Raw genomic sequence first — 72,089 nt, forward strand, 5'->3', positions numbered from 1 at the left:
TTAAGTGTAAAAAAGTTTACTACAGGCAGACTGAGCAGTGGGAAGTAGCAGACAGCGCTGATAGTGAAAGGGCATGTTTTGGTGCGCCCCGCAAGACATTACAGTTTTTGCTGACATATGGACATGTTATTGAAAGAAAACTTTCATTAATATTTCCGCATTAAAAGTCATCTCTGGTGATTACGAGACGTTGTTGCTAGACTTACCAAGCTAAGTTATGATTTTGGAAATATTTCTCCAATTAACTGCAGGCATTGGTGATAAGGGCAGCCATTACGACTCCAGTATCATGTAATTTTAACTAGAGATGTGAAAAAATTGCGGAAGTGTTTTTGGTTTAATTAAGTGTTTAATTCGACGCATACTGTGAGCAAGTGTGTTTTTGGTCAATAAAGTGACATTTATATCTAAAGCTTAGACTATTTAATTTTAAGTAGCCACTTCATTTTTGTAAAATTCTATATAAATATTTATCACTGATGGGTGTAACAGTGACCGCAATGTTGCAGTCAGTTTAATGAGACATAAAAATTCCCATTTTTGATGCGTAGCTTTGCTGCATTTCTTGAGTATAGTTTATTTCCAAGAAGTCATTTTTTTAAAGTTTTAAGACCATATTAACTTAATGCAAATGACAAGTATTAAGTGTAAATATTTTTAGAGGACTTCAAGTAACGAGAGGAAATCGTATATATCCTGTCAGTTCCGTTCTGCTTCAAAGAAGCAAGTTTTAATTTTATTAAAATGTAAATAACTGTTCCAATTTGAATGGAAAGATTTCATTTTCAGATTTAGGTCTTTCAGAACGCAGTGACCGTAAATAGCAAATAATAGAGTTGAACTTCAGGAGGGATTATTCAGGATAAGCTTATCTGCGGTTTCTATTCCACTGGTGAATGCACTCACTATGTTTAATGGAAAACATAAATTATCAAAACGGTAATCCAAGGTAAGCAATGAAGTGCAGTGAATACCTTGTTGCTAAATGCAGCGACCCAATAGTACGTCTACAAAAGGCTTCAGAAGAAGCTCGATAGCCAAATTAAGGTTCAGTCAGGTCAATACGCGACTAGATTAGTCAAAGGGTGCATTATAGTTTATCATAGTGTTAAAGATGTTAATATTGTTGCTCGGATTCGCGAGTCAGAGTTTAGACAGACAAAATCGGAGCAAGGTTACACTGCTTCACAGACGAGACCAGGCTCACGTAGAAACAGACGTCAAAAGAACTCTATATTTGGGAATATAAATGCAGGCGAAAGGTCGTCGTAAAGTCTGCGAGTCACATATCTGCAAACCGAATCCGTTACGACCCATACTTGAAAGCTGCTCAGGCGTATGGGATTCATATACGGTCTGACTATTAAAAGTATACAACGTACATGAAGAAGGGTGGGTCAAATGTCACACGCTTGTTTGACTTGCAAGAGAGAAAAACTACGAATATGTTGTGACTTGGCAAGACAGCCAAGTCACTATGAGAGGAAGCCGAAAGGCATGCGTTTAAGCTCACGCAGGCTGGCTAGAGGTCTGGAACAGGTAAAGTAATTGAGACTACCAAATAAAGTACGAAGCTGCTGGAATACTTAACTTTAATCCATAAGTGGTGAACATAGCTCTTGACGGTACATGGATCACAAGATAAATAGCAAATGATAATGGCGCCTTGCTAGGTCGTAGCTAATGACGTAGCTGAAGGCTATGCTAACTATCGTCTCGGCAAATGAGAGCGTAATTTGTCAGTGAACCATCGCTAGCAAAGTCGGCTGTACAACTGGGGCGAGTGTGCTAGGACGTCTCTCTAGACCTGCCGTGTGGCGGCTCTCGGTCTGCAATCACTGATAGTAGCGACACGCGGGTCCGACGTATACTAGCGGACCGCGGCCGATTTAAAGGCTACCACCTAGCAAGTGTGGTGTCTGGCGGCGACACCACAGAATATTCTACAACCCCTTATGTGTCGGTGCCGAAGTAAACGTGCAGTTAGTCAACAGATAGCTGCTCGGTACTCTCTGCCCGTGAGTAGAGCGAAGAAGAATCTCAGTACTTCGTACAATCAGAAGTATCCTCCGCTGCACACTTTACAGTTATTCGCAAAAGTATAGGTGTCAACTATGAAGAAATTTCCAAGATTTCTCATTCCCGTTTTTCAACACTAGTAAGATACCCAGACTCCTAACTGGTTTAGAGTGAGCGAATAGAATTCAGTGGCTACTCTGAAAATAAAAAGTTCAGTCCTATTGCATAGCTTTCTCGGAGACCCTTGAGATGTTGTTCAGCGACCCAACTGGAATGGCGTTTCCTCCTCTCGCAGAAATGGAACCTTTCTTTCAAGTACGGTGGGCATGTTGTCTTAAGCGTATCTTTCTAGTTTAGATGATTACGATGGGGCATGTAGAGTGTAGTTTCATGTTTCCGTTTCTGGTGACGGCGAGAGAGAGAGAGATATGAGTAGTGAAACCCGGCCCTGCCTCATCGCCTGCTCCGCTCGAATAGCAGCAAGGTATCCCCCGAGTGTAAAGTCCCCAGCCAACAAACTTTTCACCTCCAGCTGTGTCAGATGCCTTCAGTCAATGAGACATTGTGATTATGTTTGAAATATTAATGCGGACACTGTCAAAAGATCTGGTGACCGAGAACTGTCCGACACGACCTTGTTTCCCCCTACCTGCTTCACTCTACCAGCGATGAAAATTTCTACCGTCACCGGAATTTGAACGCGTTACATTCGAGTAGAGTGGCACCACACAAGTCAGCGTTAATGAGCTCGATTTCAGAGGATAATTTCTGTGCAGAGCTGGTGGTGCACAGTGCAATGAAAAAATGTTGCGAAATGTCCTAAAACTGAAACAACAAGGAACTGCCAGGCCAAGTGTATCGCTACGGTCTCAGTGAGAAAGTGTTGGAAAAACATACATTTGGAAAACGCTCATGCACGGCCCAATAAATCCATGTGTCAGGCTGCCCACGAAAGTGGACTGGTAAGCCACGCAGTCCATATTGTACTCTGTAATGATATATGTTTCCGTAGATTAAAGACTGGTTACGTAGAGAAAGTCACACCAGTCTATTTCGATTACAAATGAAATTTGGGGAGTTGATGTTGAGTTGACAAGAGCCGTAAGCAAAAGATGCTTGAAAAAAATTTGAAGTCATATGAAGCTGCTTCCCATGTCTGAATTTTCGTACACACAGTTGCTACTACTATTGTGAACCAGGACCTAAAGTGACAGTAGAAGATGTTCATACCACGCAAGTGTTAAAGTGCGGTAGGAAATGACAACCAGTTAGGGCAATCGTCCCGTGTTACATGACACCACAATACCTATGCTTTACTTTTAACCCTCGCATAGTATCAGCTCTTGAAAGATGTATTATATGTCTGGGGCCTTTCCTGAGGTGATAAAATGTAAAATATTTCCAAAAAGCAGTAATGATTTATTGAGGGACCCATGCACAAAGTTGAAACTACAACTCCACAGTTGCTTGCAATAATAAAGTTTTGTGTAAGTTGTAATTATGTGCTAGCTATATTTGAAATATGAAAACATATATAATGTTTAGTTTTTTTTAGATCGAAAAGTTATTTTAACATAAAATATTCCAGTAGTGAATATTCAAAGATAAGAGAAATTAGAGCTAGTACTGAGGCGTTCAGACAGTCGTTTTTCCCTGGCGCGATCCTCGAGTGGAACAGAGGCGGGGGAAATATCACTTTGGCGCGAATTGTGGCCTCCGCCACATACTGCTTGATGGCTAGCGGAGTATGTAAATGTAGATGTAGATGCAGTCATTACTGTTAATAAAAAATTATCAAAACAATAATACAAGGCAAGCAGTGAAATGCAGCGAGCACTTTGTTGCTAAAAGCAACGACCCAATAGTTTGTCTACAAAACCTTCAGAGAAAGCTCACTAGACAAATTAAAGTTCAGTCAGGTAAGTATACGGTCAAGATTAGTCAAAGGGTGCATTATAGATAGATATCGTGCTCAAAGTGTTAATATTGTTGCTCGGATTCGCGAGTCAGAATTTAGACAATATTATAATTAACTAATACGATGTGTGATATCATTTATAAGGAACTGTGTAAGAAATAAACGTATACTCGCTTGTCGCGTCATATGATGAATAATCATCACACAACACTCTTACCCTGGCATGTTTTTTACAGACAAACATTCATCAGATTGTATCCAAGGTTCTCGGGTGTCCCGCCGGATCCGTTCGTCGAAGTTCCACGATATTTCGGCGGATAACCGTTCCGCCATCATCAGGTGGTGCTGATGGAATGATCTGTCTGCGCTGTGTCCATGGTATTTATGTCCGCGGGGTCCCGAGTGTTACCCCGGCGCGGGCGGCCGGTGGGGTGCCGCGTGGTGGGAAGGGTGGGGGAAGCTGCAGCCGCGCCCGCGCCGGGGTGCGACTCGGGACCCCACGGACATAAATACCATGGACACAGCGCAGATAGATCATTCCATCAGCACCACCTGATCATGGCGGAACGGTTATCCGCCGAAATATCGTGGAACTTCGACGAACGGATCCGGCTGGACACCCGAGAATCTTGGATACAGCACATTCGCCGGGAAAGCCTGAGATCTCATTCATCAGATTGTTGGTTAACTTTCCTATTCTTTGACTGTGGGCAGAAATCACACCTTTTTCGTTTCAGATTTGAAATATCCACATTCTGGTTATCACGTTGCGTGTGCTTTAGAAGATCCTTGAAACCTGTAGAAATTATTGTCGAATGAATGCGTTGTATTCTGCCGTGGGTGGACGGAATTCGTCTTTCAATGTGAGGTTTGACTAGTTCTTTTCCCTATTGCGAGAGGAATTCTCTGCTCGCATTTATACACCTCATGTCATGTGAAAATTTACTGTACAGAACGTAAGCATTGAGACATATAAAATCAGGTATATCGAAAAATACGGCAAGTGCACACTTTCTTGTTCCAGGTTTCACTGAATAATGTCTAGCATCGTATTAACTATGTCAACTCCTGACTTTGTTGAGTTTGTAGAACATTATTATTTCAAGTTTTTTGGGCTCATGCTCGCCTATATCAAGCGGTTGGTGTAGAGTAGACAACAAAATAACTGATTTGTTTTGTGTAGAGACATAAGAAGCTATAACAGTATTCTGTGTGTATCCAAAAGTGGTCGATAATGGAGCACTTTGTTTTGATGGCTACATTTCTTTTGGTATCTCTTTTTGTTTGGCCCGAAGAGTTCCCACAAGTGTCAATCTTTTACCAACAAGTACCTGTCCCAAATCAAAACTTGCAAAAAAAGTTATCAGTGGTAATTTTCCTACCACTTACTCTCAGATGATCAGTTAAATCATGTACCACTCGTTTCCCTTGGTTTATTTCCCTTCCTTCGGCAGATTTCCCTGTATATGCTTGTTTATTTATGATATAATTGATCTCACAATGTACAGCAGCACATACTTTCATTCCATATTGTCCAGACTTCGGAGGAGTTTACACCTTGAATGGACAACGTCTCCTGAAAATATACAGGCGCTCATCTGCTGTAATATAAAGCCCAGGGATATAAGACGAAATCCATTCATCAACGAACTTTTCAATTACAGTCCTTATAGGTCAGTTTTTTTTATCCACAAACAGCTATTCTTTCCTGTCTTGTAAGTTTATCTTGAAATCAGAGGCACATCAGAACATCACGAAATCTTGAGCATCTCATTGTGGCTGAAAAATAGGTAAGCCATACTGATCTGACCAAAATTCACTCAACAGTTTCCCACCTGCCTTGCGCAAACCAGCTATTATTAGTACATTAAAGAATGCCTGCAGTTCTATAGCGTCAACTCGGCGTTCAAGATACGGGTGTAGAATTTCACCATCATCTGCAGATTATTGGTATCCATTATAACTATACTCTGCATTTGTTGGTGAGAAAAAGTCTGCTACAGTCGGCCCTTTTCTGTAATTGTGGTGTAAGGTGACGTAGAATATCTGCAGTTTCACCTTTGAAACCTGTGGTGCTATGTCGTATGTTACCTGCCCACTTCCAGATACAAGAGTAGGCGCACTGGTTTCCTGAATACCAGTATTATCCTCTTCACATTTGTTCGCATCCACTTCATGTCTGACCTGTATATTTTCCTCTATCATATCTACATCAGCATCACTCTCATCCTCATTTCCAAAAATTTACTTATTATCTTCTCTAAATCTGCTAAAGCCTGCTCGAGACTATAGCCCCTTTCAAAATGTATATCATTATCCATGGTGAATAAAATATAACACCACCTCTTACTTCAGCAAAACGCAATTCCTAGCTGCGAATTTGTCATAACAGCGCACCTGTATGTTTTTCTACGAATTGCTTACAACAATCGACATATAAATGTCGGTTTAATAGGTGCAGTGTTGCCAAGTTTTTATTTTCTAATTAAGTTGAAATGTAATTTTGAAAAATCACGTATTGTATATCTAGGATATTTCCTGAGCCCACTGCAAAAAAACATTCAGATTATTGTACTACGAACTATGATAGAATCATAAATCTTTTACCCAGTTATAACAAAAAAAATTCGAAGTCTACTTCAACATTAAAACTGTTTCTTTGTAGTTAATCGAGCCTTGGTGTCAAAAAAGACCCCAGACACCGCGCAAAGGTTAAGATGGTAAATATATATGGATCGAAGGTCAAATATCTGGATAAGAGGTCACGTACTTTGTCCAAATATGCTGTTAAGATCGCAGTTACATTGCACACATTTTCCGGGTAGTTTCAGCCATTGTCCGTACTCAGGTAGTGTTAGAAAAACACACGCACAAGATACAGTGACAAACTACTAACCACAATATAAAACATATAGGATGAATAAAACACAGCAAAACATCTCGTTATCTTCAGTACAAAGTATCTCGTCATATCCTTGTTACATCTACAATAGTCGTCGTTAAGCATCTGTCCGAAGACAGATTTGATACAGCTACCCACGCTAGTCTATCTTCTGAAATTTCTTTCTCATTAGCGTAACTACTGCACCTCACATCCATTTGAATCTGTATTCAACCTGTGGTCTTCCTCACTCGCTTCCCTCCGCTGCCAACTTAAATGTTCGTTGGCGCTTCGTGGTATTTGTGGTAAGATATTCCTTTTCGTAGTCAAATAAAGTTCCTTCATCCCTAATTTGAATCATTATTTCTTCATTAATTATTCGATCTTCCTATCTAATGTTCAACCTCCTTCTGTAGTACCAAATTTCAAATTTTTATGTTCTCTGCGTGCCTGTACTGTTCATTTCCACGTTTCAAGAATAGCTCCAAATAAATACTTTAAGAGAAGACTTCCTAACATTTATCTTAGTTATATCAGGGAAGGTTTTCATACTAATGCCAGCCTACATTTTATGTTCTTTTAATGTCTGCCGCCGGCCGTTGTGGCCGAGCGGTTATAGGCGCTTCAGTCTGGAACCGCACTGCTGCTACGGTCGCAGGTTCGAATCCTCCCTCGGGCATGGATGTGTGGGCTGTCCTTAGGTTAGTTAGGTTTAAGTAGTTCCAAGTCTAGGGGACTGATGACCTCAGATGTTAAGTCCCATAGTGCTTAGAGCCATTTGAACATATTTGTGGTAACATATTTCCTTTTATATCGTCCTTTGAACAGCACGATTAATATTGCTTGAAACAATGCTCCAGAATTTAAAGGTTTAAAATAACAAAAATTACTTTTCCGTTAGCATTTATGTCGATAGATCCCTAGAAGACACTACAAAGGCCTTAATGGATAAACTTTTAACGAAACCAGCAGGTGCACCTAACAGAATGGTAACATTTCGGTATATGAACTATAATAAGCACACGAGGACATAGTAAAAACTTAAAATATTAAAACGCTGAATTATAATACGTGCTATTAAATATGCATGGTTCACTGTGTCTAATTGGAAGAGCTCTCGTTATCAAATAACACGGCGAAATGCATAAACTGCTTTCCGTACGTATCTGTGTGAACAAAAGACTACCAGGAAAGTTTTGGGGACGGAAAGAACCACTTGAGCACCCCTGCCAGAAGCCCATAGCTCATGTCCTACGAATTCTTTTCGTGGGGGTTGAGTAAAAGATAAATCAGGGTAGCAGGATGCCTATAACTACGTTGGTACTAATGTGTACGAACCGTGGTTCAACTCCTTCGCTCTCACATTGCATAGGCATCAGGGACAACTCTTTGTGTGTCTTTTAGAAGAAAGAAGGAGATAAAAGTCAGTTGCTGTTTTTCTCGCGTTTCTTCCAAACATGGCAAGACCGTCTCCTAAGAAACTTTCTGAAACTGAAGTGCTTCTTTTTTATTATCTCATGAATATATTCAAATGTACAAAGCCCTTTTTTTTATACGAGTGCGTCTCAAATTTGTTGCTGTCTCCATGGTGGTAAAAATAATTTCCATGTGTATGCTTCCAAATCTCTGTTGAGTTCTTTTATACATCCTACTCTGTTTCTACCCAATATTTCAAGATTCCTTAGCTGTAAGTATTGTAACTACGTGAGCGTTGCAAAATAATCCTAAATCATTATTCAAACAAGTTGTATTACGAGTACTCTGTATATATGAGTCTAAATTTTTTGCCATCTGTTGGCAGTATGGTTCAACAAACCCAAACCATATACAGGGTGTTACAAAAAGGTACGGCCAAACTTTCAGGAAACATTCCTCACACACAAATAAATAAAAGATGTTATGTGGACATGTGTCCGAAAACGCTTAATTTCCATGTTAGAGCTCATTTTAGTTTCGTCAGTATGTACTGTACTTCCTCGATTCACCGCCAGTTGGCCCAATTGAAGGAAGGTAACGTGACTTCGGTGCTTGTGTTGTCATGCGACTCATTGCTCTACAGTACTAGCATCAAGCACATCAGTACGTAGCATCAACAGGTTAGTGTTCATCACGAACGTGGTTTTGCAGTCAGTGCAATGTTTACAAATGCGGAGTTGGCAGATGCCCATTTGATGTATGGATTAGTACGGGGCAATAGCCATTGCGCGGTACGTTTGTATCGAGACAGATTTCCAGAACGAAGGTGTCCCGACAGGAAGACGTTCGAAGCAATTGATCGGCGTCTTAGGGAGCACGGAACATTCCAGCCTATGACTCGCGACTGGGGAAGACCTAGAACGACGAGGACACCTGCAATGGACGAGGCAATTCTTCGTGCAGTTGACGATAACCCTAATGTCAGCGTCAGAGAAGTTGCTGCTGTACAAGGTAACGTTGACCACGTCACTGTATGGAGAGTGCTACGGGAGAACCAGTTGTTTCCGTACCATGTACAGCGTGTGCAGGCACTATCAGCAGCTGATTGGCCTCCACGGGTACACTTCTATGAATGGTTCATCCAACAATGTGTCAATCCTTATTTCAGTGCAAATGTTCTCTTTACGGATGAGGCTTCATTCCAACGTGATCAAATTGTAAATTTTCACAATCAACATGTATGGGCTGACGAGAATCCGCACGCATTTCTGCAATCACGTCATCAACACAGATTTTCTGTGAACGTTTGGGCAGGCATTGTTGGTGATGTCTTGATTGGGCCCCATGTTCTTCCACCTACGCTCAATGGAGCACGTTATCATGATTTCATACGGGATACTCTACCTGTGCTGCTAGAACATGTGCCTTTACAACAACATGTTCTTCATGCACGATGGAGCTCCTGCACATTTCAGTCGAAGTGTTCGTACGCTTCGCAACAACAGATTCGGTGACCGATGGATTGGTAGAGGCGGACCAATTCCATGGCCTCCGCGCTCTCCTGACCTCAACCCTCTTGACTTTCATTTATGGGGGCATTTGAAAGCTCTTGTCTACGCAACCCCGGTACCAAATGTAGAGACTCTTCGTGCTCGCCCGCATCTCGTGGTCGTGCGGTAGCGTTCTCGCTTCCCACGCCCGGGTTCCCGGGTTCGATTCCCGGCGGGGTCAGGGATTTTCTCTGCTTCGTGATGGCTGGGTGTTGTGTGATGTCCTTAGGTTAGTTAGGTTTAAGTAGTTCTAAGTTCTAGGGGACTGATGACCATAGATGTTAAGTCCCATAGTGCTCAGAGCCATTTTTCTTCGTGCTCGTATTGTGGACGGCTGTGATACAATACGCCATTCTCCAGGGCTGCATCAGCGCATCAGGGTTCCATGCGACGGAGGGTGGATGCATGTATCCTCGCTAACGGAGGACATTTTGAACATTTCCTGTAACAAAGTGTTTGAAGTCACGCTGGTACGTTCTGTTGCTGTGTGTTTCCATTCCATGATTAACGTGATTTCAAGAGAAGTGATAAAATGAGCTCTAACATGGAAAGAAAGCGTTTCCGGACACAACATATTTTCTTTCTTTGTGTGTGAGGAATGTTTCCTGAAAGTTTGGCCGTACCTTTTTGTAACACCCTGTATAAATAAAAGATGAAACTGTGCACACCGCCTGAATAGGTTATGGATACGAAAGGTTACACAATGCGTCTCAAATGAATTACTGTGCAAAGCTGAAGGTTCTACTCGCAGTTATCTAAGAAAGATAACGATCGCCGATGGTTCCTACATTGAATTTTAAGTAACATGACACGTTGTCTTCTGTAATGAAACCAATGACACTAATTTTCGTTACAGTAGCTCTGGTAATCAAGTCGTGATGCCAGTGTTTGAGTACCTACTTAATTTGAAGAACCGCCAAAGAATGTACATTATCCCACTCCAGCCATCACTGCACACAAAAACATTTTTCTCTGAAAATAATCACTAAAATGAATATGTTCACGAAATTTCCTTTGAGATTTCCGTTACGTTGGTGTCCAGCATCAGAGCCAAAAGTGACATCTGTGCAATTTGTGAACCATATGTAGTCATAAAATGTAATCGCAACTGAAAATATGGACAACCACTATGTGTAGAACAGAATGATGACACTGAAAATTATACCGGACCGGGACTCGACCAAGGATTTCTTTCTCATCGCGAGCGGTCGCCTTACCACTTGACTGGCCGTGCAAGAGCCATGGACAGACCCAAATTTCGATATGCCATCAATCATGCGTCTACAACCTGTACTCCTACATGTCTTCATCTCCGTCTGGATGCACGATGGACATGAATGGATGCAAGTGATAAGACAGGATGCTTACGTACGTCTCACCTGTCAGGGTCGTATCTAGACGTATCAGGAGTCTCATATCACTCCAACTGCACACGTCCCACATCGTTACAGAGCCTCCACCAGCTTGAGCTGTCCCCTGCTGACATGCAGCGTCCGTGGACTCATGAGGTTCTCTCCATATCCGTACACGTTCGCCCTCTGCATACAACCTGAAACGAGAGGATGCCTGCATGTCCGAAGTACCTTTGCATGTAATTCAGAATAACACAGGCAGTGCAATATGTACACTACTGGCCATTAAAATTGATACACCACGAAGATGACGTGCTACAGACGCGAAATTTAACCGACAGGAAGAAGATGCTATGATATGCAAATGATTAGCTTTTCAGAGTAGTCACACAAGGTTGGCGCCGGTGGCGATACCTACAACGTGCTGACATGAGGAAAGCTTCGAACTGATTTCTCATACACAAACAGCAGTTGACCGGCGTTGCCTGGTGAGACGTTGTTGTGATGCCTCGTGTAAGGAGGAGAAATGCGTACCATCACGTACCCGACTTTGATAAATGTCGGATTGTAGCCTATCGCGATTGCAGTTTGTAGTACCGCGACATTGCTGCTCGCGTTCGTCGAGATCCAATGACTGTTACCAGAATATGGAATCGGTGGGTTCAGGAGGGTAATACGGAACGCCGTGCTGGATCCCAACGGCCTCGCATCACTAGCAGTCGAGATGACAGGCATCTTATCCGCATGGCTGTAACGGATCGTGCAGCCACGTCTCGATCCCTGAGTCAACAGATGCGAACGTTTGCAAGACAACAACCACCTGCACGAACAGTTCGACGACGTTTGAAGCAGCATGGACTATCAGCTCGGAGACAATGGCTGCAGTTACTCTTGACGCTGCATCACAGACAGGAGCGCCTGCGATGGTGTACTCAGCGACGAACCTGGCTGCACGGATGGCAAATTGTCATTTTTTCGGATGAATCCAGGTTCTGTTTACAGCATCATGATTGTCGCATCCTTGTTTGCTGACATCGCGGTGAACGCACATTGGAAGCGTGTATTCGTCATCGCCATACTGGTGTATCACCCGGCGTGATGGTATGGGGTTCCATTGGTTACACGTCTCGGTCACCTCTTGTTCGCATTGACGGCACTTTCAACAGTGGACGTTACATTTCAGATGTATTACGACCCGTGGCTCTACCCTTCACTCGATTCCTGCGAAACCCTAGCAATTTTAATGGCCAGTACTGCAGATGTAAACTCGTTTTTCGTTGCTGGCTCTGACAGGCCGACGGGTAGGTTCAGCTGCCTAGTTCGAAATGCCTGGCATCTTTCCTTAGCGAAATGCGAGTTTTATCTCGTAATTATTGTTTTTGAGAAAAAGAGTCATTTCTGTTGCTTTCAGTTACTTTCTGTACTGTACTGACATACACTTAAGCGTCAAAGAAACTGGTATAGGCATGGGTATTCAAATACAGAAATATGTAAACAGGCACAATACCGTGCTGCGGTCGGCAACGCCTATTTAAGACAAGTTGTAAGTAGGCTGTTTAGGTTTTTATGTTGGTAACGCCACGTAGCGCTCTGTATGAAAATCACTGACTGTGCTGTGTGCAGTCTGTGGCTGATTTGCATTGTTGGAATATTCGCTATTGTAGTGTTGGGCAGCTGGATGTGAACAGCGCGTAGCGTTGCGCAGTTGGAGTTGAGCCGCCAGCAGTGGTGGATGTAGGGTGAGAGATGGCGGAGTTTTGAGAGCGGATGATCTGGACGTGTGTCCGCCAGAGAAAGGAAATTTGTTAGACTATGTGCCATGAACTGATATAAATATTATGACTTTTAAATACTATTAATGTAAATACATTATTTGTTCTCCATCAAAAGCTTTCATTTGCTAACTATGCCCATCAGTAGTTAGTGCCTTCAGTACTTGGAATCTTTTATTTAGCTGGCAGTATTGGTGCTCGCTGTATTGCAGTTGTTTGAGTAACGAAGATTTTTGTGAGGTAAGTGATTCATGAAAGGCATAGGTTATTGTTAGTCAGGGCCATTCTTTGGTAGGGATTATTGAAAGTCAGATTGCGTTGCGCTAAAAAAAAAAAAAAAAAATTGTGTCAGTTTAATGCTGATCAGAATAAGTAAAGAGAGAAATGTCTGAGTACGTTCAGTTTTGCTCAGCTGTTTGAAAATCAAGTAAAATAACTGTCATTTATAAATTTTTCCAAGGGGACGTTTCAATGTGTCTGGCGCAGTTGTTAAGTCGGTTACTGCTATTACAATGACAGGTTGTCAAGAGATAAGTGAGCCTGAACGTGGTATTATAATCGGCGAGCGAGCGGCGAGACCCGACGAAGTGGGGATTTTATCGTAGAACAATTTCACTACTGTACCGTGAATATCAGGAATCTGGCAAAACATCACATGTCCGACATCACTGCGGTCGGGAAAAGATCCTGCAAGAATGGGACGTGACACAAGTGCAGCCCTTCCGCAAATTACTGCAGATTTCAGTGCTGAGCCATCAACATCTGTCAGCGTGCGAACCATTCAACGAAACATCATCGATATGGACTTTAAGAGCCGATGGCCGACTCGTATACCCTTGAGTGCACGACACAAAGCTTTACTCCTCGCCTTGTGCCGTCAACACCGACATTGGACTGTTGATGACTAGAAACATATTGTCTCGTCGGACGAGTCTCGTTTGAAATTCTATGTAGCGGATAGACATGTACGGGTATGAAGACAACCTCTTGAATCCATGTACGCCCAGCAGGGGACTGTTCAAGTTGGTGGAGGCTCTGTAGTGGTGTGGGACGTATGCAGTTGGAGTGATATGGGGCCCCTGATACGTCTAAATACGACTCTGACAGGTGAGACGTTCGTAAGCACCCTGTCTGATCACCTGCATCCATTCATGTCCATTGTGCATTTCGACAGACTTGGATCATTCCAACAGGACAATGCGACTCCCAAACGTCCAGAACTGCAACAGAAAGGCTCGAGGAACTCTTTTCTGAGTTTAAATACTTCTGCTGGCTACCAAACTCCCTAGACATGAACATTATTGAGTATATCTAGGAAGCCTTGCAACGTGCTGCTCAAAAATCTCCACACCCTCGTACTCTAACGGACTTATGGACCCCCTGTAGGATTCATGCTATCAATTTCCCCCAGCACTACTTCAAACATTAGTCGAGTCAACGCCACGTCGTGTTGCGGCACTTTTGCGTGCTCGCGGGGGGCCCTACACAATATTAGGGAGGTGTTCCAGTTCCTTTGGTTCAGCGTTGTTCTTTCTACGTATTGGCCAAATCTCATCGAGTTATGTTACTTGGCTGTGACACGTCACGTGAAAGCTACTTTCGTCGCTAAGTTTGCAGACCAGTGTATACAGGGTGGTCCATTGATAGTGACCGGGCAAATATCTCACGAAATAAGCATCAAAGGAAAAAACTACAAAGAACGAAACTCGTATAGCTTTAAGGGAGAAACCAGATGGCGCTATTGTTGGCCCTCTAGATGGCGCTGCCAAAGGTCAAACGGATATCAACTGCGTTTTTTTGAATAGGAACCCCCATTTTTATTACATATTCGTGTAGTACGTAAAGAAATATGAATGTTTTAGTTGGACCACTTTTTTCGCTTCGTGATGGATGGCGCTGTAGCAGTCACAAACGTATAAGTACGTGGTATCACGTAACATTCCGTCAGTGCGGACGGTATTTGCTTCGTGTTAAAATGGACCGTTTACCAATTGCGGAAAAGGTCGGTATCTTGTTGATGTATGACTATTGTGATCAAAATGCCCAACGGGCGTGTGCTATGTATGGTGCTCGGTATCCCGGACGACATCATCCAAGTGTCCGGACCGTTTGCCGGATAGTTACGTTATTTAAGGAAACAGGAAGTGTTCAAATGTGTGTGAAATCTTATGGGACTTAACTGCTAAGGTCATCAGTCCCTAAGCTTACACACTACTTAACCTAACTTATTCTAAGGACAAACACACACACCCATGCCCGAGGGAGGACTCGAACCTCCGCCGGGACCAGCCGCACAGTCCATAACTGCAGCGCCTTAGACCGCTCGGCAGGAAGTGTTCAGCCATATGTGAAACGTCAACCACGACCTGCAACAAATGATGATGCCCAAATAGGTGTCTTAGCTGCTGTCGCGGTTAATCCGCACGTCAGAAGCAGACAAATTGCGCGAGAATCGTGAATCTCAAAAACGTCGATGTTGAGAATGCTACATCAACATCGATTGCACCCATACCATATTTCTATGCACCAGGAATTGCATGGCTACTACTTTGAACGTCGTGTACAGTTCTGCCACTGGGTACAAGAGAAATTATGCGACGATGACAGATTTTTTGCACGCGTTCTATTTAGCGACGAAGCGTCATTCACCAACAGCGGTATCGTAAACCGGCATAATATGCACTATTGGGAAATGGAAAATCCACGATGGCTGCGATAAGTGGAACATCAGCGACCTTGGCGGGTTGATGTATGGTGCAGCACTATGGGAGGAAGGATAATTGGCCCCCATTTTATCGATGGCAATCTAAATGGTGCAATGTATGCTGATTTCCTACGTAATGTTCTACCGATGTTACTACAAGATGTTTCACTGCATGACAGAATGGCGATGTACCTCCAACATGATGGATGTCCGGCACATAGCTCGCGTGCGGTTGAAGCGGTACAGAATAGCATATTTCATGACAGGTGGATGGGTCGTCGAAGCACCATACCATGACCCGCACGTTCACCGGATGTGACGTCCCCGGATTTCTTACAGTGGGGAAAGTTGAAGGATATTTGCTATGGTGATCCACCGACAACGCCTGACAACATGTTTCAGCGCATTGTCAATGCGTGTGCGAACATTACGGAAGGCGAACTACTCGCTGTTGAGAGGAATGTCGTTACACGTATTGCCAAATGCACTGAGGTTGACGGACATCATTTTGAGCATTTATTGCATTAACGTGGTATTTACAGGTAATCACGCTGTGGCTGGCTCTGAGCACTATGGGACTCAACTGCTGTGGTCATCAGTCCCCTAGAACTTAGAACTACTTAAACCTAACTAACCTAAGGACATCACACACATCCATGCCCGCGGCAGGATTCGAACCTGCGACCGTAGCAGTCGCACGGTTCCGGACTGCGCGCCTAGAACCGCGAGACCACCGCGGCCGGCAATCACGCTGTAACAGCATGCGCTCTCAGAAATGACAAGTTCACAAAGGTACATGTATCACATTGGAACAACCGAAATAAAATGTTTAAACGTACCTACGTTCTGTATTTTAATTTAAATAACCTACCTGTTACCAAATGTTCGTCTAAAATTGTGAGCCATGTGTTTGTGACTCTTACAGCGCCATCTATCACAAAGCGAAAAAAGTGGTCCAACTAAAACACTCATATTTCTTTACGTACTACACGAATATGGCCAACTAGCGGGCGAACCATAGCGCCATCTGGTTTGCCCCTTCAAGCTAGACAAGTTTCGTTCTTTGTAGTTTTTTCCTTTGATGCTTATTTCGTGAGATATTTGGCCCGGTCACGATCAATGGACCACCCCGTATACAACTAAAAACAACTTACGTCAGTCACTTGATCTCCAAGACAGTACGTCGTTTTCCCATGGCAGGCGTTTCAATTACACACCATGTTAAATTCGTTAGATGTAGGCTTGTCTCTGCATATGACAGGCGGGTGTGATAAAGGGCGTGTCGCCGGCATATTGGACACGGTTATTTCCGCGCGTGCCAGGGCTGCCACAACAGCAGCTGCGTGGTGAGTTTGCAGCCAGCCAAGTTGGACAGCTATGTTGACGGGACGTCGGGCGGCGGCGCAGCGGCTGATATGCTGGGCGACTAAGACGAATGGCGACAGGTGGGAGGTAGGTCGGCGGGCCGCGCTCCTCGCTGCCGCCGCCGCCGCCGCCGCTCTGCCAGATATGCGCCTCAGCTTCCACCCCCGCCCCCATCCACCCATCGTCCTCTGCGAGCACACAGGCAGATTGTAGTCCCCCGTCAGCCACCGCTGATGCATAACTCTCCTACTTGCAGCAGCTGAATATTTCTTTCGTCGTTCTGCGTTTTCATACTTCCCCGGTTTCTACATTGTTAACATAGGATGTTTGAAAAAGAGTTACCTCACAGAAAAGATGCAAAAGATAATCGAGGCAGCGTTCTTAGATTGTTTGCAGATAATGCTTTGGTTTACTGTCTACTAAAGTCACCAGGAGATCAGAACGAACTGCAAAATCATTGAGACAGGATATCCGCCTCATTCGAAACGCGTCAATTAACCGTAGACAACAAAAAGTGTGATGTCCACCAACATGAGAACTAAAATATATCCGTCAGTTTTCGATTACACGATAACAACATTAATTTAAAAGTTGTAGAATCAACTAAATACACTACTGGTCATTAAAATTGCCACACCACGAAGATGACGTGCTACAGTCGTGAAATTTAACCGACAGGAAAAAGATGCTGTGATATGCAAATGATTAGCTTTTCACACCATACACACAAGGCTGGCGCCGGTGGCGACACCTGCAACGTTCCGACATGAGGAAAGTATCCAAACGAATTTCTCATACACAAACAGCAGTTCACCGGCGTTGCCTGGTGAAACGTTGTTGTGATGCCTCGTGTAAGCAGGAGAAATGCGTACCTTCACGTTTCCGACTTTGATAAAGTTCGGATTGTAGCCTATTGCGATTGCGGTTTATCGTATCGCGACATTGCTGCTCCCGTTGGTCGAGATCCAATGACTGTTAGCAGAATATGGAATCGGTAGGTTCAGGAGGTTAATACGGAACGCCGTGCTGGATCCCAGCGGCCTCCACTAGCAATCGAGATGACAGGCATCTTATCCACATGGCTGTAACGCATCGTGCAGTCACATCTCGATCCCTGACAGATGGGGACGTCTACAAGGCAACAACCATCTGCACAAACAGTTCGACGACGTTTGCACCAGCATGGACTATCAGCTCGGAGACCATGGCCGCGGTTACCCTTGACGCTGCATCACAGACAGGAGCGCCTGCGATGGTGTACTCAACGATGAACCTGGCTGCACGAATGGCAAAACGTCATTTTTTCGGATGAATCCAGCCAGGTTCTGTTTACAGCATCATGATGGTCACATCCGTGTTTGGCTACATCGCGGTGAACGGACATTGGAAGCGTGTATTCGTCTTCCCCATACTGGCATATCACCCGACGTGATGGTATGAGGTGCCATTGGTTACACGTCTCGGTCACTTCTTGTTCGCATTGATGGCACACACGTCTCGGGCACTTCTTGTTCGCATTGACGGCACTTTGAACAGTGGACGTTACATTTCAGATGTGTTACGACCTCTATCCTTCATTCGATCCCTGCGAAACCCTACATTTCAGCAGAATAATGCACGACCGCATGTTGCAGGTCCTGTACGGGTCTTTCTGGATACAGAAAATGTTCGACTGCTGCCCTGGCCAGCACATTCTCCAGATCTCTCAGCAACTGAAATCGTCTGGTCAATGGTGGCCGAGCAACTGGCTCGTCACAGTACGCCAGTCACTACTCTTGACGAACTGTGGTATCGTGTTGAAGCTGCATGGAAAACTGTGCCTGTACACGTTATCCAAGCTCTGTTTGACTCAATGCCCAGGCGTATCAAGGCCGTTATTACGGCCAGCGGTGGTTGTTATGGGTACTGATTTCTCAGGATCTATGTACCCAAATTGCGTGAAAATGTAACCACATGTCAGTTCTAGTATAATATATTTGTCCAATGAATACCGTTTTATCATCTGCATTTCTTCTTGGTGTAGCAATTTTAATGACCAGTAGTGTACGTAGCGATTAAAATTACAAACAGCTTAAATTGAAATAGTTTATAGAAAATGTCATGGGGAATGAAAACCAAAGACTCCGTTGTATTGGCCACAGACTACTAAGAAAGTGCGAAAAATCTACTAGAGGCTGCATACTTACGACTGTCTGTACTCTCCTGGAATGCTACTGTACACTATGGGATCCTTACCAAATAGGACTGATGTAGGACACCTAAAAAGGTACAAGAAGGACAGATCGTCTTGTACTGGGTGGAGCAGAGGAAACGCATGTTTTTCACTGTTGAATGACTGGGACACGGTTTGGTAAAAATAATAAAAACAAGCCATTAACTGATAGATTTTTTAATGCAGTTTTGAAATATACATACTTTTAGGTTCGAAAAATAATGTCTAGGAGATGACATCCTTCTTGCTGGATACATATTTGGGTCCTCTCGCTAAAGTTATGCATGGCTCTCTCCACCATTTCATTCGGTACGGCTTCAATTTCCTAACGAATGGAATTCTTCAGGTCATCGATTTTCGTGTAGACTTTTCATTTTAAATATCCCCACAAAAAGAAGTCGCATATCGACAAATCGGGTGAGCGAGGGGGCCAGAAAACATCACCATATCTCGAAATAACATGTCCTGGAAACATTTGTCGAGCCATTCCCATGGATGCTCTCGCCATGTGAGCTGTGGCACCATCCTGCTGAAACCATACTTCTCTCGGGTTCACTTGACGCCTTTCAAGTTCTGGACGAAGAAAGTTGTTTAACATTTTAACGTAGCGCACTGGTGTCACAGTAACTGCAGTTCCTTCCTCTTCAAAAAAATAGAGTGGGGAGATCTTTGGTGCAATTCATGTGGGTTCTCCGCCGCCCATTATCGAAATTTTGAACACTGACGTAACTGTCTACATGAAAATGTGCTTCATCACGCATGAAGACTGTAGCATCTGCATGTTCTGTAAAAATTTCGTCCATTACGCGACGAAACTCTCTGCACTGCACAAAATCCCTTTCACTAAGCTGCTGGACGATCATTATCTTGTACAGGTGAAACTAAAGATCATGTAAGATGCGGTGAAGTGAACGAAGTGACATACCCAGCACTACAGCCTGTCGTCTAGCCGACCTTATCGGACTAGCAGGAACTGCCGTTCTCACTCGGTCTACATTTTCCGGAGTACGAACTGAACGGAGAAGACCAGGTGGTTTCTTTTTCATCACAGATCCAGTACTTCTAAACTCTGCAACTCACCGGAGTATAGTATTTCGATCAGGCACTGCAACTCGACGTCCAACTCTAAAATTTTGACGGAAAAGACGTTGCACTGTGACTAAGGAATCATTGTTTCCAAAGTACTGCTCGACAACGAACACACGATGCTCTACGCTCCAACGCTCCATAGCAAATGAAACTGCATTGGCAGTCTGCCAACATCCATTCAAAGTCAATACCCCTCTCGTCACCGGGTAATAGCGGTTCAAAAAACATGCGTTTTCTCTGCTCCACCCTGTATTATTGCGAAATTGAGAAGGGAGTGTGACAGATATGATAAATGGGCTGGGGTGGCAATGATTCAAACAAAGACGTTTTTCCAGAATGAGATTTTCACTCTGCAGCGGAATGTGCGCTGATATGAAACTTCCTGGTAGATTAAAACTGTTTGCCGGACCGAGACTCGAACTCCAGACCTTTGCCTTTCGCGGGAAAGTGCTCTACCAACTGAGCTACCCAAGCACGACTCACGCCCCGTCCTCACAGCTTTGCTTCCGCCAGAACCTCGGCTCCTACCTTCCAAACTTAATGGAAGCTCTCCTGCGAACCTTGCAGAATTAACACTCCTGGAAGAAAGGTTAACAGGAGAGCTTCTGTGAAGCTTGGCTAGCTCAGATGGTAGAGCACTTGCCCCCGAAAGGCAAAGGTCCCGAGTTCGAGTCTCGGTTCGGCACACAGTTTTAATCTGCCAGGAAGTTTCATATCAGCGTACACTCCGCTGCAGAGTGAGAATCTCATTCTGGAAACATCTCCCAGGCTGTGGCTAAGCCATGTCTCCATAATATCCTTTCTTTCAGGAGTGCTAGTACTGCAAGGTTCGCAGGAGAGCTTCTGTTAAGTTTGGAAGGTAGGAGGCGAGGTACTGGCGGAAGTAAAGCTGTGAGGACGGGGCGTGAGTCGTGCTTGGGTGGCTCAGTTGGTAGAGCACTTGCCCCCGAAAGGCAAGGGTCCCGAGTTCGAGTCTCGGTCCGGCACACAGTTTTAATCTGCCAGGAAGTTTCATATCTGCGCACACTCCGCTGCAGAGTGAAAATCTCATTCTGGAAACATCTCCCACGCTGTGGCTAAGCCATGTCTCCACAATATCCTTTCTTTCAGGAGTGCTAGTTCTGCAAGTTTCGCAGGTGAGCTTCTGTTAAGTTTGGAAGGTAGGAGGCGAGGTACTGGCGGAAGACAGTCTGCCTTCGGCGGTGCTACGGCACGGACGTCTGTTTACGTCCCTGCCGGAGAAGTTCGCGCTCGCGCAGTTGTTTACCTCTTCGGCGTACTCGTGCGTTTAGGCGACTCGATATAGAATGGCACATGCATACAGAAAGTCGACTCTCAAGATTAGTTTTTCGAATGAATATGCGCGACCGAAAGCCTACGAAATAGAAAGGTTCCTACGAGATGAAGTTAAACTCGACTACAACGAACTTATCGGAATCCACCTCTCCATAGTGAGCAGTGTCGTTTACGTCAAGCTGATTAACGATGCAGTATGTGACAGAATCATCCGAGATATTAAATATGGACTCAAATTTCGTCACTCTGATGGACATGTTGGAGAAGTAACTATTGATCATGCAGGACTGGGCTTACGAAACATACGTATTTTCGAACTTCCCTTCGAGGTTCCGTCTGACTTGGTCGTTGACGCCTTACGCCCATATGGAAGAGTGCTTAGCCACGTTGAGGAAAAATGGTCCAACTTCACGACTTACCCCGTTCTCAGAATAGAACTGACACAACATGTACCCTCGTACTTGTTCATCGGCGGATGCAGAGCTATAGTCATATACGATGGACAACCCAAAACATGCTCAGGCTGCGGGAAAGAGGGCCACGTCCGTTCCGAATGTATGCAGCGGAGGATAGTGCAAGTTCCAAACGGCGAACCCGTACCTCCGTCCACGTTGACGCCGCTGCCACTAACGTATGCGGACGCGTTTCGAACGGATCCCATCCCGAAGAATGACCAGCTACAGAATCCTGACAGTTTACGGCAACCGACTGCGGCAGAGACCGCCTCCAGTGACGAAACGACGCACACCTCGGCCGCTCCGGCGCCGACGACGCACTTCACCGAGCGGAAAGGATCGGTAGGAGAAATGGAAATTGATCCTGCTGTTGTGCCGACAGCTGCTTTCGTTCCTGAGCACCGGGAGTCACTTCCGCCCTCGGATACGGAGGCGCACACGCGCAAACAACGATCGCCGAAGCGCCACAAGAAACGACGACTAGCGCCGTCGGATACCTGCTTACTGCAGTCCACGGCAGACGAACTTGGGTGTAACGTCGATACAGTGCATCCGGATGCGCAACGGGAGGTTCTCCCTCCCACACAGCAGTACGACGCGAATCACCCCACACAGGGGTTAAATACAGACACACCGGACGGAAAGCCGACGGAAGCAGTCCCTCCACCCACTGCAGCAACGCCACAGCCTTCGGTCAGCCCGGCCGGAGAGACACGACGGGAGCTGGACCTCCAGCACAGGAACTGGGCCGACGAATCCGATACTGACCCCCACACCGACGACGCACCCGCCATGGCGAGTGCTGCGTCCACCGGATGTTAACCGCGCAGAAGATGCAGACTGACGCACGGACAGCATGTCACCGGGCAGCAGCACACAAATTAACATAAGCGTTCATGTGCGCTTTACGCACTGAGGACCAGCGGCAGGCATATCGAACGGCCTCTATTAATATTAATACGATCAGAACGCCTGTCAAATTGCAATTATTACGAGACATGTTGCATGCGTCAGAAGTCGACATCGTTCTGCTGCAGGAAGTATGTGTTGAGAGCTTCCCAGACCTCTATGAGTACGATACGTACATTACACCTACTACCGACGGCGTCAGCGGAACAGCGATACTTCTACGTAGCGGCACAGTAGCGGCACAGTAGCGAGGACGTGGTGTACCTGCCGTCAGCGCGAGGACTGGCGCTCACTGTGCTGGGAGTACGGGTAGTTAACATTTACGCACCGTCGGGGTCAGACAGACGGCGCGACCGATCCCGATTTTACGCAGAGGAGATAGCAACACTATTCTTAGGTCGGTATGAACATGTCTTATTTGGAGGCGACTTCAACTGCGTGCTCGCACCAAAAGATCAACACCCACGTTATACTTCGTGCCCGGAGCTGCGGCAACTCATGCAGGACATGAATCTCATTGATACATGGGAGAAGATACATGGCGACAGACGTGGATACACCTACGTCACGAGTCACTCTGCAAGTCGTCTCGATCGCATTTACGTAACACGTCGTCTCGAACCTGCGATCCTCGATGCGGAATTGTGGCCTGTCGCCTTTTCAGATCACATAGCATATATATGCACGGTCTCCCTGAGTCGTCAACAAGTGTGGAGGAGTCGCAGTGTTTGGAAACTGAATACAGCACACCTTAGGGAACCTGAGTGCAGACACTTAGTCGAAGACACTTGGCACGTGTGTGAACGACGCCTCCCGACATATCCGACGACGTTGCAGTGGTGGCTGGAATGCGTTAAGCCTGCATTGCGCCGAGCGTTAAATGCATACGGAAGAGAGCAGATGATGTGGAGGCGATACACGACGGAATTTTATTTCACGATGCTGCGCGAACTTTCTGTACAAGCACCTTCACAGGAGCGTCGTGCCGGTATAAAACGAGCACAGGCCCAAATAATTTCCATAACCCGCCGCCGACTGGAGGGTGTCGAAATCCGTGCAAGGGCCTTTGAACGAGTCCGTGGAGAATCCCCGTCGATGTATCACGTTATCAGAGAAAAACAACGTAGCCGCAGAACCTTAATACAGACGGTCGTACTGCCAGATGGTCGCCGCATGACAACGCAAAAAGACATTGCCAACGCTTTCGTGGAACACTACGGTCATCTCTATCAAGAAGCGGAACACGATCAGGCAGCCTTTCATGAGGTCCGACGAACGCTCTCCGCGTGTCTCGACGAGACGGCCAACCTGGAGTTAACAGGTGAAATCACAGTTGACGACGTAATGGAAGCGATTGATAAGGGAGCGTCGCACAAATCGCCGGGGCCCGACGGGTTTCCGTTAGAGTTCTATCGTACATTTAAAGATCTCATGATTCCACGATGGACTGCCATGTACTTCGAATTGATGTCTCCCGACGTGACTCTTCCACCCTCCTTCGTGGAAGGAATGATCATCCCCATCCACAAGCCATCTGGCGGCACAGGGATACAGGCCTACCGGCCACTGACCCTTCTTAATTGCGACTACAAGATCTACGCCAGGATACTTGCAGCACGCTTTAAACGCGTGATACGCCAAGTGATTTCACTCGACCAAACACAGCTAGGAGGAGCTAGCAATATACAAACGGCACTCAGCGACTACCGCGATGTTATCGCACTGGCTTCAACATGTCGTCTCCGGGGTGTATTGGTATCGATAGACTTCGATCGCGCATTTGACAGGCTGAGTCATGCTTATCTCACGGACGTGATGACGAAAATGAAGTTTCCGGAAAGTTTTGTCACCGTCGTCATGAGACTACTCGACGGAGCCGCATCCAAAGTGCTCATCAATGGACGCTTGGTGGGGCCCATCACCATCTCACGATCGGTCAGACAAGGGTGCCCGCTGTCAACGATATTGTATGCCATCGCTGTCGAGCCGCTGCTTTGCGGGCTCCGGCATCGACTCCAAGGAATGACGATAAGGCACAACACGTTTATATGCCGAACATACGCAGATGACCTAGTGTTTTTAGCAAGGTCAGGCGACGAGGCAAGAGTGGCCTTGCATTGGATTAATTTGTACTGTATGGCTACGGGAAGTCGCCTGAACATGGCAAAGTCAGGAGCAATGAACATCGGGAGAGGACTCCCGACAGGAAGTGTAGCACCATTACAGCCGATCAACAAGATGAAATGCCTAGGAATTATCTTCACTACAGACGTTCGACGCACGGCGGCACTGAGTTACAGACATCTTCTGCAAACAATTCGTGCGAGTGTCCGAAGTCACAGGTTAAGGGCACTGGATATGATACAACGGGTCACCTTTGCCAACACTTATCTAGCCTCTCGCATCCCCCACCTGGCACAAGTTCTTCCTATGCCGGTGGTGTTGGCCCGCCGAATCCTGGCGGCACTAGGATATTTTGTGAGCACAGGTCTGCTTTTTAAGGTAGGATACGAAACCCTCACCCTTCCTCGTAGTCGTGGAGGTCTTGGACTCGTCCACGTACGCGACCGAGCAGTGGCTATTTATGTAACCACAATGATAAAGATGTGGACACGACACCAGACAAGTCTGACGGGCAGCCTGATAGACGAACTCGCTCCAACTTCTCTTTCGGCTCCGGTAGCGGTGGCTCACATCTCACCATCGCTTGCCCATATGCGAACCTTCTTTGTGGAACACAGTTATGTACATATGGAACTACCGACTACCAGGACGGCGACGGCACGTGATATATATCACATCTTGACTCGACGACGGCCGAATAACGCCGTAGAGCGCCGCCAACCAACAGTTACGTGGTCAGTGGTATGGCGTACAGTGCACCACCCACACCTTGATACGGGAACGCGCGCACTGTGGTATCAGGTGGTAAATGGGAAATACGTGACTCGTTCCAGGTTGCATAAAATTCATATGGCGGACGAGCCACTGTGTCCGCAGTGCAATGTTATAGACACTGAGGAGCATCGCCTGATATGCGGTCCTTCGGCGGACGTATGGTGATTGGTCAAAAAAATGATCGCCTTCCTCCTTCGGGTGGGGCCGCAAACAATAGAACCACGCACACTACTTCTCCCAGATAGGACATATTATCCCCGAACGAAGACAAACGCAGTGACTTGGATTCGAGGTTTGACTGTGCGTTATCTTTTCCGAGACGGCAGTAAGAATGTGCTTGACTTTTGGGCCTTACTACAGGAACATCACTCACAGCTTATGAGACATCCGAGATATCGAACATATTACGCAAATTTTTTAGGGAGTGCCTTGCTTGATCCGCCACCCAGTTGGGGTGTCCCGGGTAGGAGAATGTAATTATTGTCTATAAGTATCAGAACACGAAAGGGCCAGGACAGTGGAGAGGATCCACAAACACACGTGAAGACGTACCCGACACCAACGCGAGGTATGACGGGATTAGTGAGGTACGCGCCTAAAAGAGGAACGTAGAACGTTATTGTTTTGTACTGACAGAAGAAGGATATTTTATTTTATTTTTTTCACTATTATGTAAAAAAAAAGAAGTCCACTTATTTACGTTTCCCAGAAAATTTTATTTTATTAAGTTATCGTCTTATATATTTAAAAAAAAATGCTAGAAGCAGTTTATGTTTGTTACTGTTACACCGAAAAAAAAAGTGGTTAGGAATAAAATTAAAAAAAAAAAAAGGAAAGGCAAAGGTCCCGAGTTCGAGTCTCGGTCCGGCACACAGTTTTAATCTGCCAGGAAGTTTCATATCTGCGCACACTCCGCTGCAGAGTGAAAATCTCATTCTGGAAACATCTCCCACGCTGTGGCTAAGCCATGTCTCCACAATATCCTTTCTTTCAGGAGTGCTAGTTCTGCAAGTTTCGCAGGTGAGCTTCTGTTAAGTTTGGAAGGTAGGAGGCGAGGTACTGGCGGAAGTAAAGCTGTGAGGACGGGGCGTGAGTCGTGCTTGGGTAGCTCAGTTGGTAGAGCACTTGCCCGCGAAAGGCAAAGGTCCCGAGTTCGAGCCTCGGTCCGGCACACAGTTTTAATCTGCCAGGAATTTTCAAAGACGTTTTTCGTTGCGACGAGGCCGTTTCACGATATTTAAATCACCAGCGTACTCATCACAATGCCAATATACTTTGTTGACTCCCACGTACATAGGGAGAAATGACCCTCCCCGCGCGGCAGTCTGGTACTGTGAACCTTCTGCCAAATTGTTAAGTATGAAGACACAACGGAATTAAAGACATTAGCTGGCAATGTTCACTAGTTATGGGATAAGCTGAAAATTTATGCCAGGCAGGGATTCGAACGCAGATCTCCTGCTTACTAGGCAGATGCGCAGGCCACTACACTATCTGGACAAAGTGCTCAGCTTACCTGCAGAGAATACCCTAGGACGCCTGCTGTCAGACCAAATCCTGCAGGAAGCGCTAAATCAGTGGTATAAGCTGACGATTATTCCATCCGGACACAGTGGATACCACAACTGCATGAACTAGACTAGGATGCCTCCCGTCAGACCCAAATTCTGCAGGGGCACTACAAAAGTAATGTGTGATACAAGGTGAAAATTTGTGCCTGGTGGCAGGCATGCTAGAGTAATCTCTGCAGCTTTTGACACTCCACTCTTTTTCACATTCGTCAGACAACAGCAAGAACACCCTGTGAGTGCGTTAGCGTCACTAGAATAAATTCCTGGGGTTAGGAGTGGACCCTTATTCTAACTCAGAGCACGTCGATGTTCAGCTGCACAAAATTTGATTAATTTCTGTGTTGTTGTCAATGAAGCACACTGGTTTACATGCATAGTGACATGATAATTCAGGAAAATTGTCAAGATAACGTATTACGCCCTGATTAGCAGAAATAACACCGAACACAACAATATCAAATTTAAATAGAAGGTACTCTACAAGATTTTTCTTACATCTAGACAGTGAAGCACTGTCTGAGTTGGCCAATATTACGTCAAATCATCCAATTCTGGTTCCAATTTCGGTACTATTTAGTATGACAATCAAGCCTACGGAGGACGATTAGTTTTTATGACAAGACATGCAAAAGATTACTCAAAGTTGCTCATGTTCACAGTGGACACAATCTGGTGATCCAATAATGTTAGACTTCTACTAGCGGCATTTACCTTTAGCTCCGATGTGTTGTCGGCAGCATATCTGCTCTTGACTTCTGAAAATCCCATACAAAGTTAATCAAAATCTTTACTGATGTTATCAGCTGAAACTGCCATATGTTTTTCGTTAGGCAAGAAAACATGCACTCATGCCTAGTCTGGAAAATATGGCGATATACACGTGAATAGATGGAGCAGCATGTATACTCCAACGCCGTCCCAGTTCTCGCAAGAACAATTAACTTGGCCGGCCGAAGTGGCCGTGCGGTTAAAGGCGCTGCAGTCTGGAACCGCAAGACCGCTACGGTCGCAGGTTCGAATCCTGCCTCGGGCATGGATGTTTGTGATGTCCTTAGGTTAGTTAGGTTTAACTAGTTCTAAGTTCTAGGGGACTAATGACCTCAGCAGTTGAGTTCCATAGTGCTCAGAGCCATTTGAACAATTTGAACAATTAATTACGTGGCTGTATCGTTTCTCTGCTGTCGGAGCTCAACGACTCTTCAGCTAATTTCTACCAGAATATCAGCCAAAGTGAATGCAGTGTTCACACAAAATCCCTCTTTTGGCGTCATACAGAGCGCGATGCGCGCTGTTCTACACTTGACACTGGTTCAGAGGAGAGTCCTCAAAGTTTTCGGTATTCTATCTTTCATAACAAAAACAGACAGTCCCCTCCACCTGTATCCTTTTGTGCTTCGCATCACGGTCTTTCTGGACCAGTAGGAGCACTCCTTTCATCTCGCGGAAACTACCCCCGCCAATCGCAAAGGGCGTATCTTTATAGTGCTCCGTACTCTCGCCACTTCTACTCCTTCTGAGTTTATTTCAGCTAGTCGGACATTTTGTGCCCACTCCCGATGCCTACAAGTTACACGCGTACATCACAAGAGCATCACAGGCCTTTCATGTGATCAGTAAATGCGATATTCTTGTAACTGTGTCTCCGGCCTGTTTGTATCCATCTGGAAATTCCCTAACGCATTTTTCTAAAGAATTTCTCTGTCGCAGGCAGCGCTGGGCTGTTACCTGCTCCCTTTGATGTATCGCCTGGTGCGTTTGTTGTCTCCATCACCGTGGGTTACCAGCCCCTGTTAGAAGCCTTTCGTTGTATTCGGGCCGTGGCTGCACAACTAGAGTCTGTCGTTTCTTCTAGCAGATTTTTTCACATTTTGCTCACTGACATGCAGGATTTGGGTTCAGTGTGTTAACATCAACAAATCGAGTGTCATACCTTTTTGTATTACTTACCATACATTTTGATAGGCAAATCTACTCACTATCACCGAAATATGTCAGGTGACATATCCATCTCCTTGTTATGACATATAAAATCTCATTTAAGGTGCGAAATTAACATTCATTCAAGCTCCCACTTTATTTAGGTATAACTGAAAGGCCGCTGGCGGTTAATGTCTTTAATTCCTTTGTGTTCGTAGTGGCTGCAGTACCAAAATGATGTCTTTTTTTGTGACATACCTGAAAGAAGAGACACCACATATGTAAGTGTGGATTGCGGAGTAATCACGTAGATCTGTAAGGGGCAGTCAAATGAAAACCAGAGATATGGAAGATAGGTAAGTACACCGTTTATTATTTCAAAACTGATCATCATACCTGTTTCATTTATTTGTCCCACTCAGTGCCTTCATGGGAAAATGCCTGCGGCTGTCTATAAAACCGTAATAGTACCCAGGAGTGCACCTCTACATCGGAAGCAAATCGATAGCCATGAATGCCTTTCTTCAGGGCTCCAAAAACATGGTGGGAAATGTTGCCAAGGTTGTCTCAGGTGCTCTGTAGAGGTTTCGCTGGAAGGACATAACACATCCTCCATAAGTCCCAATCTCTCGCCATATTGCTGGAGCCCTGAAGGAAGACATTTGTGGCCACTGGTTTGCTTCAGAGGATGAGGGGGACGCCTGGGTATAACCATGGTCCTGTTGGCTACCGCACACATTTTTCCTGGAAGGAGTACATTTGTTAACATTATAGCTATTTCTTTTAAAGTAACAAGAAGTTTCCTTATTTTTTCCATCCATATCGTTTACATTTAATAGATTTCACAAGACTATGTCTTCTAAATGAATCAAGATGGAAACTAAAGGTGACTTAACTTATGCATCGGAATCATAAGGTCGTGTTCACACTGGAGCTGAAAGGTAAGCAGAGCAGGTTGGCCGGTGACGTGAAGCCATCCACATCAACACACTTGGCAGTTAGATGCAGGCACTTCCCTGGGACGTTTGGGAGTGAAAGATAGGAGCCAGCAAGGAGTGTATTTACTATAAAGTGCCATAGATAAAATTTACGACCCTGGTATATTGCCTCCCAGGTGGACATGATGTTTTGTTTGCGGGGTACTCAACTTCGCAGTCATCAGCGCCCGTACACATTCCCAATCTCTACGCAGTCCCTTGTAGCCACTTTTATGAATGATGATGGAATAATGAGAACAACACAGACACCCAGTGCCCGGGCGGAGAAAATCCCCAAACCGGCCGGGAATCGAACCCGGGACCCCGTGATCCAGAGGTAGCAACGCTAGCCACAAGACCATGAGCTGCGGACACACGTGGATATGAATTCAATGTGTCTATAAATATTAGTTTTTAACGTATCTGTCCCCCGTGATGCTTGAAAGTACACTGATATATTTTCAACAACCTACGAATGTCTATAGAGATGTTTCATTCAATACTGGAAAAGCTGGAGAGACGTCTCCACAGAGAAGAAACTAATGTTTTAGATCATCCATTATTGAAGTCGACGCTGGACTGCGGCTGGTAATAAACTTATACACTACTGGCCATTAAAATTGCTACACCAAGAAGAAATGCAGATAATAAACGGGTATTCATTGGACAAATATATTATACTAGAACTGACATGTGATTACATTTTCACGCTATTTGGGTGCATAGATCCAGAGAAATCAGTACCCAGAACAACCACCTCTGGCCGTAACAACGGCCTTGATATGCCTGGGCATTGAGTCAAACAGAGCTTGGATGGCGTGTACAGGTACAGCTGCCCATGCAGCTTCAACACGATACCACGATACCACAGTTCATCAACAGTAGTGACTGGCGTATTGTGACGAGTCAGCTGCTCGGCCACCATTGACCAGACGTTTTCAATTGGTGAGAGATCTGGAGAACGTGCTGGCCAGGGCAGCAGTCGAACATTTTCTGTACCCAGAAGGCCCGTACAGAACCTCCAACATGCGGTCGCGCATTATCCTGCTGAAATGTAGGGTTTCGCAGGGATCGAATGAAGGGTAGCGCCACGGGTCGTAACACATCTGAAATATAGCGTCCACTGTTCAAAGTGCCGTCAATGCGAACAAGAGGCGACCGAGACATGTAACCAGTGGCACCCCATACCATCACGCCCGGTGATACGCCAGTATGGCGATGACGAATACACGCTTTCAATGTGCGTTCACCACGATGTCGGCAAACACGGATGTGACCATCATGATGCTGTAAACAGAACCTGGATTCATCCGAAAAAATGATGTTTTGCCATTCGTACACTCAGGTTCGTCGTTGAGTACACCAACGCAGGCGCTCCTGTCTGTGATGCAGCGTCAACGGTAACCGCGGCCATGGTCTCCGAGCTGATAGTCCATGCTGCTGCAAATGTCGTCGAATTGTTCGTGCAGTGGTTGTTGTTTTGCAAACGTCCCCATCTGTTGACTCAGGGATCGAGACGTGGCTGCACGATCCGTTACAGCCATGCGGATAAGATGCCTGTCATCTCGACTGCTAATGATACGAGTCCGTTGGGATCCAGCACGTCGTTCCGTATTATCCTGCTGAACCCACCGATTCCATATTCTGCTAACAGTCATTGGATTTCGACCAACGCGAGCAGCAATGTCGCGATACGATTAACTGCAATCGCAATAGGCTACAATCCGACCTTTATCAAAGTCGGAAACGTGATGGTACGCATTTCTCCTCCTTAGACGAGGCATCACAGCAACGTTTCACCAGGCAACGCCGGTCAACTGCTGTTTGTGTATGAGAAATCGGTTGGAAACTTTCCTCGTCAGCACGTTGTAGGTGTCGCCACCGGCGCCAACCTTGTGTGAATGCTCTGAAAAGCTAATCATTTGTATGTCACAGCATGTTCTTCCTGTCGGTTAAATTTCGCGTCTGTAGCACATCATCTTCGTGGTGTAGCAGTTTTAATGGCCAGTAGTGTAGAAATAACGAATACCAGCAGCCGTCCTTTTTATAAAATATATTAATAAGCTGTGCGATCAATGTCGACACAAGCTACTACACTCCTGGAAATGGAAAAAAGAACACATTGACACCGGTGTGTCAGACCCACCATACTTGCTCCGGACACTGCGAGAGGGCTGTACAAGCAATGATCACACGCACGGCACAGCGGACACACCAGGAACCGCGGTGTTGGCCGTCGAATGGCGCTAGCTGCGCAGCATTTGTGCACCGCCGCCGTCAGTGTCAGCCAGTTTGCCGTGGCATACGGAGCTCCATCGCAGTCTTTAACACTGGTAGCATGCCGCGACAGCGTGGACGTGAACCGTATGTGCAGTTGACGGACTTTGAGCGAGGGCGTATAGTGGGCATGCGGGAGGCCGGGTGGACGTACCGCCGAATTGCTCAACACGTGGGGCCTGAGGTCTCCACAGTACATCGATGTTGTCGCCAGTGGTCGGCGGAAGGTGCACGTGCCCGTCGACCTGGGACCGGACCGCAGCGGCGCACGGATGCACGCCAAGACCGTAGGATCCTACGCAGTGCCGTAGGGGACCGCACCGCCACTTCCCACAAATTAGGGACACTGTTGCTCCTGGGGTATCGGCGAGGACCATTCGCAACCGTCTCCATGAAGTTGGGCTACGGTCCCGCACACCGTTAGGCCGTCTTCCGCTCACGCCCCAACATCGTGCAGCCCGCCTCCAGTGGTGTCGCGACAGGCGTGAATGGAGGGACGAATGGAGACGTGTCGTCTTCAGCGATGAGAGTCGCTTCTGCCTTGGTGCCAATGATGGTCGTATGCGTGTTTGGCGCCGTGCAGGTGAGCGCCACAATCAGGACTGCATACGACCGAGGCACACAGGGCCAACACCCGGCATCATGGTGTGGGGAGCGATCTCCTACACTGGCCGTACACCACTGGTGATCGTCGAGGGGACACTGAATAGTGCACGGTACATCCAAACCGTCATCGAACCCATCGTTCTACCATTCCTAGACCGGCAAGGGAACTTGCTGTTCCAACAGGACAATGCACGTCCGCATGTATCCCGTGCCACCCAACGTGCTCTAGAAGGTGTAAGTCAACTACCCTGGCCAGCAAGATCTCCGGATCTGTCCCCCATTGAGCATGTTTGGGACTGGATGAAGCGTCGTCTCACGCGGTCTGCACGTCCAGCACGAACGCTGGTCCAACTGAGGCGCCAGGTGGAAATGGCATGGCAAGCCGTTCCACAGGACTACATCCAGCATCTCTAAGATCGTCTCCATGGGAGAATAGCAGCCTGCATTGCTGCGAAAGGTGGATATACACTGTACTAGTGCCGACATTGTGCATGCTCTGTTGCCTGTGTCTATGTGCCTGTGGTTCTGTCAGTGTGATCATGTGATGTATCTGACCCCAGGAATGTGTCAATAAAGTTTCCCCTTCCTGGGACAATGAATTCACGGTGTTCTTATTTCAATTTCCAGGAGTGTATTTTAATGCTTATACTGTTAAAACAAAATAGAATGAAATAACAAGAGAGACACCCATTGTGGCAAAATATTGGTAATTTTCAGTCTGACGGCTTTATGATAGTATCCAATGTGTTAATATCCTTTACAGTATGGGTACATAACACAGTATATACCGTTTATTTCGTTTTATACATTCTGTAATAAACCACGCCACAGTTTACAGTCATGGTAACAATGTTGTTCCCCTTGTGTCTCCAGCTTTGAACCACAGAGGACATCACTCATTTTTGTCCTCTATGGTTCTATAGTTCACATTTCTCTTTGTCAGACACTGTCTCTCCATTCAATAACTAGACTCCAAACATTTTCTTTTTCCATATAACTCACATTAAAAATAATAAATAATACTCCTATGGCTAACGTTTTGCTTCGATATCGTAGTTGCGGTATTCCATTATCAGCCCCTAAAATTAAAAAAAACGTTTTGTGGACTTTTTCTTTATACTTTGTAACAGAAATTATTACCTATCTTACATTTGTTCATGAGTCTGATATGATATTTCACCTCTCTCATTTTGTTGTATCTATTTTGTATTGACAATACCTATCAGCATCGAAACAACAGCTTTTATTCGAATATGTAGTGTGTACATATCTATAGGCATGCAGCTTTACTGTATGGTTAAATGATGATGGCGTCCTCTTGGGTAAAATATTCCGGAGGTATATCAAGAGCTCAGATGGAAACCCAGTTCTAAGCAAAGAGGGGAAAGCAGAAAGGTGGAAGGAGTATATAGAGGGTCTACACAAGGGCGATGTACTTGAGGACAATATTATGGAAATGGAAGAGGATGTAGATAAAGATGAAATGGGAGATACGATACCGCGTGAAGAATTTGACAGAGCGCTGAAAGACCTGAAACGAAACAAGGCCACTGGAGTAGACAACATTCCATTAGAACTACTGACGGCCTTGGGAGAGCCAGTCCTGACAAAACTCTACCATCTGGTGAGCAAGATGTACGAGACAGGCGAAATACCCTCAGACTTCAAAAAGAATATAATAATTCCAATCCCAAAGATAGCAGGTGTTGACAGATGTGAAAATTACCGAACTATCAGTTTAATAAGTCACAGCTGAAAAATACTAACGCGAATTCTATACAGCCGAATGGAAAAACTGGTAGAAGCCGACCTCGGGGAAGATCAGTTTGAATTCCGTAGAAATGTTGGAACACGTGAGGCAATACTGACCCTACGAGTTATCTTAGAAGATAGATTAAGGAAAGGCAAACCTACGTTTCTAGCATTTCTAGACTTAAAGAAAGCTTTTGACAATGTTGACTGGAACACTCCCTTTCAAATTCTAAAGGTGGCAGGGGTAAAATACAGGGAGCGAAAGGCTATTTACAATTTGTACAGAAACCAGATGGCAGTTATAAGAATCGAGGGACATGGAAGGGAAGCAGTGGTTGGGAAGGGAGTGAGACAGGGTTGTAACCTCTCCCCGATAGTATTCAATCTGTATATTGGGCAAGCCGTAAAGGAAACAAAAGAAAAATTTGGAGTAGGTATTCAAATCCAGGGAGAAGAAATAAAAACTTTGAGGTTCGCCGATGACATTGTAATTCTGTCAGAGACAGCAAAGGACTTGGAAGAGCAGTTGAAAGGAATGGGCAGTGTCTTGAAAGGAGGATATAAGATGAACATCAACAAAAGCAAAACGAGGATAATGGAATGTAGTCGAATTAAGTCGGGTGATGCTGAGGGAATTAGATTAGGAAATGAGACACTTAAAGTAGTAAATGAGTTTTGCTATTTGGGGAGCAAAATAACTGATGATGGTCGAAGTAGAGAGGATATAAAATGTAGACTGGCAATGGCAAGGAAGAAGAGAAATTTGTTAACATCGAGTATAGATTTAAGCGTCAGGAAGATATTTCTGAAAGTATTTGTATGGAGTGTAGCGATGTATGGAAGTGAAACATGGACAATAAATAGTTTGGACAAGAAGAGAATAGAAGCTTTCGAAATGTGGTGCTACACAAGAATGTTGAAGATTAGGTAGGTAGATCACGTAACTAATGAGGAGGTATTGAATAGAATTGGGGAGAAGAGAAGTCTGTGGCACAACTTGACTAGAAGAAGGGATCGGTTGGTAGGACATGTCCTGAGGCATCAAGGGATCACAAATTTAGCATTGGAGGGCAGCGTGGAGGGTAAAAATCGTAGAGGGAGACCAAGAGATGAATACACTAAGCAGATTCAGAAGGATGTAGGCTGCAGTAGGTACTGGGAGATGTAGGTGCTTGCACAGGATAGATTAGCATGGAGAGCTGCATCAAACCAGACTCAGGACTGAAGACCACAACAGCAACATGGCTATAGATATCAGTTCATACACTAGCTTTTTTATGGTATCTTTTTTTACAGTCTCAACATCATTTGTGCGTTACTTGTAATATGTTCTATGTCTTGGGTTTTTGGTGTAAAGGGGTCTGAAAATGACACTAATGTAGTGTCGAAATTGGTCGCTTAATTAGTATATTATATAAAAAAATACGGCTGCTGGTCTTCCTTATTTCTACAAGCTAACTACAGAAGGCTCTCAACACAAGAACGACCTGTTACTTCCCTGAAGTAACACGATAAGTTTCTACTAGCTTATAACTTGCACATAAATGTTGTTGGAAATGTTTTAGTAATATCCATTTTTTAATCTTTTTTCAGTGAACGTAAACGTTAATAAATGAACGCTGACTTAAAGGTTGAATGAAAACAGCTTCTAATCCGTGTACTGTGATTAGAAGTGGTAGGTATGGTTTCCAGTGCATCCGATCATTGTTTAGAATTCCCTGAAATTTTAGTCGCACTGCACGATTTCTTACACGTGGAAGCCACCGGAGACCAGCTAGCAGACTCCTGTGTCCTTCGCACATACTTTTCTGCAGAATTCCTAGAGTTCGTTGTTCACTTGTTGTCAACGCTACGTTCTTCCTCATGAGTGCTTCTATTTCTGAGTGAGTCGTTTTCCTCTTTTCTCAGCGAATTCTGCCGAAGTTTCCTGACATCTTGTCACGAACCTCTTACTGAAGTGGTCGCGATTTGGTGGTCTCTTCATTTACAGTCGCTTCCAGCAGTTCTTTCGACAGAGATAAGGAGTGAATGCCCAGACTGCAGCTTCGGCCTTTAGTTACCATGACGTCACGCAGAAAGCCCACAGCTATAAATATCGCCAGGAACTCATAACGTCTCCATCGCCACCAGATTTTGGCTTTTCAGTTTTACTCCCCTCTTGACGAAAATAGTCTGGAAGTGTTTTTCACTGAGGTCTTGCGCGTTTGACCGAAAATACGCTAAGGAAACGGGATGGTAATAATACTTTAATGATTAGTGCCAATCGAAGTACTGAAATAAACTGAAGAGCCTAATATCGTGTAGGACCCACGCGAGCACGCGAAGTGTCGCAACACGTCGTGGCATGCTCTCGACTAATGTCTTAAGTAGTTCTGGAAGGAATCCTGCAGGGCTTGAAAGGGTACAGTACCGCCTGACATTGAAAATAGGTACAACATACTTCATTATTTTTGTCAGAACAACACATTTTTTTTGTAAAATAACTCAATTTCAATTAATACAGCGAAGCCGGATACCAGTGTGGGAAAGAATGACAATTTATTTATTTAATTGATCACATGTGCACTCCCACAAAATAAATCCCTGCATCCAGTTTGGTGAGATCTGTGAAATGAATGAATATATGGTCGTCTGCTAACCGCAGATAATGAATGTGAATATATGAACATCTTTGAGACGATCCTTTGGCCACCTTTGGTGGCACCAAAGAGATGAAACTTACCGGAGCTTTGAGCGCCTGAAATGTGGCTGACCAATACGGTAGCATGGTCTTCCCCCACCTCGACACAGGAGCGAGATGACCTGAAGAACGGCCATTTTTCGGCACTCTGCCGCTGGACCTTGTGCTGTTAAGACCTGTTGTAGTTGTGCTCCGTAATGACGAAAGAGTGGAGACATGGTATGCATGCGGAATATTTAAGAGTAGTTTGAAATAATAATTTCTCTATTTCAGGAACTTTTGTGGGGAGAATTAAGTGCCAGGCAGGTAATATTAATGGGATTGTAGTAATCTTCGGAAGTGACCAACGGTCACAATGAAACCACGTGTAGCAATAAGTTGAAATACTTCCGTGTGCTTAAGTTAAGCTGAATTACTAGCGTGTGTACAATAAGTTGAAATATTTAAGAAATAGCGTGTGTACCATAAGTTGAAATATTTAAGGAATGGCGTGTGCAGGACTTGAAATTAGAGACGAGTACTTCCACGTGGTGAGTACTGTGTGAGTCTCAATCTGTGTATGAGACAAAGGATAAAAAGAAGTACTCGTCCATGGTATCAGTTGAGGACTCGCGTGTGTGATGAATACGTTCTTAATATTACTTTGCGTGATATGATTCCGTGTGACGCTAGATTCAAACTCTGAGAGAGAAGCAAGGTGAGTCGGCCGTCTATCCAGCAACGCCACTTGGCTTGCATTGCACAGGAAGACGTGCATATATCTCCAGAGTTCATAGTAGGAAAGTAGAATTACGAAGTGGGGCAGTGTCGTGTGAAACTGGGATAAATATTAATTGAAGTGGGAAAGCTGAATGTGATAGTGTTGTGACTATTTAGTGTTTTGTATTTCATATTGTAGTGTGATGTATGTCATGTAATTTTGGGTATGTATGGTTTGCATGGGAGAGTAGCAAGGTAGTTTCAAAAGATTAGTGGGTTATGTTTGTTCCTGCGGTACCGCTCGGTTTGGAGGATAGTTTCGTGATGATGATTGTGAGAGTCGAAGTGTGAGAAATAATAAAAGATCCACCATCCTATCCAGAAAGTGCACTGTAGCGTTAAATAATTACGAGATCATAATATAGAGATTCACCAATGTAAAGCCATGCCCATTGGGCAGAATTTCTCATGTGTTATTGTTGTAGGTTATAGAATTTGTGTGTTCAGGTTAGAGAATATATCGGAACAAATAAGATAGTGAAAAGAAAAAGATTGGTGGACTTTTCCTTCGAATTGTATGTTGTCATAATGTCCCGAATTTATAATGTGTGCGCCATTCATATTCAGTGCGGTGGCCACGTGTTGGTAAAAGCCGTTAAATAAAAGACAAAAAGAAAATGTGGTATTGCCAGTGCGTAGTGAACAGTCAGAGTTCTGTAAATCACTGATAGTCAGATATGCGTTTCCGTTGCGTATTATTCATACAGGAGGATAATTTGTAACTTAATTGTGAGTACGAGAGTTCATGTTACTCAATAAATAAGAATGAATCCACTCGCTTGGCAGACCACTCATCTTGCAGGCCTGACTGCTTGACGCCACAGTATGAGCAAGGCATGTGGGTGCCTCTCAGGCTGTCCATAAATTCGAAAGAGTGCGATGGGGTGTAGCTCTCTTCTGAACAGCGCGTAGCAAGGCATCCCAGATACGATCAATAATGCTCAAGTCTGAGGGATTTGGTGGCCAACGGAAGTGTTTAAACTCAGAACAATGTTTCTGGAGACACTCTGTAACAATTCTGGACGTGTGGGGTGTCGCACTGTCCTGCTGGATTGTCCATTACAGAGCCTCCAACAACTTGAACGGTCCCGTTCTGATTTCAGAGTCCATGGATTCATGAGGCTGTCTCCGTCCCCGTACCCTTAAGTCAGCGTTCATTTATTAACGCTTATGTTCACTGAAAAAATATTAAAAAATGAATATTACTAAAACATTTCCAACAACATTTATGAGCAAGTTATAAGCTAGTAGAAACTTATCCGCTCAATACAATTTGAAAGGAGTCTCGTCTGATGAGGCAACATGTTTCCAGCCAACAACAGTTCAATGTCGATGTTGACGGACCCAGGCGAGGCGTAAAGCTTGAAACACGTATGTACTCAGTGTATTCATTAACAGCGATGGCGAGGCATGACAGAATCTCTGACCAGAGAGTTATTTATCGTTGCTAGTCTGCGCTTGACCGCGCGAGTGTTCAGTTGCGTGTAGGGAGTCGCGAGTTGCAGTTGTGAGTTGGACTCAGTGGGAAGTTGTGTGTGAGGAGTCGGCAGTACGAGTAGCGAGTGGACGGTTGTACTGAGCGGGCGTCGACATGGGTCGGCGGCGTGCTCTCCTTACATCTCTGGTCACAGGTATATTGTTATCGAAGGTAATGAAGCAGCATTGCGCTCAGCTAATAACATACGTTAATTGTAATTAATTTGTTCAAGAATTGCCCCAATAATAATTTTTCTACAAAGTAACCTTTTTAAAGAAAAAGATTCATTTCAAGTTAAATAATATTTCCTATGCATTCCCTCCAAGAATCAAAATTAAACATGGGCCAGCAGTGCACGGAGCTGTGCCGAAAAATAAGAGCAGATATAGATGCAGTTTACTGAGGTAAGAATTTTGGTTTTTGTGTTCAGGTTTAATTATTGCACAGGGCCGAAGATCAGCGCAGCTGCCCTTATAAAATTTATCAGGTTCTTCTTAATGTTAATTTTGTGGGGACTTAACATTTTTGCACATTTTTATTATCATTGAGTTTTATTACTGTGGGAAGCTAACAATTGGCACTATTTGCATTTATATTCAATAATTGTCATTTAAAAGTATTTTCACGGGGAGGTTACAAGCTTCATGTCGTGCGGTCATAAAGGTTTCACGAGTGGGCTTTCGGCTCCGGAAACCCATATCGATGATGTTTCGTTGAATAGTTCGCACGCTGACACTTGTTGATGGCCCAGCATTGAAATCTGCAGCACTTTGCGGAAGAGTTGCTCTTCTGTCACGTTGAATGATTCTCTTCAGTCGTCGCTGGCACCGTTCTTGCAGGACCTTTTTCCGGCTGCGTCAGAGATTTGATGTTTCACCGGATTCCTGATATTCACGGTACATTAGTGATGCGGTCGTACGGGGAAATCCCCACTTCGTCGCTACCTCGGAGATGTACCCTATCGCTCGTGCGCCGACTATAACACCACAGTCAAACTCACATAAATCTTGATAACCTGCCATTTTAGCAATAGTAACCGATTTAACAACTGCACCAGACACTTGTCTTATCTAGGCGTTGCCAACCGCACCGCCGTCTTCTGCCTATTTACATATCTCTGTATTTGAATATGCATGTCCATACTAGTTTCTTTGACGCTTCAGTATATATATTACTTATGCAAACATCCCTATTTTGTTTCGTAAGAGAATGTTATTTCAGTTTCCGTCTTGAGTCTTTTCATATTTCGTGCAGTTGGCGACTCATTTGCATCACTATCACTTCACTTCAGAGTGAAAAAAAATCACCATAGCAACTGTCAAAGATGCCCGCACGAAAATATGGGAGGTTCTTCGTGAAGACTCCATACCACAACCAACGACACAAATGTGGCACGATATAGCAAAGAAATGTTCTGTGAAATGGAACTTCCGAAACTGTAAGTGGAGTATACATGGAAACACATTGCAGTGAAAGGTCCAGCTAACAGTGGCTCACTACACATATTCACGCAGTGTTTTCCAATAGTGCCTCAGGCAGTAGCTGACGCAGCTGCAAATTAATTGCTGTTGCGGTGAGTGGTGCAGGCCGGCAAAGCAATGGGGGAACATTTTGGACAACTTCACTATTTCAGAAACTAGAAGTAGGAATGATGAATGTGCCAGAAGATATGGAAATACTACGAGACATGCTGTGCAAAACTAAAAAGCCAATTATCATCTTCGTTAGTTGAACAAGTCAGTAAAAACTGGAACTATTTGCAAATTGGAAGCCTAAAAGCAGGCCGTCATTGTTCTAATGCGGAAACGGAGCGATTGATCTAAAGTCCAAAAGGGTGTAACGCCCCAACAGTTTATTTCCGTAACCTCCCAATAAAAATGTGACTGATACATAATCTTTCAATAATTAACTGACTGTGAATCTGAACTGGTAAATCTGGGCGTCAGCAGTGCTGCGTCATGGCCCTGAGAAGTCATTCTGAATAAACTGAAAATTCTTACCTCAGTGAAGTCGCCGGATAACGCGTATATATCTGCTACCATAAGAAATTTTTACTGGCACAGCCCAGTGCAATGCTGGCCACTAGATTTTGTTATGTATGAAAAACAACTGATTTTATTTACGATAATTGGCATGTCTATGGATAAGAGAAATTAGTAAAAACTTTAAATTCAGATGAATGACTGTCAAATTTTATCTGTATAAGAAAGATTATTATTGAAAAATTATTGAAAAATATTTACATGTGACTTTGATATAACAATAGTACAAAATGAGTTGTTGCAGATCACATATGCGCGCGGCAATAAATAATAATAATTTTTGCTTTTACCTTGTACTACATCGCTCAGGCACCGACATCTTTCTCCACGTCCGGCCTTGGTAATTCCATATAGGACATAAGTGCTCTCTGTGAGCTATACAACTAGACAACTGCTCTTTAAGAGCGACCTGACCCAACCGCCAGACTGTGAGCTACTACTACTACTGCTGCTGCCGACGCTGCTCTCTGGTCTGAGATTCTATTGTAGCTTGCATATCGCAGGCAGCGCGTGAGCAGTCCATCGAAGTTACATCTGCTCGAGTGCGCTACCAATAAATTCCTTAGTCATGGACCTCTTACAAGGGCATGGTCATTGGCTTTCGGGATAAGAGTGGAAGCATTTCCGAAACGGCTAAGTTTCTAAACTGTTCGCACTGGCACATGCATGTAGGAGCATATTTTAACAATAAAAGATTTCAACGATGGACTGGCCGTGACGGACTGCAATCTACCGGGGGAGTAGTGTGCTCTAATAAACACCTGTCGTGCCTACCTAACTGCAATAAGAGGAACCAACGCTACTTTCTCACCGAAGAGGCGAGTGAACAACCTAAAATTACCAGATGTCTCGTCTACTAAGGGGAGCGGTTATCCGCCGTTGCATTTGCGTCCTCCTGTGCTCGTCTGTTTTATCAAGCGGCCAGAGAATCTCAGTCAGTGAATAATGAAAATGCAGTACATTAACGCTTTTGAAACGCCTGATTTATTGACAATAAATCACATTAGAGAGCTGGCTCAAAGGAAGATTCGTCAATACGAAATACAGAATGAACTATGACATCTGACATCAAGTAGTACGAACCTGTTCGATATTATTACAAGAACAAATTGAATTGGTCACGTGTCTACCAGTGTACGCAGAGCAGTTGGCAGGGAAATATTGTTCGTCGAAAAAGCTTTATGTTGTGCACAAAAGACATCTCATAAACACTCAAATACAGATGTATCTCTGTCCGAATGTTGAAACAGACTCACAATATGCCTTACTCGGCTCGTATACACGAGCGGCACTTTGCAGCCTAAACGACCTTACCACATCGGCGTCCAACGGAGAAAGACCACGAAAACACCTCTATATGATCTCGATCAGCGAGCGTGACTACTATCCTAGTCAAAAGTTCATCTAGAGCCAACCACATTTGGTCGCAAACAGTCATTTATGTTTAAAATTTACGCTATATTCGTTGAAAATTATTTATCACAAACATTAAAATATTCTTTCATTCATAATTGTTACAAAATTCACCATTTCTGTTTTTTTAGATCATTACATTGTCGGAATCCAAGTCAATAGTCAAGAGTCTTACTATATTTACACCATCCGTTTGCACACTACATTATTCAGATGTTATTCTTGTTTTCAGTACCAGTTTCCATCTTTTCATTCAAAACATACTTCAAATCCTATATGAATTAATGTAGAACTTTAACTGTTTCATTGTTGATGACTTATCTTGGCGCTTATTTTTTCAAGTAACTCTTCTCCCTTGTCGGAAAATTGTTGGTAAAATCCTCCACATGTTCAGCAGACGACATGGCCACAGTTGTGATATGTGTTGTGACGCGACTCTGTCGCCCGTTACCTTACAGGACATAAGGATCATTTCACATAATCTGTCTTTGAACAATAATAGAATAGAATATTAGAATATTGTTAGCAGACCTCACTTTTTGCACAGTGAACCGGTTTCTGCAATTGCTTTTCGATTCGATAGTTTAAGAAAGTATCTGAGCATAATAGCAATATCGTCAGACATTCACAGTGTATAGGACTTTCTCACGAAGACTGCAAATCCGGCAGCGACGCCTAACACCACTCAGCCTTCTACACATTCAAAACACTACAAACAGAGTGTCAATTTCAAAGCTATTGGCCAGCGTGCTACCTCACTGCCTCAGAAATGAGCGGCCAATGCACCTGGAAGTTCGTGATCAAAAGCTTTCGCCAAGCATCACAGAGATACACTGAAAATATCGTGACAGTCTCTGTAGGCGATAATGGATACAGAAACATCTTTGCCTATTGTAGGGGATCATTGGATGTGACCCTCTACGATGGTTCAGGACGGTCGAGCGGAGACGCCGTGGTGAGGACCTGTGTCACGCCCAAGGTATCAATGAGACAGCATTAAATTAACATAAGTTTATTGCTGAGGGTTTTACAGTGTACAGGATGGGCGTATGGGAAGGCGGTGGGCGTTGTCGAATGAATAGGATAATATTTAAACAAAGGCCATTTATTGGCGAAAGCATCTCAAAAAGGGGTCACATAGCCAGGCCTAGGGAGGCTAGGGTGAGGCAGAGGGTGGAGTTTGGTGAAACATAGTTCGTGAAGCTACCGAAAGTTGGCGCCTGCCAATCGGGCCAGTCCGAGCAGCATGCCCGCTGCACCGGGAGAAGCGGGAGTTGTTCACTGCTGCAGGGCGCGCGTCCAAGAGAGTGGGAAGACACGAGAACGAGAGAGCTGGCCCGGTGACGGGCGGCCGGGTATATTCGACGCACCATGAGGCTTCCTCCACCCCGATTGGTCGGGGCTGCGCAACCCGCGGGGGTGGTAATGGAACATTCCAGACCGTTGCCTGCTAAGCGACGTCTGGGGTGGTGTTACCTCGTAAGCACATGAGGGAGGCGCATGATCAAGGTGCCCTTCCTCGGTGCTGACTTCCTGTTACTAGACAGTGGAACAAAAGAATTTACAGGCAGCTAACTCTGCCAGCTGTGGCTTGACTGTAATGGAAAAATGAACTTACCATTTGAAAGCTCATATAATAAAGTAAAATCTCCTACTGTCTGGCTCACCCTTTACAACAGTGATTCAGTCTCCTCCTCAGTGCAGCCAGGTAGCAGCCGTGCTGCGTCCACATCGTAGGAACACGATGAGTGGCGCGTAGGTGCCTCTCGTGGAATCTGCAGTCTTAGTCCCTGGTGTTGCCAATGGACAGTTCCTCAGCCTCGTGCAGGGCAGAGTCACGGCCAGTGTGTCCCAGAGCCTAATGTGACTGTGGACGTCTGCCCAAGGTTCAGCGTTATCTTTGTGTCGTTGTGCGTAATTGCACTTACTTACCCCACGAAATCCGCATACCCCTAATGACGGTTGTTGTGATGGAGAGGTGCTAGTCCTGACAGCGACACAGAGGACACCTCGAGAGGCAGTCCCAGCCTACCCAGCTGGTAAGGTGTTACAAACTCTGACAGGGAGGAGGGATACCAGCCGCACTGCTCCCAAGTCAAACAGCTTGCAGCTGGACGGATCAGTTCTTCGTCGATGAAAGATCTAACCAACCCCCATCTTCAGTCAGTCACCATCTTGGCTGGCAGGAATGGCATCTTGCAGAGCTGAAGATCTCGACCACAGCTGGATGGGTGTGGACTCACAGACTCCAAACTTGCAGTGGCTGCCAACACTTTGTCATGTGTCAACAGACCATCCTACATCTAATGGAGCTCGGCTTCCGCCGGTATCAGTGATGCAGATGGAATAGATAGACTCTGACCCCTAGTGGAAGGAAGGGGAGTATTGTACAGTGGTCGATGGCTTGAGTCCCTTGAACAGATGACACAATGTGCTCCAGTTTATCGAGCCTGTCAGCTTCCTGATGGACTAATGTTTAGTTTAAGAACTTCAGAGCGTTCTTTTATGCAAGGTTTGCAGCTTGAAAGGTGTTCTTGCGTAGTCTTTAGGTTTAGTTTCTTCAAGCTGCCCTGTTCACAGAGTATCATTACGACAGTTTTGGAGTGATGCCATGGTGCTGAATGAGGTGTTCCTGACGTTCTCTTTCGCACAGTTTGTGGCAACATGATCCTTGCTTGCTTCTGTTTCAGCGCCCCGAGTGTTTATACTCGTTACGCAACTGTTGCGTACTGGGCAAATGCGCTACGACTGGACGTCGTTTTATTCTTGGTTCTAATACTGATTTGATGTGGCAACAAAAGTATCCGTGAAGACTAGTTCGCGAGATAACGCATGTATGGCTGGAAAATTGACAGTGGCCGTTTAAAACGCGACTTTTGAACGGAGAACTACTTAAACCTAACTAACCTAAGGACATCACACACATCCATGCCCGAGGCAGGATTCGAACCTGCGACCGTAGCAGCAGCGCGGTTCCAGACTGAAGCGCTTAGAACCGCCAGGCCACTCCGGCCGGCTGGGCCAAACATATGGAAATCACTGGTATGGTGGATGAGGAAGAGACTCGAAATGCAGGTCTGTGATTGTTGCAACTGTTGGACGTGCAGAGTGGGGCCTTGCATTGTCATGTTGCAGAAGGATACCTGCTGACAGCAATCCACGTCGCTTTGATTTGATTGCAGGCCGCAGATGATTTTTAGGAGATCTGTGTATGATGCATTGGTGACAGTGGTCGCTCTGGGCATGCTCCAAAATGACGCCTTTTTCTTCCCAAAAGAGTGTCAGCGTAACCTTCCCTGCTGATGGTTCTGTTCGAAACTTTTTTGGTATTGGTGATGAGGAGTGGCACCATTCCTTGCTCGCTCTCTCTGTTTCCGGTTGGTGGAAGTGGACCCAGGTTTCGTCCCCAGTAACGATTCTTGCAAGGCAGCCATCACCTTCTCGTTAAACGTGCCGAAGAAGTTCTTCACAAGCATCAACACGTCGTTCTCTCATTTCAGGAGTCAGCTGCCATGGCACCCATCTTGCAGGTACTTTGTGAAACTGGAGCACATCATGCACAATGTGGTGTGCTGACCCATGACTAATCTGTAAATATGCAGAAATGTCATTCAGTGTCATTCGGCGGTTTTCCTTCACTATGGCTTCAACTGCTGCAATGTCCTGCGGCGTCACAACTCGTTGTGCCTGACCTGAAGTCACACCATTTGCGAACTTCCTACACTATTCGTAGACTTGCTGCTGTGACAAACATGCATCATCGTACTGAACCTTCATTCTTCGATGAATTTCAATATGTTTCACACCTTCACTACGCAAAAACCGAATAACAGAACGCTGTTCTTCCCTGGCGCAAGTCGCAAATGAGGCGGCCATCTTTATACTGATACTGCGACGGTATGTGTGCATCTGCAGTATGCTGCTACCTACAGGCCATTCTACACGCTGTTTGTAGCACGCTTACCAACTTGCGGGATAACGGCGCGAAGTTTCGATTTGTTATTACAAATCCAAAGTTTTCATTTGACTCACCCTTTTTGATAGTTTGAAAGCGAATGAGGTAAGCCTTTATCAATTCACTTTCGTAAAAGGTATTCATGTACGTTTTCTTATTTTAGGCGTGGGAAGGACTTACTCGATTAAGAGCAACACTTACTTTTTAACACGTTTATATAAATTCCTCATTACATTCAGAAACCCCATTTTAATGGAAAGAACACTAAAATATCTTTTACTCATATTTTAAATCGGTGTTAAATTACTGAATAAAGACGCTTAGAAAGGCCGAAAGCTGATTTTAGATACCGGAAAGTTTTTGGATAAGTCTTGTTCCTCCTTAAAAGTATCGAGATCACTGCGACCAGAAATGACGCAGTAGTTCGCTGCCCCTGCCTTCTTCGCGTGTTGTTACACCAGTTCCGTCGGAGTCGGACTCCGTTAGCAGCAGAGCCGTTCAATGCTCCAGCAGCCGTGTTCTCACGGAAGTCGGTGTAGATCTCCCAGCGGCACTCCTCTTAGTAATTTCTTCACAGCAAGCTACGCTAACAGCGGTGCCGTGGGAAATAAAGTTGTTTGCCGCTGATTGGTATCTCCTACACCGCAATCAGCGGCTTGTAATAGAGTAGGTTTTAGTTTTTCTTTTCCTTGTAATACATGACGTTGAATTGCTAATGTGCCAAGTCTTATCTTAGACTTTCTTCAACTTAAGATTTTATGTTGCGTAACGACGTACCTTTTTTAAAAAATATGAGCTACTTTGGACTACGCTTATGATAACCGTATTCGACTTGTTTTCCTATTAATTTCATTCCACAATATTTGTTTTTACGCAGTCTCCATCACAGGTAATTACTTTTTGTTTCGTTATTTTTGGTTCAGGATAACCAGTTTCAACTTATTATAGATATCAAAAGATCCCAAGAGCCCACAGAATAAATGAGGTAAGTCACATTTTGTACATTTCTCAAGAGAGGAAAACTAAGCTTTGAAGGTTACAAAAAATATACGTAAGGCATGCCAGTCGAGTGTAACTAATAGAATTACGGTGCCAAATTTTCGTAATTGTTGAGGTTGCACATTAGAAAAAAATAACAACTAAAACGGTATGCTAAAAAAGATAATGAATGCAAAGAAAGTAAGTCGTCAGTTTCGGTTGGCTTTGGTCCCTTCTAGTGTTGTTTAGCATTGCACTGGATGTTTCTGTTTATTGGTCTTGGGTTTTGGTTAGTTACGTGGTAGACTGGGGTAGAAATTTGTTGCTTCTTGAACACAAAACTGTTTAAATTTCTGAATGTCTTCTATTTTTCATTAGCTATTGGCAGGTACTCTGAAAATATCCCTGGAATTGGTTATTTGCAAAACAGTCGTGATTTACCTTACAAAAGGTTTCATAATACGAAACATGTACCATTACGTGCTCGATGAAGCCGTAAGAATACGTCAGGTCACTGCGGTTGATACTCGGTATCGACGTCTACTCATAGATCACCGGAACATACCGAGTATACTGGAGTTCAGTCTCTATTGCAAGTAATGCCTTATTTGAATAGCTTATCTTCCTTCACAACCAGAGCTTCTCTGAACAGCCGTGTGTTGAGAGAGCAAATCGGTTTGTAACATGCTTTTAAAAAAGTTGTCCAATCTCGTATAAATTCTTCTTAAACAGGAACGACTTCGTAAGATGTTGGATTCACTCTAGCGGTTACAAAAGCATTAACGCAGTCTTTTGGTAGCTCTGCAATAATTTTTTTATCAAACCAAAGCTTTTATCACATTCTATATAAGACTGCGCTTTTATTGGAAATACTGTTTTGAGACTATATAATCGCTTAGTTGTATGAACGAGGTAGTGAAGCTTTAAGAACACTGCGTAGTTCTTATTCTGTCCTGGGCACGAATAAGAGAATATTACAAGAATCATTACTTTCTGATCAAGGGTTTTACTCCCATAACGGTGCATAAAGACAAATTGTTGTCATGCTCTGCCAAGCACCGAGGGAAAATTCAGTCAATGTTATTTGATGAACGTTGAAACTGTAAAACGATAATTCCATCTTAAGCAACGGAGACATCTGGCAAACAGAAATTTCACTCATGGTATTATTTCACTTTATACTTACAATTTATGAGAAAAAGCTGTCTCTGGCGTTAAAATCGTCATACCTCGGACTTCTACGAGCAATTAAATGTCAGAGAAATTAAGGTGGTTAAATAGGAAGAGTGATCATTCCAGTTACCTAACAAATTAAAATTCTTCATAAGCTGTTCTCTTTTGTGTTGTCTGATTTGTTTGAAACACTCATACAATGAGCATTAGCAGCTCATTTGCAGCTCATGAGACTTTGCTCTAAGATCTATACAAAAAAAAATTGTTCAAATGGCTCTGAGCACTATGGGACTCAACGTCTCAGGTCATTAGTCCCATAGAACTAGTTAAACCTAACTAACCTAAGGACATCACACACATCCATGCTCGAGGCAGGATTCGAACCTGCGACCGTAGCGGTCTCGCGGTTCCAGACTGAAGCGCCTAGAACCGCACGGCCACTTCGGCCGGTAAGATCTGTACAAACATTGCTCATCCTACCGTAACTTTTTCTCTTTTTAGCTGATTGATTAACAGATAGCTGCTCACCTTCGTCCTTTGATGATCTCCACATTTTAAAGAGTTTGTAAGAGGACCACACTACCATCATACTTCGAACTAAACAATATTACCATAAGGAAACAACACAGAGTAAGAAACTCATTCGCTCAAGTTCATAGCCGCACCCTACTGACAACAGGTGTATTGCAAACAGTTGAATCAAGCCTTGGACTTGCCCCATTCTTTTCATGAAAAGACCGAAAAAAATGGTTCAAATGGCTCTGAGCACTATGGGACTTAACTGCTGAGGTCATCAGTCCCCTAGAACTTAGAACTACTTAAACCTAACTAACCTAAGGACAGCACACACATCCATGCCCGAGGCAGAATTCGAACCTGCGACTGTAGCGGTCGCGCGGTTCCAGACTGAAGCGCCTAGAACCGCTCGGCCACTCCGGCCGGCTGAAAAGACCGACTTAGAGCATTCTTTCTCTTACCATTAAAATCAAAACCCTTTGTATCTCGGTGATTTGCCACGTCATTCAACAGCCGTTTTAACTGCCTTCTAATACCGATGACTGGCATTAGGTTGGCGCATAAGGTCTCAGCGTTTTTGTTTTGCATGTTCTCCAGTTGCCATGGGTTTATTTCTCGACTGTCCTTTTTATTTGTAGTTCACTTTTGCTATTTGAGTTTACATATTGTTATTTTTTATTTTGATATAATGAGTGGAGCTGAAACACTAGAAAACTGAGTCCCGAGTGGAAAAATCTGAACATTTCCGACATAATTTTCTGTTTGAGTTCAGCAGAGGGGTGACAGCAGCGGAGGCAGAAACATTTGCGCCGTATATGGGGATAATACCATTGGACAGTGTAGTATCCTGCCCACTCATCCAATATAGGATGCCTAGGAAGCTGTTTTCTCGGATCGCTATACAACAATTCAAGCAAATCATATTAATGGAGTTTATTACAGTAAGTCAAACTGACAATAATTAACTTTACATATTCACAAAGGTGAGTGTCAAGCAAATGGGGACATGTAAATAACCATTATGCTTCCGTATACACAATTTCAATGCAAGCAAAACAATACAGTTCACAAGTCACTGCTGTAGCGTTTGTATGACGGCTCGTCTTCCACCCCGTTCGCAGCTAGGCGGCACGGCGTTTATATTCTCTCTTCGTATAGAGGCCGCTCCCATCTTGATGTGGTCCTAGCCAGCGCACTGTTGGCTGGCGTCGTCTCACAGCCCTCTCTGCTGTAACGTTCCAGGCCGGCGTGCCGGCTCTTGATGTTACACCGGAACAGACAGAGTGCGACAAGAAAATGGTTTCCTCTTTTTAAGAAAGATCGTTTTGACTTTAGAGACTCTCAACGTTCAGGAAGACCTCCGGGGCTTGAAGAAGATTGTTTAAACGCATGAATCCACAATGGTCCACGCCAGTGTACTCGAAAACTGGCAAATGTGATGAACTGTGATCATACTACCATCGTACGACATTTGCTTGCAACAGAGAAGGTTCAAAAATCTTGTGCATGGATACTACATGCTCTAAATCAGGGGCGGGCAGGAATTCTGCTCGTGTGCGGTGCACATGCACGTGTGCAGTTAACAGGTGTTCTGCGTGCACACAGGGCAAGCTGGCCACCCGCTTCTCTCCCCTCCCCACCATACCGTCTCTCCGCTTCTTCCTCTGTAATGCGTTTTGTTTCCTGGCCTGCTTTATTGAATGAAGGAATAAGGGTAGTAGGAGTGCTTGAAAGTAATCATCGTTTGAAAGAGTACCTATTGCCTACGATACGTTTCATTTAATTATTACAGGTGGAGTTTACAATACGTTTAATGTCTGGAACAAAATTTCTACATACAAACAAACGCAAACAGTTACGCAAATTTTCATTACTGATGTTTGCTCTTAACCGAGACTTTTTAATTTTCATAACAGAAAAAAATCTCTCACAAACGTATGTCGAGCCAAACATTGACATTATCTTCGCGGCTTCACGATGGAGGCGAGGAAACTTTCTGTGGAAAGTCGTGATAAAAATCTACCACACGTCTTGCCAAAAGGAACCTGTCTCTCAGACGAGAATTACGCTGTAGACCTATTATTTCCATTTGCAAACTGGGATGAATATCATCTACAGAAACAGCAGATTGTCTCGAGAATTATTCAAAACCTTGGGATAAGTAAGATATATCCCCAAATCGCTTGAGAAACTCCTCTTTTATTGCACTAAGAACGGCAACATACTGAAATTTATTATAATGGCGTTCAATATTAAACTTCCGCTGACCAGCGAGAATACTGTCACATATTATACATTTCCTATTTTCACGTTTTTGCACAGAGAAAAAATGATTCCCCCATTCCTTTTTAAAAGATAGCAAATCTCCAATTCTCCGTTTCCTTGATTCACTCTGCATTTTCCGGTTACTGAAATTCACTACGTAGTGGTCGCTTCGCTTCAACGTCCGCAGCTTAGCCTGGAACTACACTGCGGCAACCTGCCGGCTCTCGCCACTGCTCCGTTCGACGATTGCACGCGAGCAGCACACGTGCAGCGCTGTGTGCTCATGAGCAGCGTGCAACGTTTGCCCGCCCCTGCTCTAAATCATAAAAATCTGCAAGTGGCCATAAGTGCATCTCTGCTTACTCGTTTAAATTGGCTCGTCAGCAACACCGACCATTCCTATCCTATATCGTTACTGGTGGTGAAAAATGGTGTCTTTCTGCTAACATAAGGAAAAGAAAGGAATGGTTGAGCCCAAACAGAGCAGTGACCCTCCGTACAAAGACCTACGCCCCTTCACAAAATATAATGTTACGAATCTGGTGGAATAGCGACGATGTGGTGAGCTTCAAATTGTTCCACAAGGTGTAATCATCACTGCTGACGTTTATTGTCAACAGCTGAGACATCTTTGATGTGCAGTCCGAGAGAAACGACAAGGCAGATTGCGTGAAGTGATGCTTCTACACGATAACACCCGCCCGCATTCTGATAGACTGACAAACGCATCACCTGACGTCCCCTCATATTTTCACCTTTTCGCTCTCTGTCGTACAAACTTCAAGGAACTTTTTTTCCGGATGAAAACGCGCTCCGAACGCGGTTCGATGGGTTCTTCGCCTCAAAACCGCGTCATTTCTACAGTAGCTGAATTTAAAAGTTATTCCAGCGTTGGCAGACAGTTATAAATAATGAAGTAGAATATACACTCCTGGAAATTGAAATAAGAACACCGTGAATTCATTGTCCCAGGAAGGGGAAACTTTATTGACACATTCCTGGGGTCAGATACATCACAAGATCACGCTTACAGAACCACAGGCACATAGACACAGGCAACAGAGCATGCACAATGTCGGCACTAGTACAGTGTATATCCACCTTTCGCAGCAATGCAGGCTGCTATTCTCCCATGGAGACGATCGTAGAGATGCTGGATGTAGTCCTGTGGAACGGCTTGCCATGCCATTTCCACCTGGCGCCTCAGTTGGACCAGCGTTCGTGCTGGACGCGCAGACCGCGTGAGACGACGCTTCATCCAGTCCCAAACATGCTCAATGGGGGACAGATCCGGAGATCTTGCTGGCCAGGGTAGTTGACTTACACCTTCTAGAGCACGTTGGGTGGCACGGGATACATGCGGACGTGCATTGTCCTGTTGGAACAACAAGTTCCCTTGCCGGTCTAGGAATGGTAGAACGATGGGTTCGATGACGGTTTGGATGTACCGTGCACTATTCAGTGTCCCCTCGACGATCACCAGTGGTGTACGGCCAGTGTAGGAGATCGCTCCCGACACCATGATGCCGGGTGTTGGCCCTGTGTGCCTCGGTCGTATGCAGTCCTGATTGTGGCGCTCACCTGCACGGCGCCAAACACGCATACGACCATCATTGGCACCAAGGGAGAAGCGACTCTCATCGCTGAAGACGACACGTCTCCATTCGTCCCTCCATTCACGCCTGTCGCGACACCACTGGAGGCGGGCTGCACGATGTTGGGTCGTGAGCAGAAGACGGCCTAACGGCGTGCGGGACCGTAGCCCAGCTTCATGGAGACGGTTGCGAATGGTCCTCGCCGATACCCCAGGAGCAACAGTGTCCCTAATTTGCTGGGAAGTGGCGGTGCGGTCCCCTACGGCACTGCGTAGGATCCTACGGTCTTGGCGTGCATCCGTGCGTCGCTGCGGTCCGGTCCCAGGTCGACGGGCACGTGCACCTTCCGCCGACCACTGGCGACAACATCGATGTACTGTGGAGACCTCACGCCCCACGTGTTGAGCAATTCGGCGGTACGTCCACCCGGCCTCCCGCATGCCCACTATACGCCCTCGCTCAAAGTCCGTCAACTGCACATACGGTTCACGTCCACGCTGTCGCGGCATGCTACCAGTGTTAAAGACTGCGATGGAGCTCCGTATGCCACGGCAAACTGGCTGACACTGACGGCGGCGGTGCACAAATGCTGCGCAGCTAGCGCCATTCGACGGCCAACACCGCGGTTACTGGTGTGTCCGCTGTGCCGTGCGTGTGATCATTGCTTGTACAGCCCTCTCGCAGTGTCCGGAGCAAGTATGGTGGGTCTGACACACCGGTGTCAATGTGTTCCTTTTTCCATTTCCAGGAGTGTATTTTCACCTTTCCGCTCTCTGTCGTACAAACTTCAAGGAACTTTTTTTCCGGATGAAAACGCGCTCCGAACGCTGTTCGATGGGTTCTTCGCCTCAAAACCGCGTCATTTCTACAGTAGCTGAATTTAAAAGTTATTCCAGCGTTGGCAGACAGTTATAAATAATGAAGTAGAATATATTATTGATGACTAAAGCCGGCCGGAGTGGCCGTGCGGTTCTAGGCGCTACAGTTTGGAACCACGAGACCGCTACGGTCGCAGGTTCGAATCCTGCCTCGGGCATGGATGTGTGTGATGTCCTTAGGTTAGTTAGGTTTAAGTAGTTCTAAGTTCTAGGGGACTGATGACCTCAGCAGTTGAGTCCCATAGTGCTCAGAGCCATTTGATGACTAAATTCCCTGTTATATGTATCAGTTGTGTTAATTAAACCTAAGGATAAACGCTACGAACTTATGCATCACCGTAATATATGAACATCTACAATAAGAAGAATATTTCGATCAGTACAAAATTGAGACGCTGCCAATGATCCTCCCTGAAGCCTAATACGCAGCTTAAACTGTTAACCTTATAAGAACAGGAGTACTTAAGATACTGCAACTGGTGAAACGAAAGATTCTCAGGAGGATATTAGGGTTTCGAAGAACACAGAGGACGAGCGGACCAAGAACTGTATACCGTGATAGAGAGAATCTCGAACAGTATCAGGAAAAGAAGGAGAGTGTTCTTCGGGCCCATCATTAGAATGGACCAGCAAATAATACCGTTTTTCGTGAACAAGAAAATCAAAGTACGTTGGATCCAACAGGTACAAAGGGATCTGGAAGAAAAAGGAATACAGGAACTGCAGTCGTCGTACCGGTGTTTTTCTTTGTTATACGCTTTAGTGTTTCGAGACTATGAATGGAAAATATTTGGCATATCTTCTATAATAATCTGATATTTAAATAAAAAATTCAGGCTTTCACAGGTTTCGAGAACTAGATCCAGAAGAAAATCAGCATGGACACAATAGCAAAGAATGTTGAATGCATGAGATTGAAGGAATACCGAACAAGAAGAAAGACCAGCAGAAACGAAGGTGACCTAATTAATGTGGTCCTCTGATGGCAATAATGCAAAGAAGAAGAAGAATCCATCCCATTAGTACGAAGATAATGTTGCCGTGTGGTATAGTATCAGCATAATTTAATACCTTTTGTTACGGCATAAAACAATTTGTACACAAATTTAAAATGACTGCACACTTATTTAGTTTCGCACATCAGTGCCCCCTCAATATACTCAGGCGCTTAGTACACATTCGTCATTTTCAGTACCTACGTTAAATAGCACTTGATCATATATAATGTATACTTACTGAATTTTTCGTAGCTAAATTCGGGTTTTTCCCCTCAACAGTCAGAGGTGCGAAGTTTTGTGTATATTCGTCGTCTATCAATGAAGAAAGGTGTTGTTTTGTTGATGCTGCGTTAGATAGTACGCTTCAAATAATGTGCAGTTCTGTATTTTTGCAAACGATACTATATGTTAAAATACTTGTCTGTGTAGTAATCTTATTTGTGTAAGCTTTTCTTTTCCCAGGGTACGGCAGTTGGATTTCACCAGCAGATGCCTTTACGTCAGAACAAGTACCGGATGTTTCAAAAAGAAAGAATAGATTTCAAAAAGATAGATACACATTGTGCATGTCACTGGATAAAGTTCAAAGTTTTGACACAGTTGAACTGTTGTTTGTTAGTAGCAAAAATGATTCAAATGGCTCTGAGCACTATGGGACTTAACTTCTGAGGTCATCAGTCCCCTAGAACTTAAAACTACTTACACCTAATTAACCTTAGGACATCACAGACTGCCAAGACAGCATGCCTTGCTAAGAGAACACACATTGCCAAGACAGCACACCCTGCCAACGTAGCACACCTTGCCAAGACAGCACGCCTTGCCAAGACAGCGTGCCTTGCCAAGACACCACTCCTCGCCAAGACACCACTCCTTGCCAAGACACCACTCCTTGCCAAGACAGCGCACCTTGCCAAGACAGCACTCCATGGAAAGACAGTGCACCTTGCGAAGACAGCACATCTTGCCAAGGTAGCACGTCTTGCCAAGGCTGCATGCCTTACCAAGGCAGCACGCCTTGCCAAGGCAGCACACCTTGCCAAGGCAGCATGCCTTGCAAAGATAGCACGCCTTGCAAAGACAGCATGCCTTGCAAAGACAGCATGCCTTACCATGACAAAATGCCTTGCCAATGCAGCACATGTTGCCAAGACAGCACGCCTTCCCTAGGCAGCACGCATTGCCAAAGAAGCAAGCCTTGCAAAGACAGCACGGAGTGCCAAGACAGCACACCTTGCCAAGACAGCTCGCCTTGTCAAGACAGCACTCCTTGCCAATACAACGCGCCTTGCCAAGGCAGCATGCCTTGCATAGGCAGCATGCCTTGCGATGGCAGCACACCTTGTAAAGGCAGCTGACCTTGTGAAGGCAGAATGCCTTGCGACGACAGCACTCCTTGTGAAGACAAAACGCCTTGCGAGGGCAGCACACTTTGCGTAGGCAGCACGAGGCAGGATTCGAACCTGCGACCATAGCGATCGCGCAGTTCCAGACTGAAGTGCCTAGAACCGCTCGGTCACACTGGCCGGCTGTTAGTAGCAACATGGCAACAACACCACAAGAGAAATCATTTTGTGTGTTAGAAATTGTGCGAAAACAATCCCTTCTTCAACTGTAACTTCCACTCCGCTGTCTATTCAACAAGAAACCGTCTCTGCACAAGCATATTCATGACTGGCATACAAAATTCTTGGAAGTTGGCTGCATATGCACAGGGAAGAACACTGGGCGACCATGCAGGTCTGATGAAGCTGTCGAGCGCATCCGACATGCGTTCACTCGGTGCCCTCTGAAGTCTACAAAACGCGCAGGCGAGGAACTCCAACTTCCTCAAAAAACGGTGCGGCGTGTTCTGAAACGACACCTGCGTATGAACCCTTACAAGTTGCAGTCAGAGCAGCGGTTGCATCCCGGCGACCATAACATAAAGTATGAATTTTGCATTTCAGGATAAGCAAGAGGACACATTTTTCCGAACGAGTCATCTTTTCGTTCGTGTTGAGAGGCACCCACATGCCTTGCTCATACTGTGGCATCAAGCAGTCAGGCCTGCAAGATAAGTGGTCTGCCAAGCGAGTGGATTCATTCTTATTTATCAAGTAACATGAACTCTAGTACTCACAATTAAGTTACAAATTATTCTCCTGTTTGAATATTACGCAACGGAAACGGAAACGCCCATCTGACTATTAGTAATTTGTACAACTCTGACTGTTCACTACGCACTAGCAATCCCACATCTTCTTTCTTATTTAACGGCTTTGATCAACACGTGGCCATCGCACTGAATATGAATGGCGCACACATTATAAATTCTGGATATCTTGACAACATACTATTCGAAGGAAAAGGCCACCAATCTTTTTCTTTTCACTATCTTTTTTATTCCGATAAATTCTATAACCTAAAAACACCAGTACATTTTCTACAACAATTGCACATGAGAAACTCCGCCCAGTGGGCGTGGCTTTACATTGGTGATTCTCTATCTTATGGTCTCGTAATTATCTAACACTAAAGTGCACTTTCTGTATAGGATGCTATATCTCACACTTCGACTCTCACACCCAACATCACGAAAATTTCCTCCAGACCGAGCGGTACAAAAGGAACATGCATAACCCACTACCTCTGAACCTATCTTGCTACTCTCCCATGCAAACCACACATACTTAAATCACATGAAATACACCACACTGGCAACATGGAATACAACACAAGGAATAGTCACAACGTTATAATCACATCACTTTCAGCTTTCCCACTTCAATTAGAATTCATCCCAGTTTCACACGACACTGCCCCACTTCGTAGCTTTTCTTTCCTACTATGAACTCTGGAGGATATAGGCACGTCTTCCTGTGCAATGCAAGCCAAGTGGCGTTGCTGGATAGATGGCTGACTCACCTTGCTTCACTCTCAGAGTATTATAGTTTGAATCAAGCGTCACACGGAAACATAACACGCAAAGTAATATTAAGAACATATTCGTCACACACGCGAGTCCTCAACTGATACCATGGACGAGTACTTCTCTTTATCCTTCGTCTCACACTCAGATTGAGACTCACACAGTACACACCACGTGGAAGTACTCGTCTCTAATTTCAAGTCCTGCACACGCTATTTCTTAAATATTTCCAACTTATAGTACACACGCCAGTAATTCAGCTTAACTTTAGCACTCGGAAGTATTTCAACTTATTGCTACACGTGGTTTCATTGTGACCGTTGGTCACTTTCGAAGATTACTACGATCCTCTTAATATTACCTGCCTGATATTTAATTCTCCTCACAAAAGTTCCTGAAATAGAGAAATTATTATTCCAGACTACTCTTAAGTATTCCAAAAGCATACCATTCTGTCCACTCTTTTGTCTTTACGGAGCACACCTAAGACAGGTCTTACCAACACATGATCCAGCGCCAGAATGCCGAAAACATGGCCGTTCTTCAGGTCATCTCGCACCTCCATCGAGGTGGGGGCGCACCATGTTACCGTATTGGTCAGCCACATTTCAGGCGCTCAAAGCTCAGGTAAATTTCATCTCTTTGGTTCCACCAAAGGTGACCAAAGGACCGTCTCAAAGATGATCATATATTGCACAATCACTATCTGTGGTTAGTTGACGACCATACATTCATTCATTTCGCAGATCTCACCAAATTGGATGTAAGGATTTATTTTGTGGGAGTGCACATGTGATCAATTAAATAAATAAATTGTCATTCTTTCCTACACTGGTATCCAGCTTCGGTGTATTAAGTGAAATGGAGTTATTATTACAAAAAATATGTTGCTCTGACAAGAATAACGAAGAATGTTGTACCTATTTTCATTGTCGGGCAGTACTGTACCCTTTCAGTGTATAGAATGAAATGGACTATCGTTTCAATGTTTCTCGAGCAATGCAAGATGCTCATGTTGAGTGTACGATATAGTGCCTTGTGCGAACATAAAACTTGAACCTTCCTCTGTCCAGTATAAGCGCAATGTGTTTCTATCTTTCATAGTTTTTCTGTAAAAAAACAACTGAAATCAATTCTTTCTTTATGAGTCGCCCTGTACAACACGGAGCTACTAGCAGCGCGCGTACCGCAGAGGGCGAGTCTCAGAGTAGGCAAGGTTAAACTTCGCCATTGACGATATTATAAACAATACTGTTTCGAAGATTTAAGAAAAATACTTGCAGATCATTTAGTGTGACTCTGATATCCACATTGTATAATATGTAATAAATGTTCATGATTATGTAATCCACTGGAAAATATTTCCAGTTTAAGGAAGAGTACAATAATAAGGAATATACTGAAATTAAATATACGTAAGGACTATTTTACGATACTGGCAAAACAGAACTCTCTCAATAGATGGTGTACATGTGCTGCCGTACACGCACATGCGTACATTAGTGATTTGATATATAAACCAACTCCATTCGATATTTTTCTAGTGTCGCTCTCAAACACGTATAAAACAGTATCACAGTCCTTAGTGCTTGTTTACAATATTGCAAAGTTTTAAAACGCTACAGAGTACACTAAAAATTAGAAAACTTGTAAACTGCTACAACGTACGTCACTGAGGCAACTTATAAAGGCTGTCGACATGAAAAGACTGGTTTCAATATTTCTTTCTTTCCTCCCCTTAGTTTTACTTTTCACTAACTGCAGTCGTCGTACCAGTATTTTTCTTTGTTATACTCTTTAGTGTTTCGAGACTATAAATGGAAAATATTTGGGCTATCTTCCATAATAATCTATAGTTCCTCTGAGTCCCTTTCCTTTTCTTGTTTAGACGTCTTTCTCTTTTCCAATTCTCCCAGAGCCAAAAACAAAATTTGTACTCAGCTACTGGTAATTATTTCTTTTGTCTGCCCATAAAATTGAATTTCTTTGTGTTACAATTTTTTTAAATATGGACATACATGGTGAGGTACCGAAGACAGGCCACCCCAAAAGCACCCCTAACGAGAAAATAAATCGAGTGGGTGTTTTCGGTACCTCATAGCGCACAATGCGCCGAGTTTCCTGATATACCCGTGTAATTTTTAACGTTTGTAGCTGCTGGGTTATGACACCAACCTTTAAAAAAAATGATTCTATATGCTTTATCCACCGGACTACAGTGATAGCATGGGTGGAATGTGATCAAATAGTAATAAAGCACTGAACCACTGTCAGAAGACGAGAACCTACAATGTAAGTTAAACAGAAGATTCACACAACTGTTTGGAGTTCTGTTCTTGATAATGAAACAGCTGAGGGCAGTAAAAGTGGTATTGAAGGCACCGACGTAATTGCAGCGTGGCATTTCTAGGTTATAATTACGCATGGCACGTGACGTTTCAGTATTAAAGACTCTCCTTAGGTACACGTGACCCGGGGATGTGTGGTGCGAGGCTTTCGGAGTTTGAACCGGATTTTGTAGAATGGATACTGTTTTGGGAAGAATTGGGCCACAGAGTGTGATTACGAGAAATTTGGGCGTTGTATTGAAGGAAAGGAGCTAGAGGAGGACAGGACGTGGACAAAATATATGGGAACACCTAAAACACGACACATTAACATTCCAATACGGTGTAGGAAAACTGTTGTCATTCGACAGAGCGTCCAGTCGTCTCGGAATGGATCCTGTATGATGCTTACACCATTCTTGATGCAAAATAGTGGCAAGCTCGCGTTCCATTCTCTCGAAGTAGGTCACAAAGGCTCAATAGTTCTGAAGTCTGGTGACTGTGGCTGCCATGGGAGTTGCGAAAAATGATCCTAGTGCTCACAGAATCAGTCCTGGATGATGTCTTGGAGGTCATGTCTTGGAGCACATCACTACTGGAGAGCAAATATTGTAACACGGAATGGACCTGATCAGCCAAATCGGCCACATAATCCTTGATAGTAATTCTACCTTGCAGTGTAACCATGAAACCCATGGAATATTACGATGTGGCTGCCCAAATCACCATCGCAGCCCCACTATGTTTCACTCTTGCGACGTTAAATTCAGCCAAAAGTTGGGAACTTGTGAGGCAAAACTCATCCGACCAAAATTACTTTCTTCCATTTCTCCAGAGTGCTGGTTTTCCTGATACAGCCATTTGCATCACTCGTGAACGTTTTTGGAATTTCAGCTCGCCCTGTAGTTCCCATATTTTCGACCTCTATTCGTGGTGCTTTGCTGCTTTCAGGGTTCGCAAGTGCAACATTCAGTTCTGAAGCGACTTTTGCAGCTATCGGCCTCGTACTTTTCGTCACAATCCTCTCGAATGACTGTCCGTCATGATCACTCGGCGTTGTGGTATAGCGGGATGGCATTTTCCCGTATTCCCTGTATGCAGTATGAATCTTCGATACGGTGCCCCTTGAAACACCAAACACCTCGTCTACGTTAGTTCCGGAATCACACATCATACGAGCAACAGTAACTTGCCGACGATCGAATACACTCAGCTGCGGCATAACGGACTCACAACTACACGGAATATTGTTCTGACCACGCCTGACTCATTATTCTGGCCACTCCTGACTCTTGCAACGTATTGAGGAAATTGCACAGGTGCCGTCTATACTAAAGTACAACAGCGCAACCTGCTCAATGTCTGTCATCTGCATAATGTTGAAGATTGCGTTTCTCGCGGCATTCCCATATACTTGTCCAACCCTAATATCTCTATGAGACAGGTTTAAACAAGTAGTTTATGAAAACCTGGGTTCCAATGGTTCAAATAGCTGTAAGCACTATGGGACTTAACACCTGAGGTCATCAGTCCCCTAGACTAAGAACTACTTAAACCTAACTAACCTAAGGACATCACACACATCCATACCCGAGACAGGATTCGAAACCTGCGACCGTAGCAGCAGCGCGGTTCCAGACTGAAGAGCCTAGAACCGCTCGGCCACAGCGGCCGGCGAGAAACTGAGGCTGGGATTTATCGAGAATCTGTTGGGCAGCGAATATTCCCACGTGACTGGGAAATGGGTAATTGATTAGATGCATAGAATTGTGGACCAACATGACTGACGTCCGCCTGATGGTAGATCCTAGAACGTATTCTAACCTCAAACACTATGATGTTTCTAACGGAAAACAACTGCTCTCAAAGAATCAGCGTGGATTCAGAAGAAAACCACTAGTGCGAAACACAGCTTGCTCTATTCGTAGCCGCGTCGAATGGCCGCGCGCTGTGCCATGTCACGGATTGCGCAGCCCTCCCGCCGGAAGTTCGAGTCCTCCCTCGGGCATGGGTGTGTGTTTGTTGTTCTTACCATAGGTTAGTTTAAGTTAGTTTAAGTAGTGTATAAGTCTAGGGACCGATGACCTCAGCAGTTTGGTCCCTCAGTAATTCAAATAATTTGAACAAGATATATATGGCATGTGGGCGAAATGATAGATTCCACCGCATCATTGATTATAACCAAGATACCAACATATGGAGTATATTCGCAAATATGTGAATGGCTGGAGGAATGTTAGACTAATAGAACCCAGTACGCTCTACGAGTCGGCAAATGTTCCACAAAAACGAAAGCAACATTAGGTGTGTTGTAACGATGGGTAATAGTTCCTCTAGTGCTGTCAGTGAGATAAACACTATAAGATTATTCACTGACGATGTTGTGTACAGCAAAGTACTGTAGTTGGACCGTCGTAAAGACCTGCAAAATCAATCGAACAAAAGTTTCCACTTGTTATACAGAATGCCAACCTCCTTCAAATGTCGACAAATGTAATATAAAGCAGCGAACGAATTAGAAATAACTGTATGGTATCCGATTACAATTTTAGCGGTGAACATCTTGAGCACGTCAAATCGTATAAGTATCAGGGGTAAAAGTAAGAAGCGATATGTAATAAGACCGTCACGTAAAATCAGAGTTAGGGATGGCGAATGGAAGACGATCCACTGTAATGTTTCTGGGAATGTTCAATGCGTGTGTAAAGAAAATCGCATACATTAAGATAGTGACACAAATTCTACGGTATTGTTAGAGTGTTTGGAGTCCTTATCAAGTCTGCATGACAACTGACAGGTCGGTATAAACAATAGGGAAATGTTGCAGAACTCGGATGGGGGTCCTTGGAAGAAAGACTACATAATGAAACTTTCACTCTGCAGAGGAGTGTGTGCTTATATGAAACTTCGTGGAAGAATATAACTGTGAGATGGACCGGGACTCGAACTCGGAACCTTTGCCTGTCGCGGCCGACCTAGACGACTCGCCCGCGGAAGGCAAAGGTTACGAATTTTAATCTGCCAGGAAATTTCAAGATGACATGGGTCTCGCGAAATACTGTTGGGTGGATCGAGAGAGATCTGTATTCGAAGAAGACTGTACGGCCATTCTGCAGCTACTATCGTGTATCTCACACGAGGATTATGGGAATAAGGTAACAGAGATTAAGGCATGTACAGAGTAGTTTTTCCTTTTTTACAAATTACCCTCCATGCACTGCGCTGTCGCTTACGACAGAGCTTAATTTCGGACGGAACGTACTGGGACGGCATTTCGGCACCCTCCAAGAAATTTTTTTAAACTCGTTTTAGCACAGTGTCTTAAATCGCAGCATAACAATAATTTGCCGCTGCGCCGGTACCGGTCAACGTCACAATGGGTGACCAACGAGATGCAACGGACAGGGGCGTAGGGCGAAGTGTGTGTGTGTGTGTATGTGTGTGTGTGTGTGTGTGTGTGTGTGTGTGTGTGTGTGTGTGGAGTGTATATGTATATGCATGTGTGTACAGTATTCACAAGATAAGTTAAGCTTCGTTCCGAATTTGTGGTCGGTACGTATCGCCTTTTGTTTACGACTAGCAGCAACCTCGACGATGTCTCCTGTTATGTGTATCAGTGAGAAATAAATGAAGTTAGAAGTGTTTGAACATGAGCGTCTGTACAGTGTACTTTCACGAAATATTGCTTCTTCCGTGTCGTACTTTATGGCACAGATGCTGATCAAATGTGCGCAAGGCAAACGCATGGGTAAAAGTTGGCAACGTTCCGAACCGACACGTAAACATCCCTCCCCTCACGTCGCTTTGCCCATGACATTCAAGACATTTTCCTTCTTCCCTGCCCCGCACCACTGTTAGAACATAGGTCGACTATCAGCTTATCTTGGATTACCTATACAGTAGAGGGGAGCTCCCAGTGGGGGCTTTTTTTAACTCCCGATGCAAAACGTGGGTATTACATATTTGATGTCTGAGTCAGTCTGCATGTGCGTGTGCGCCAAACGAAAGGTCAGATTTTAAAGTTTTTTTTATTTGAAAGTTGGTTTAATTGGGTTGGTTCTTAGCTATGTTCGATGGAAGTTTGTTCAGCCGTTTAAATTTCATCAGCTATGCGAAGTAAAAACTCTTTCCACCAGGGCGCCCTCTTGATATAAGCTACGTTATCCGTAAGAGATACATCAAGCTACGTAGGACCAGAATGTAGAGCTCAAAAATACGTAAATAAAATTCCGCGAGAACGTACGGTTATCCTTTACAGTTGGCCAGCAGTGATACTTTTTGGTCATTTGAGGTGGCCTGTTTCAGCAGTGTACCGAAAAGGATTAGGGAGCAAGTGCCACTGAGATGGGGGACAGACGGTAACATCGGTTGTTTGCATTAAATTTTCTGGTTTTACTGTTTTGATTATAACAAGCTATGTTCTGAAAACCAAAATTTCAGAACAGTATTTCGTAAAAATGGTTTCTCATTCTAAGTTACCACAAGTTTTGAAAAATCGAAATCAAAACTTGTGACTTTTATGACTGGGGTGGGGTAGGTGGGAGTTGTATGGTTGAAGAGGCGCGTTCCGCCACCTAAAGTTTTAGAAATTAAGCACCCCTTGCCGAGTATACTCAGTAGTAGCTACAGACGGAGGGAAGTACGCTATCGTTTTGAGTTTGTTTTAAACTACTATTGAGGAGGCTTAAGTTGAAGTTAACTTGATTTAGAAAAGGATTACTTTGGACAGTCAGGCTGAAGACTAGTCTAACTGTTAGTATGAGCTGATACAGGATACGTACATAATTCACAATTGTTCTTGTTGTTATGTTCTCACAATCTTGAAGATAGCAAATGTAGGTAGGTGCAAAAGCTATCAGACAATCGGGTTAACATTTCACGCACCCAAGCTACACACAAGGATAATATGCAGTACGAAGGAATGGAAAAGAAAACTCTGTTAGATGACAATCAGTTTGCCTTTAGGAAAGGTAAAGACACCAAAGCGAGACTGAAGACAAACCAAGATTCGCTCTTAGGAATCTATAAAAACAGTTCGACAATGTGAAATGGTACAAGATTTTCGAAATTTTGACAAAAATACAGATAAGCTACAGGGGAAAGCGAGTGATATATAACATGTAGAGGGTACGATAAGATTGGAAGACGAAAAAGGAAGTGATTGGATTGAAAAGGGTGTAAGACAGGGATGTAGTCTTTCGCCCCTGCTGTTCAGTGGTTCACTGAACACGTCGAAGAAGTAATGAGGGAAATAACAGAAAGATGGAGAGAGTGGGTTTAAAATTCAGGATGAAAAGGTATCAACGATAATATTCGCTGATGAGATTGCTACCCTTAGCGAAAGTGAAGAAGAATTATAAGATATGCTCAATGGAAAGAATAGCCTAAGGACACAGAATATAAATTGAGAGGAAGCCACGGAAAGGAAAAGCAAAGGCGAGATATCACAAAAGAGAATAGTTGGTCACGGAGTCGATGAAATTAAGAAAATATGCTACCTCGGAAGCAAAATAATCCATGTGAACAAAACAAGAAGGACGCACGAAGCAGACTAGCACAGCCAGACCAGCACAGGACATTCCTGTCTAAGAGGGGTCTACTGTTACAAACACAGGCCTTAATTTTAGGAAGAAAATTCTGAGAATGTAAGTTCGGAGCGCAGCATTGTATGGTAGTGAAACACGGACAGTGGGAAAACCGGTACAGAATAAAATCGAAGCTTCTGAGATGCAGTCTATAGAACAACGTCGAAAATCAGGTGAAGTTGTCATCAGAAGAAAGGAACATATGGAAAACACTGACAAGAAGAAGGGACAGGATAGGAAGACATGTGCTAAAGGATCAGGGAATAACATCCATAGTATTAGAGGGAACTGTAGAGGGTAAAAACGGTAATTGTGGACAGAGGTTAGAATACATCCACCAAATTATGCTTATCCATTACGGATATTTTAGGACCGTGACTGTATAGTGAATGCAAATAACTTATACAAAACTGCAACCAGTCACTTTTTTGAATAATTATGTTTTATTTCATGAACCCGTTTTTGAACCTTTTCAGGTTCATCTTCAGATGGTTTCAGGAAGTTACATCATATTGCTAGCATAATGCTGGGTGCTGGCTCTATGACGAAAAGATGGAACATACTGTAATGTAGACTGTAATGACTATAGCTTATCTGTCGATATGGACGTAAATTTAGTTTTTTACTTACTGCGACAGTATAGGAGGCTTTTTTTCAGTTAGTGTACATCTGTCTGCCTCCATTTTGATGTCCAGTTGTTATATCACTACACACACTTCCACACAAACTATGTTAATTTACACTCTGACAGCGAGACTTTTCCAGCATTCAGCATGCGCTTTACAACTGTTGCTTGTAACAAAGAGCTTGACAGACAGATATGGCATAGGCCTACTTTGCTCAGAGACGTAATTTATTCTTCTTTACATGTATTAAAGTCGATATAAGGCAAATATTTTAATCAGACTGGCGATAACATGAGAGCACAAAATAAAATAAATAAATAAATTACTACAAGAAAAAACTTCCGGTGATCTGATATCTTATTTCTATTTATATTTTACGTATAATACAGGCAGTTTATGGCAATTTTTTTTAATCATGATTGGCATTAACATGAATACTCAGGAATCAATGATACAGAGTTATTGTATCTGCAGTGAGATGCAGCTGTCTGTATGACTAGGACCTTTATATTTAAATTTAAATTAATAACAAACCTTCAGATGAACTGTTGACTTATTTCTGTAGTTATGTTAACATGATCTGGGGTATTATCAAGAGTAGATTCTGTTTATTTTAGCTAAAGGTATACGTTTAAAAGTTATAGTGATTGTAGCGGACTAAAGCTGTTTGTATGGTTGTACACTTTATATTTAAAAAATCATGAACAAAAGTTATCTTGCAGATACAATAACTCTGTATCATTGATTCCAGGGTATTCATGTTAATGCCAATCATGATTAAAAAAATTGCCATAAACTGCCTGTATTATACGTAATATACAAATAGAAATAAGATCACCTGAAGTTTGTTCTTGTAGTAATTTATTTATTTATTTTATTTTGTGCTCTCATGTTATAGCCAGTCTGATTAAAATATTTGCCTTATATCGACATTAATACATGTAGAGAAGAATAAATTACATCTCTGTGCAAAGTAGGTCTCTGCCATACCTTTCTGTCAAGATCTTTGTTGCAAGATACAGTTGTAAAGCGCATGCTGGATGCTGGCAAAGTCTCGCTGTCAGAGTGTAAATTAACATAATTTGTGTGGAAGTGTGTGTAGTGATATAACAACTGTACATCAAAATGGTGGCAGACAGATGGACATTAACCGAAAAAAGCCGCCTATACTGTCGCAGTAAGTAAAAAACTAAATTTACATCCATATCGACAGACAAGCTATAGTCATGGCGATACATTAAAGTATGTTCCATCTTTTTGTCATAGAGCCAGCAGCCAGCATTTGTTCTTGTTGTGGTCTTCAGTCCTGAGACTGGTTTGATGAAGCTCTCCATGCTACTCTATCCTGAGCAAGCTGCTTCATCTCCCAGTACGTTCTGCAGCCTACACCCTTCTGAATCTGCTTAGTGTATTCATCTCTTGGTCTCCCTCTACGATTTTTACCCTCCACGCTGCCCTCCAATACTAATTGGTGCCCTTGATGCCTCAGAACATGTCCTACCAACCGATCCCTTCTTCTACTCAAGTTGTGCCACGAACTCCTCCCCAATTCTATTTAGTACCTCCTCATTAGTTACATGATCTACCCATCTAATCTTCAGCATTCTTCTGTAGCACCACATTTCGAAAGCTTCTATTCTCTTCTTGTCTAAACTATTTATCGTCCATGTTTCACTTCCATACATGGCTACACTCCATACAAATACTCTCAGAAACGATTTCCAGACACTTAAATCTATACTCGATGTTAACAAATTTCAATTCTTCACAAACACTTTCCTTGCCGTTGCCAGTCTACATTTTATATCCTCTCTACTTCGACCATCATCAGTTATTTTGCTCCCCAAATAGCAAAACTACTTTACTACTTCAAGTGTCTCATTTTCTTATCTAATTCCCTCAGCATCACCCGACTTAATTCGACTTCATTCCATTATCCTCGTTTTGCTTTTGTTGATGTTCATCTTATATCCTCCTTTCAAGACACTGTCCTTTCCGTTCAATTGCTCTTCCAAGTCCTTTGCTGTCTCTGACAGAATTACAATGTCATCGGCGAACCTTAAAGTTTTTATTTCTTCTCCATGGATTTTAATACCTACTCCGAATTTTTCTTTTGTTTCCTTTATTGCTGGCTCAATATACAGATTGAATAACATCGGGGAGATGCTACAACCCTGTCTCACTCCCTTCCCAACCACTGCTTCCCTTTCATGTCCCTCGACTCATAGTTGCTATCTGGTTTCTGTACAAATTGTAAATAGCTTTTCGCTCCCAGTATTTTACACCTGCCACTTTCAGAATTTGAAAGAGAGAATTCCAGTCAACCTTGTCAGAAGCTTTCTCTAAGTCTACAAATGCTACAAACGTAGGTTTGCCTTTTCCTAATCTAGCTTCTAAGCTATGTCGAAGGGTCAGTATTGCCTCACGTGTTTCAATATTTCTACGGAATCCAAACTGATCTTCCCCGAGGTCGGCTTCTACCAGTTTTTCCATTCGTCTGTAAAGTATTCGCGTTAGTATTTTGCAGCTGTGACTTATTAAACTGATGGTTCGGTAATTTTCACATCTGTCAACACCTGCTTTCTTTGGGATTGGGATTGTTATATTCTTTTTGAAGTCTGAGGGTATTTCGCCTGTCTCATACATTTTTCCCACCAGATGGTAGAGTTTTGTCAGGACTGGCTCTCCCAAGGCTGTCAGTAGTTCTAATGGAATGTTGTCTACTCCCGGGGCCTTGTTTCGTCTTAGGTCTTTCACTGCTCTGTCAAACTCGTCACGCAGTATTATGTCTCCCATTTCATCTTCATCAACGTCCTCTTCCATTTCCATGATATTGCCCTCAAGTACCTCGCCCTTCCACCTTTCTGCTTTCCATTCTTTGCTTAGAACTGGGATTCCATCTGAGCTCTTGATTTTCATCACCCAGCATTATGCCAGTTACATAATGATGTAACTTCCTGAAACCATCTGAAGATGAACCTGAACAGTTTCGAAAACCGGTTCATGGAATAAAACATAATTATTAAAAAAAGTGACTGGTTGCTGTTTTGTATAACTTATTTAAATCCACCAAATAACTGAAGACGTAGGGTGCAAGCTCCATTCAGAAATGAAGAGGTTCTTCCAGGAGGGGAATTCGTGGCAGGCTGCGTCAACCAATCAGAAGACTGAAGGCTCAAAAGAGAGAGAGAGAAAACAAAAATCAAGAAGTCGGAAGAAGATGTAGGTTTGAACGTTATGATATTGGTGAGTGAGTGGGAGGCAGATGTGGATAGTCGGCCAGCTTTGCAGATACAGCTTTTGTTTTACATGATCAGCTGGACACTGAGAGAATTTAGATCACTGAGGTGGGGCGATGTGAGTGGCAGGTTGCAGCGGTCTGTGGTGAGAGGGTGGAACAACGGCGCAGCCTGTGTTGCCGCCTGCCTTTGTCTGTGCGGGGGGACCTGGAGGCGGCGCAGCTGTGCGGCAGCTGATGCGGCGCCTATCCTCTGGTCCCTGGCTGGCCACCACGTGCTCGCCGTGTGCTGCCGCCACTGTGAGTCACACAAAGCGGCCTGGCGCGCTCCATAAATACCCCTCCCCCACTTCCTTCCGCGGCCACCACTCTTGCATTCTTCGCCTGCAGCTGCCCGCCTCCACCGGCCTTGGACCCGCCCCGGGTCGCCAGCGACTATAAGCTGCTTCTCCTTTCTCTACCAGCATCAACGGCCCAGACCCTTGCGTACATTGCACTGCCGGTCATTCATCTCAGACTTCACTAGACATAGTCCCAGGTCCCACTGGAAGAAATATTGTTAGTGGGCTGTTTAGGTTTTTATGTTGGTAACGCCACACAGCGCTCTGTATGAAAATCACTGACTGTGCTGTGTGCAATCTGTGGCTGATGGGCATTGTTGGAATATTCGCTATTGTAGTGTTGGGCAGTTAAATGTGAACAGCGCGTAGCGTTGGGCGGTTGGAGGTGAGCCGCCAGCAGTGGTTGATGTGGGGAGAGAGATGACAGAATTTTGAGAGCGGACGATCTGGACGTGTGTCCGTCAGAAAAAGGAAATTTGTAAGACTGGATGCCATGCACTGATATACAGGGTGATCAAAAAGTCAGTATAAATTTGAAAACTTATTAAACCACGGAATAATGTAAATAGAGAGGTAAAAATTGACACACATGCTTGGAATGACATGGAGTTTTATTAGAAACCAAAAAAAAAAATTTCACAAAATGTCCGACAGATGGCGCTGGACAGCAAAACTGCTGCCGTGACGGGTGAGAGGTACGCCGATATGTCACAGAATCGCATCATCCCCACCCTGGCTGATAAACGCCTGCTGGAACGTACGACGTTTATGCAGGATGGCGCTCCACCCCAGATAGATGCGTGAAAGATCTCTTGCGCGCGTCGTTTGGTGATGATCATGTGCTCAGCCGCCACTTTCGTCATGCTTGGCCTCCCAGGCCCCCAGACCTCAGTCCGTGCGATTATTGGCTTTGGGGTTACCTGAAGTCGCAAGTGTATCGTGATCGACCAACATCTCTAGGGATGCTGAAAGACAACATCCGACGTCAATGCCTCACCATAACTCCGGCTATGCTTTACAGTGCTGTTCACAACATTATTCCTCGACTACAGCTATTGTTGACGAATGATGGTGGACATATTGAGCATTTCCTATAAAGAACATCATTTTTTCTTTGTCTTACTTTGTTATGCTAATTAGTGCTATTCTGATCAGATGAAGCGCCGTCTGTCGGACATTTTTTGAACGTTTGTATTTTCTTTGTTCTAATAAAACCCCATGTCATTCCAAGCATGTGTGTCAATTTGTACCTATCTATCTACATTATTCCGTGATTTATTCAGTTTTCAAATGTATACTGACTTTTTGATCACCCGGTATATATTATGACTTTTGAACACTACTAAGGTAAATAAATTGTTTGTTCTCCATCAAAATTTTTCATTTGCTAACTATG

The 72,089-nt window shown here is 44.3% G+C and overlaps 1 non-coding gene across 1 annotated transcript; it reads left to right on the forward strand.

Moving 5' to 3' along the window:
- The first annotated feature begins 21,190 nt into the window (after positions 1-21,190).
- On the forward strand, positions 21,191-21,265 carry Trnas-cga. The gene has a single exon. It is a non-coding gene; the product is annotated as a tRNA-Ser (tRNA).
- Positions 21,266-72,089: the final 50,824 nt, after the last annotated feature.

Source organism: Schistocerca americana, chromosome 1 (assembly GCF_021461395.2).
Source record: "Schistocerca americana isolate TAMUIC-IGC-003095 chromosome 1, iqSchAmer2.1, whole genome shotgun sequence".
NCBI classification, from domain to species: Eukaryota; Metazoa; Arthropoda; class Insecta; order Orthoptera; family Acrididae; genus Schistocerca; species Schistocerca americana.